Genomic DNA, 72,089 nt, shown 5'->3' on the forward strand with positions numbered 1-72,089 from the left:
AATTTAAAATCTCATAAATTATACTACACCCTTTAAAATTTGCGTCGGTTAATCTTGTTGAATTGCGACAGTGAAGATAGTAAAAGTTATTTGCAGCAGTTCCTCTTCATCTTTCTCCAGCAGTTGAAAGGAAATTCATCTCTCCTTTCAACCGTCTACGTGTGCGATTGTCAGTGAACCTTGACAGTATTATTATCCTAAATAATAAAATAATATTGTTAACTAGTCCGCCTTCGAACAGGCTGAGTTTAACTCGAGTTTAATATCGGTGATATTCGATTTGTTGGACTAATTAGTTATAGCAGTGAGTATTATTCAAAAAATAGTAATGATTAGCTGAACCAATTCGAATAACAAATTTTTTAAAAAAATAAGAGAATTGATCATCCAGGTAATTATTCGAAACTCTTTTAAGGTAATTACGAACAATATGAAAAAAAAATAGGGATACTCGAAGACTCCTCCCAAAATTTGCTAATTGTTTTGAATATATATTCCAATAGTCCTGCTAATGAACATATATCAGGAGGATATCAATTCTCAGAAGACATTTCATGCCTGGAAGATATATAGCATTATACAGACGGTGTCCAATTTCCCATAATCAAGATGTGAAACCTTGAACATTTTGAAACCAAATATGTCATTGATACTTGTGATTTGATGTGTGGCAGATTATGACCCCTTGACAACATCAACATAGCTAACTCTGTAGCTGTAGTGTTCTTCAAATCCTGATACATGTGGCGAACCACATTTTAGCAGACCAAATGTTCTTTTTTCTGTCTTTCATGTGCCACTAATGTTTGAGATCAGCTTTCCTTAAACTCCTGCAAGCTCTCTTTGACATTAATTTTCTTATGAATTCAGAAGAAAAGAGATGGGTTTAGTGAATTTGACAAATTGCATCTTGATTCTTGGACTAATTTAATATAAACGAAATAGTAAACAAAAACAATCTCGAGATTCCATTACCAAAAGAGCTGCGAGTGCAAACAAGAATGATCGTACTACCTTGAAATATATCTTCATTTGATTTCAATGCTCATGATTTTACACATTTCCGAAAGTTTGAAAACTGAAACAAAAGCCCTAAAGTTAATAGAAATGCATTTAGAAATACATGTGGTCTAACTATATTAATCAATTTTCTATCCTATGGTTTTGTATATATAAAAGAAAGTTGTGCATGTCAAGGGAAGTTTTTTTTAGATTAATATAGGTATTCAGGTTAGGTTGAATGTATCTTGACTAATTCTACAAGTTCTAAAATTAACGATCATATAAACTTTCAATGACTTTAATGTGATCTCTGAAAAACAAATTTAAAATCTAACTTGTTAAATTATACCCCTTAAAATTAAGAGTTATTTTTTTTTTTTTTTTTTTTGATTATCGTGGGTGTCCGGACCAGCTTGCGCGCACCTCGACTAAAATTAAGAGTTATTATTTCAACTAGTAGTTGCTTTAATGCTAATTGCATTATTTTGTTATAAAATATATATATACACACACACACTAAGCACACCAGCACAGAAACTAGCACATCTAGGATTACGACACTCCCACGCCTTATGTTTGGACCATGTCCATGCCGACATCTAATTTGACTTCGTACGATACAACCATGAACCAACAACTCTTTCTTAATGAAAAACCAATAATAAGTTAATGATAGTGAATACATGTCTTGAAATTTCATTTTCATGTAATAGTATTAGAATTTTGATGATTAAATGATTAAAAATTTAATATTTATTTTTTTATCGAATTAATAACATGATATAATATAAATTTAAATTATTAAAAAATAATATAAAATCATCAGCTTAAACTTAAAATATATATAATAAAGTGGAACTTGCTTTAAATTTTTGCTACACTGCAACTATGCATTAATCTTCGAAAGTACAAATCAAGGATCCAATTTTATTTTTATGCGTGACCTTTTTCTTAAGCCACTCCGGACATAACACCTTCCCCACGCAAAAAGCCAAGCAAAACAGAAACGAGACATTCATACATAGTAATTGAATTTTCCACAACCCATGCATACATTTAATGAATTAGTAACTAATTAAATCAGTAGTATCTATCAGAAATATAATAATTTGTTGTCAAACAATTCAAATTGCACACCATATTGGACATTTCTGAGTGTCTCCATGCATCAAAATCCGGAAGAGGTAAGCAACGGTTGATCGTATCGTATTCCTTGCTGAATATCTGCAGTGTCTTTCACGGACCGCAGGTACAATTATCTTGATAAAAAACTCGAATGCCTTGATTGGTAACGTCTGATCTAAACACAGCCATTGAGAATTCTGGTCGACCCTAATTTAGATGCTAGTGAGTCAGCACTTTTGTTTTACCCAAGGAGCCTAGACTGCTGCATATTTGATTTGCAGTTAGTCTCTGCACATGTATCATATACGATGTTGTGTTAGATTTGATTAAAGACCAAGTGGTATAGTTAATGTGCCTGAGTCCATTGTAATGAGTTTCAGCTGTAGAAATCATGTAATTTAATTATTTAAAATATCATTCTTGTCCCAAATCTTTGCATGCGTGCATGAATCTGTGTCCAATCTTTAAATGTTGTCTTTTATGACAAGTTGGGGGAGCAAGTTAAAAGATTCTTTAACGCTGCTCGCCAACCAACGTGTGATGCTGTCCATGAAATCTGTTCAAAAGGTTTCTAAAAGCGCAAGTTGATCACAAAGTAACAGGAACTCCAATGTGACATCCAACTCGGGCATCAAAAACAAAAATCTGTTTCAGCAAATTAACAAATCATCCTAATAATGTTTTGAAGCATCATCTAGTGTGTATAATAATGTGATTGAAAGTGTATTTTTTTTCTAGTGCTTTTTCTTTAAAATTTGTTTTTTTAAGGGTTTTTTCATGATTATAATATTTTCATATCAAAATTATTTAAAGCATCTAAAAATATAATGTTTTTTCACAAAAAGCGTTTTAAAAAGCACTAACCTATAACCTCAACTACAGCTAGTATGCAAAGAAAATAAAATGGAACTGAATTTTTTAAACCAATATTTTGTTGTCAAGTGTTTAACAGTAGCAACTTCTCAGTTAAATATTGTTAAGTCATGATCTGTTCATGTTCTCGGCATGTTTCAGAAGTTTTCAGGCCTCACAATCTTCTTAACCTGTTATCCTCTGTCCAACCTTACCATGCTTGCTTCTTGTTTCATCTCTCTCTCCCCCTCCCACACACGATCGATCGAGCTCACACAAAATAGATACTGCGCAATTTGTTTATGTTATTAAGAGTACAGTTCAAAATGATTGGCAAAATGACAATGTTTTATTTATTTCTGTAGTTATAAGTATAACCCAGCAGTTTAAGTATTTTGTTATATTATCGACGTGGGGGTTAAAAGGTGTGCCCCCACGTCGATATGGATTCCTAAACTAACAGGCTAATTAAGAACACGTCAAGAATCAAGATTATTTTTGTAGTTTAAGTATTTTTTTGCTTATATATATTACCATATACTTAAAACCCCTCGTGATACCTAATTACTTCTTAAAATATCTGTCACTCCTTGTAAAATCCTTAACTCACAAGCTCAGAAAATGTTTCACAAGATCTTGAATCAATTCGTAGGATCCTTCTATTATTAATTTAACAGTAGCACTTTTGTCACATGATGAGTGTATGGTGACAAGCTAATTAACAAAGTGGCCGACAGCTTGATGTCCATATAATTGATTAAATATTGTCATCACTTGCAATGCAAGCTAGGAACAAGTAGATGTTTTTGCCCTAACTTGTATCTACGACTCATTTTGAAGCGCTTAACATCTGTCTTAACTGGTGGGTGATATTGCATGATAAATTAACACCAGGTTTGATATGATGCCCTGGACCATGCATATCTCTCACAATGCAATGTGGAATGTAACAGTGACATTTTTATTTTTCACTTTAATCTCTTAAGTCTTAACCTTTTTTTATTGTATGCTTTAATTGCAAAATTATTGTCAAATCTATTAGCTAGGGATAAAATTGAAATAAACAAGATCAAGTTAGAAAAAGAGCTGAAAATGGGTGATGTGTTTAAAATTGACGTGAAAAACACACTTTAACACTCTATTTATAAAATTACACCTTTCTTGTTCCTTATATTTTTCTGAATTTAATTTTGATTCACAACTTTATTTTTATTATTTTTAAATCCTTGGTTTTTGAATGAGAGAAATATTCACTGGATTTCGACATAGAAAAAGAAAGTCATCATTTTCATGCCACCAAATGAGTTGATACTGTTGCCCACGAGTTCTATTTCATGAAAAGAGTTTGAAGGTGGTTGTTTAAAATTTTAATATTATCTAAAAAGTCAGATGAAAGTCAAGAAAGACATATTTAATCCAATTTGATTTCATGTTTTGGAGTGTCTATGGAATTTTTTATGTTAATAAATTGGTTTCTAGGTGCTATGAAGGTTTTTATAAGGTGTTTTCTTTTTTTGTTAAAATAGGTTAAAACAAGGGTTTTTGAGGCAAAACTTCCTTTGCTCTTATTTTCCAGCTACCATAATGGTGGCTGAATTTTAAGCAAACAGACAACATGTCATTTATTTTAAGAGGCAACATGCCATCAAAAATTTTTTTTAATAAAAAGAACGGACAACAGGTCATCTATCCCTTAAAAGTATTAAAAAAATATATAAGGCTCAACTATGCGGGCCTAAGCCGCTAGGCCCAAATGCCTAGGCTCTTTTTTTAATAGGCCTAGACATGTTGGTCTCTTTTGTGAGACTTCTTTTTTTTTTGTTTTTTGCAATTCTTTTTATTCTTTATTTTGGTGCAATATAAATTTAATTAAAAAAATTATTAGACCTTGTTGAGTTCTTAGCGTGGATCCGTGATTCAATGAGTTATGACACAACATCCAGGGCTTTTTTTAATAGATTTTTCCTCTAGAGTTTTTTTAAAATATAATTTAACCCTTTGTTATTATTGACTTCTTTTGTTTAACTTAAAATAAAAAAGAAGCAATTTCATTATTTTTTTCACTTACCTTCAAAAGATTATGCCTAATTGGGATTATGTTTTGACATGGATTCTAAATTTTGTTTGTTAATTAAAGTTGATTGAGAAGAGTATGACATATTTTTAAAGTTTTAATTTAAATTCTTTTATAACTCATTTATTTACTTTTAGATTTAATCTAATTTGTGGTAATTAAGACCTAATAAAAATCCAATCAAGGAAGAGAATAATGGAAGGAGGAAGAAAGATAAATTATCCAGTTTGATTAATTTATTATGATCATGTTCATTACTCAAGCTGTGAAGTTTGTATATTAACCCAAGTCGATACAATTTATCATCATCTTTTTATTTGATTCACTCGATATTTTTCTTGGTATTTCTTTGGTTTTACATTTAACCTAGGGTAGACAAGGCTAAAATGACAGATATTTTTTTATGATCCTATCACCGTTATGGTGGTTGATTAATTTATAATGATATATTGATCTGGATTTTAATCATCATTTTAAATATTTCATCATATATAAATATAAATGAAGGTATTTATGTTTTTTAATATAATTATATGTTTCTCGTCTGACAAAATAATGAACCTTCATTATTTTGTCTGTATCTCTATGCATATGCAGGTTGTCATGGTTCATGAATGTATAAATATAATGACGTAATGAAATGCATCATTATTGAAAGAATTTTATTTTTTAATTGGGGACTTGGCTTTACCGGATTAATTAGAGTTACCAGAATTTTTTTTTTTTATATATATATATATATATAATAACGTGAACAAGGTCTGGCAATTTGAAACAAAACAGGTTCAATTCAGTAATTAATTACGCCATTTGTGAATTACTCTCTAGATTTTAGAATAGAATATGTAATTAACTTCCTTTAACGAGGAACGAAGAAGAAACTTCCTTTAATGGACATTGCCCATTTCAAACCCTATAAATGCGTTAGAATTCTGCAACTATAACACTTTTTTCAGTGATGTTGACGAGGGCGAAAATACGCTTCAATCGACTCTTATGCATCAGTACCTTTTCTCTCCTCCCTCCGTCATAAACTAGATTTTTGTCAACACTACTCCGAGCGAGTCTTATAATTTTTTTTAATTTATTTAAAAAATAAAAATACTAGAAAGAAAAAAAATTAATGTATACTGAATAAAAAAATATTTTAAAATTTAAGATGACAACATATTTAAAAAAAATATTAAGACGATAACATATTAAATTGATCTTAAATTTACTATAATAAACTTGTGATCTAGAATATAAAATCATGATAACTCCATAAAACTCAAATTAAAACAAAATAGGGAGTTCAATTTTATTAAATAAAATATTATGAAGTGACCGTATGATGACTATATTTAAGCAATTAACTTAAAACAATAAAACATAATTTTTTTCTTAAAAAACTAGATCTAAAAAAGAACAAACAATAAATAAAAAGACTTAAATTAGCCCGTGTCACTTTTAAATTAGCAAACGATTTTATAGAAAGGAAATATATAAAAAAATATCAACTTACGTTAATTTTTCAAACTCATGATCCGACTCAGTGGACCGAAAGCACTATGCATTATAAAACTAAAAAGCCCAATCTCCAATAAATCAAAAAAAATTCAATTACACAAGTATCATAAACAAAAAATAGCAGTTAAAGGAATGATCAGGATAAATAAAAAATGAAATAAAAACAAATCAGAAGGCAAATGCAAATTTTCAATTGAAAGGTAAATTAAAAAAAAACTTAAATAAAGGAACAAAATAATCAAAAGATTAAAGATAAAATTAAAAATATAATATAATATAAATTTGGATTGAAAAATAAAATTAAAATAAGATAAAATACTCATCTATTTTTTTATATTTTAGAAACCTTTAAAGAAATAAGATAAATACAATGATGAGAGTAATATAAAAAATAAAATAATATGAATTTTATGTTTTTCAAATATAAAAATTTAACATAATTATTAATTAAATTTAATTACAGTATAGAATCAATTCCAAACAACGGAGGATCTTCTATTTTAAAAATAACAAAATTCAGTAAAAAGAAATCTAAAAAATATATCCACCATTACTTTTAATCAGATACATTGTTATGGTGACTTCTATCACGAAATAAAATAAAATAATAGTTATATAGTTATTAGTCTGTACAAAAAATATCCACCGTCAGTCCGTCCAACTTGTCTTGAACGCGCCAGCCCAAGGGTAGGGGAAACTTTGTATGTAAACATGGATGGATGCCTTTCTTTCAAAAACGGAAAGGCTTGTTGAAACTTGAATCTGACCAAACGCGGCTCTTTCTCCTCTGCTTCGCTTGCTCTCTTTCTCTTCTTCTTCGGCTCTCCCTTCTTTCTCTTTTTTTTTATCACAAAACGACTACCTCTCTCTCTCTCTCTCTCTCTCTCATGCCCACAGACATCCCCGCTTTCTCTTTGCTTTTTCCCTCCAAATTCAGTTTTCAAAGAAGCAAGTCCGAGTCAGCACCGAGTCACGTCTGGGTTCATGACATCACCACCACGTCATCCAATAAACTACCTCGTGGTGTGTGCCATAATTGTGGGACCCTTCCTCTGGTTATTATAATTAAGATTGAGTCCTGAAATTGGTAACCTCTGTTAGTCCCCATCTAAGAGAGTATGTTGACACGTCAGCACGTAACATCAATGACTACTAGACCAAAAGCCTAAACCAACCGTGTGAACCTTCTCTGATTGCGGGGCCCCTTTTTTGTGCTGTCTTACGCTCAAGACAAAGGTCCGGCTCGTGTATCCTAGGTGGCTGCATTTTCTTATGTGTAATCAATCAATGGTCGCTTGTCAACCACAATAATTTGCCTCTCTCTCTCTCTGAGGATCTTCTCTATGCATATGCTCATTGGTTTCAATTTGAATTTATATATATATATATAAAAGATCTTGTAAGTGCATCAATTATAGAGATGATTTTGATTTTAAAAAAAGGGTAAATTATATTAGATTCGAGTGACTATATGATGAAGAATTATGGTCCGTCAATTATATGCCATTGGTTTTGATATTATTGATGTGCGAATGGCTGTATTTTATATTGAAGGGAAAAAATGAATTTAAATTAATAAGGTAATATAAGATTTATTATTATTTACTGTTACTCAAAAAATATATTTATACTATTTCCTTCCACTCCCCCCTCCCCCATGTATTAATTTACCCTATTTGCTCTTGAACAAGTGAAAGAAAGTCAAAGATTTTATTTGCTGTGAAGTAATTTTTTTAAAAAAATAAATTTTAAAAAAATAAATTCTGGTGAAGTAAATTATTTTTTTATGTTTGGCAGTGTAATGAAAAATAAGTTATAAAATACTTTCCAGTATTTGGTTATGTCATGAAAAATAAGTTGGAAAATAATTTATTAATATTTTATTTTTTTCAAGTTTATTAAAATAATGAGGAACAATTCTTACAAATTAAAAAGTTGAATGAGAATGAAATTGAAAAAAAATATAATTTCATAAATTATCTCAAATAAAATAAATAATAATCAAAATAATAGAGATCAAATATAAAAAATAAAAAAATTGAAAGATGAAGAAATTAAAATAATAATAATTAGCATTTCATAAATTATTTCAAATAAAATAAGTAACAATCAAAAGAATGAGGACCAAATTTGATAGATAAAAAATTTCAATTAAAAAATAACAAGGGAAAAACAAATAACAATTATAAAAATGATGACCAAAATTAATATAAAAATTAAATTCTAAGGGATGAAATTGAAAAATAAATATTCAAAACAAAATATATATAGTAATAAAAAGTTTGAGTACCAAATTTGATATAATTAGCAAATAATATAACATTTCTAAATTTTTTATAATTTTCGGAAAGTGTTTTCCACCTAAAATAAAAGAAAAATACTTTTCTGAAAACTAAGCCAAATTTTTTTTAACTGGAAAATATTTTTTATTGACCAACTTTTTTAATAATAAATAAACACAAGAAAGTTTAAAAATAATTTTTTAAAACTATTTTTTAAAAAACAAATGCAGCCTAATCTTCACAAGAAAAAATATATTTTGCTTTGAAAAATCGCATTTTACCTGGCTAGAAGTCAAGGAAAGAAATTACATGGTTCTGGAAGGAAGCTTCTTTCCATTCAATTGCTTGGTTTTTTTTTCTCTTAGGACGTTTTCCCTGGGCTTCTTGTGTCGACGAGAGATGCGGTCATGATATCATAATATTCAAGTTTGAAAAGAGCATTTAACAACAGACTTTTACTCATGACTCTGTCCAATTCGTACCAAAGCTGCAATATATTCTAATAAATTGTCAATTCCAATGCTTCGTATTTGACGTATTAGCTGGAAAAACCTTAAAAGAAATAAGATTTGCAAAGATATTTCACGGTAGTTTCTTCTCGACGCTTTTAATTCATTAAATCAAATCTATGCGTACAGGGTCCATCTTAATTACAAACACTCCTCGTCTCTTTTTCCCCTTGGGACAACCCTCGAGCTCAGATCTTATTCTTTTTTGTTATGTCTTTGTAAAAAAAATAGAAGAACAGGAAAGATAATCAGTGCACTGATATCAAGGAAAACTCCTACTTAGTACCCTCTCCCATATGAAAAACTACAGGAAAAAAAGAGGAAAGAACTTCTCGAGAAAATGAAAAAAAGAGAGAAAGTTAGGTTAGAAAATAAAAAAAAATATTTAACAAGGGAAAAATATCGAACAAACTCATCCTCATTTAATGATGAAACTTACCGCCATGTTTTTAGTCCGGCCATATTTATTTTTTAGTTCATGCCAAAATTATCAATTTTATTTTGGTTGATGTTTTGTTTGTTTAATTGGAATAATATATTTGAATTTTGGAGCATTTTTGATGAGGTCATTATCTCACGTCCATTAGAAGACGAGGATCTTGATTACTTATATGGCACCAACAACACATCTCTCATTACGAGGCGCCTTTGCAGAGATAAAATCCATTGGAATTCATGTGGGACAATACTTCATGTTGAGCTGAGACAGCAAACCCTCGCTCCCACGAGGAGCCTTTTAAGAGATAAAATTCACTGGAAGTCATATGGAACAATACCTCGTGTTAGGTCTACCATGCTGTGGATATGGGCACACCTCATCAGGTGGTGTTGTCTGTGGGGACGAGCCATGTGCTCCACCCAAGCCCTCATTTGGGGGGCTCTAATAAGGCCATTATCCCATATCGATTAGGAGACGAGGGCCTTAGTTGCTTATATGGCACCAAGGACATCTCTCTCATTGTGAGGCGCCCTTACAGAGATAAAACCCACTAGAATCCATGTGGGACAATACTTCATGCTAAGCTGAGATGGCAGACCCTCACTCTCACGAGGCGTCTTTTAAGAGATAAAACTCACTGGAAGCCATGTGAGACAATACCTCGTGGTGGGCCTACCATGCTGTGGATATGGGCACACCTCTCATCAATTTAGCATATTATTTCGAGATTATATGGATGAAATGGAATGAAACTAGAATATTTTGGTTAAAATTTGAGTAAAATTTTTAGAACAGACTGAGATTTTGAGGGAAAAAAATTATTTTAATTTATTTCATCTTTTAACTTAAAATAAAATATACTGACCATTGGAACAAAATAAAATATAATTGACAGCGTTGGTTCATGCATTTCACTTGCTTCGTGTCCATGTTGAAAAATCTTAGAAAAGAGACGCCTAGAGAAACTAAAATTGAATAATTATCATAACCCAGGGTCAAAATCTTGTCTAACATGTATTGATTTATGATTCTGTCATTCTATTCAACAAAAAAGCTTTCTCAAAGACAACATGTACAGTAACGCATGCATGTGAAATTGTTAAAAATATGGTGTAATTATTTAATTTAGTTCAATAATGTTTCGAGGAATACATCATTTACAATAAGTTATTTCACTCAAAAATTAAGTTACAATAACAAGAACAATAAGAAGAAGCAACAACAACAATGATGACACACACGTATAATTATAGAATTATATAGAACTATGGTCTAGCGCCAAGTAATTAATTTCATTTAGAACTTAGAAATTAATTGAAACTACTAGTAGTAATATTATAGTGATAATATTCTTCCAAAAACTTCGTGATAATATTTATAACATTTTGTCTCGGCTTTAACATTATAGTCAGAAGTTAGGAGTATTTATGCTTGTGGTGTATCTTATATCTCTCGCGTCTTCATGAGGAATACATTGAAATACACGCGCGCGCGCGCGCACACACAGTGGAATAAACAAGATAACTACTCATAAACTTACGATTATCAACACTACCAATCCAATTAGCATCTATAAAACCATAGAAAGCAAAGGAAGAGTTGCTAGTGAAATGTAAGCCAAAAGAAATTGTACCCTTTAGATAACACAGAATGTGTTTAACTTCAACTCAATATGCAAATTTAGGAGCATTTATAAACTAATATACTTTGTTCACAACAAAACAAATATTTAGTATTGTAAATGTGAGATATTAAAAAGCACCAATAATTTAAAGAAAACATGTAGGATCAGTTAACATAAAATCAGACACCATGGCAAGTTTGAGGCAGAAATAAGAGTATCAACTGGTTTGCAGGAAGATATACTTGCTCTGTGTAGTATGTCAAGAATATACTTATCTTTTCGAAGCATGATACCTATACTAGTAAGGTGAGCCTTAATCCCTAAAAAATAATGGGCAATTCCCAAATCCTAGGGCTAGAATTGTGAGCTCAGTAACTGGATTAAATGGTGAAGCAAGACTTAATTGCTTCTAGTAAGCAAATTATCATCGACATAAACAAAAAGATAAAATATATCAGTACCCACAAACAAGATGATTAAAGAGGTATCAACATTTGAAGCATAAAATCCAATAGATAAAAGAAATTCACTTAACCAAGTGTGTTATGCCTGAGGAGTTTGTTTCAACCCATACAAAGATTTATGTAGCCGACACACATGAGAAAAAAGAGTAAGATCAACAAAACCTAGAAGTTGTTGAATGTACACCTTTTCGTGAAGTGTCACATTAAGAAAGGCATTATATATATCAAGGCGACTAATCTTCCAACCATTTGAAATCACAACAGTGAGAACCAACTAAACAATAACATGTTTTACCATAAGACTAAAAGTTTTAGAATAGTCAATACCTTCCTACCAAGTAAAATCTATAGCGACTAACTAATTAAGCCTTATAGCACTTAACATTGTCATTTGCACGACACTTTATCTTGTACACCCAACGACTACCAACAATATTCATCGAAGGATGAAAAGGAACTAAAGACCAAATATCGTTAGAACTTAGAGCCTGAAGTTCAACCTTCAAAGCATTATACCAAACCTTATACCTGTCAGCATCAGAAAAAATAGGTTTATACGCGGAATGAGTGGTTACCCGAAAGGGAAGGCTGACAAAGGATGCTAAAAATGTTGTCATATGTGCTGTCTTAGGCAGCCTTGAACGAAGGACCATAGGATGATGATGAATAACTGAATGAGAAGCATGAAGATCTAAACTTAAAGGCTGTTGCAAATGAGAAAAAGAGAGGCCAGCAACCAAGTTCAAACCAACTAGAGAGTTAAGCCTAGACACATGATTTGGATCAGTAGGACCGGGGGAACCAATAGTAGTAGAATAGAAAAACTTGCATCTCAGAATGGAGCATGACCAAAAGAACTGCAAAGCTGTCACCTAACATTCTGCCCAAATGAGCGTGGATTAGAACATTGTTGAGGGTTGGTAAAATGGTTTCCCTAATGCCAGTTACCTTGTTATTAATTTTCGTTGTTATGCCTATTAAAACAACGGTAACTAGAAAACCTATGTTGTTGTTGTTTGGTTGTTGTTGTTCTGCCAACCACCATAAAATCTCTCCCTGCAATGGTGTGAGTTGAAGCTATTGTGAGATGAACCATAGTATTGGCGATGTGTAACAAAGGTTGAAGGAGATTGGGCTGACGTCGGCAATAAAGGAGCAGTAATAACAACAATCATGGATTGTAGGGAACTCTTGTGAAAAAACTCATGGGCAAAAAGATGACTATAAAGATAAGAATATGAAAAAGGGTTAGCCTTGATAGAGAGACTAATCAACAGGTCTCTGAACTCACCTCAAAGTCCACTAAACACATATAAATTGAAACCTAACAGCGAAAGAGGCTGGTCAACTGCTGGTAATTCATCAAATAAAGCCTTTTTCTTTCTGTAGATATATGGTGATTGAGTCATCACCCTAACAAAGATCTTCAAAGGAACTATGAAGTTTCATAATGCGAGAGTTGGACGGAAAAGCAAATGCTTACTTAAGAGTACGCCAAACATAGTACGAGGTTTAACAATTGACAATAAGATGCAGCACATCCATGGAAAAAAAAATGAGTGCACTCAAAATAAGTTGGTCATATTGTTTTCAATGAAGAAAAGAGGGAGTAACCTGAAGAGAAGAGTCATTGGTAGCAGCCAGGTGGGAGGAAGGACACAGTAAAGAATCATCAACAAATTAAAAAACATTTTGTCCAAATAGATACGGCTTCATCTACATTCGTCAATAAATATAATTGGTATTCATGAGCTTCAAGGAGATAACATGTTGAGTGTTAGAGAGAGGAACAATTGATGCAAAGAGAGGATCTAAAACAACAGCAATATCATGGGGATAAGATGCACCGTTTAGAGAAGAGGAGGAGAGTGATGTCTGCATTGCATGTGGAGGAAGAGAAACTGCAGTAACAACAATAACATGAGTATCCATTGTTAAAAAAAGAGAGAGTTTAATGTGTTTTAGGGTTTTGATATCAAATTAAGAAGGTTTAAACAATTAGTTAGCTAACTTTCTGTATTTATATATGTAAGGCAGTGCACAATACAATATTTTGTGCTAAGATCACAGCACATAATTAACCTATACACATGATAAATAAAATTACTTTAATATATACCCTATAAAGTAGCAATTCCTATAATATCCTGCGTCAATATTGTGAGAAGAAGAAAGCATAAACAAGAAGAGGAATAACTTGTCTGATTTCAAGACTCCATGCAGTGAGCCAGCTTAAACTAAGAATCACTTGAACAATCTCGATGATGAGCCCTCTTTCATTATGTTCAGAAAGAGTCCTAATACATTCCGATGACAAACACTATAGGCAAAGAAAACAAGACCGACAACATACTGTTTTGTCACTTACATTTCTGCCTATTAGATAAAAAGGTAGCCCCAATCACGGATTTGAAGGGTGTTACCATAACTTACAGCACATGCAGGTATTAATTAGCTAGTTTTCATGCAGCTAGATGGGTTTTGTCTGGTATCACTTGAATGTTTAGCTGGCCAGTTTGAGTTTTAGAAATGTACAACCTTACCTGCTCTCTCTACTGACAATTTGAGCGTTGTCAAAAAATGGTAGAATCATTACTTTTCAAAAAAAATACTGAATACCCCAGTAGATTAATTAATCATTCTCAAAGTTTAATTTTATGTCGTGAATAGAGGAAGCTGAGATTAAATTCAAGGCATCCTCGAGTCAAAATTTAAAATTATCATGGTAATTTAGTAGCGTCACCAATTCATCATTCATTTAGCAGTCTCTCCATTGTGACTACTAAGAAAATCAAAGATTAGGAGGAATCAATCAAGAAACTAACCTATTGAAAATCGTATGGGCCTCACACACACGACTTGGAAACTTTCACATGCACATAGCTCGAGTCTATACCTCGGTAGGTCAAAGCTAATTTCCCACTACATCTATCTAGCTGCACCCTTGCGTCCCCCACATCGCTCCTTGCTTGTCCATATTTATGGATTTTTTTTGTTTGATTTCTCAACGCCACCAGCTTCCAATGACCGTCTATTAAAATGCTAAATGTAACTTATTATTCTTTTTATTATTATAAAATGCAATTTATTCTTCACGTTTGTGATGACATGACCGATAAGACTCTTGAGCTCGAAGTTCTAGAGAGCATGAATAAAATTTAGGTTATTACCTCAGTAGTGGACCCATAATCCACAGTTACTGTTTCCGCGTGCGCCTTGAGTTGACCCTGGAGAGCGGATGCACGAAAGCAGCAAGAAAGTGAAGAAACCAACATTTGCGTCTACTAGCTGATTATAATGATTCGTAAATATTACGTGATTAAGTTTTGTATTTTAAATGTTAAAATTACATATCGTCTTGATCATTATTTTCCCTCATTCCATTTGGTTCAGTAGGATATTTCACTATATATGGATACCTAAAATCCTTTCCTTCTTTGATTTGAGTGGAGTTTGAATTCGAATTTTGCTAATCAGCACCCACATCTTGAGAGAAGTTTAAATTGAATGTATTTATTTAGATCAGAAATCAGATGAAATGGTGACCGAAGAAAAAGACTAGTGCATGCGTGCGTGCGTGCACGAAGATTCCTCAAAATCCATATTATCTATTACTACAAAATGAAAGAAAAACACAAAAAAGTTAGAAGCTGTCTTTGATCGAAAGTTCCATGGAACCTTTCAAAGATTTGAAGTTTTCGCTTTTGTTTTTAATGTATTGTTCTGTGATTGTTTATTTTTAATATTGTCTTTAAACTTCTTGTTTCATTTTGATTGAAGGGGTATGGGTTGGTGTTGTGTGTTTCTCATAATTGGATTGCTTTTTTTATAATAGAGGAAATATACTTCGAGAAATAAATGGAATGATCAAATTATTTAAACCCATAATGTTTCTCCCCTCATTGATTTTCGTTGATGAGCTCGTTTGGCTAAGTATTTGTGGCAGTGATTATTATTTAACAGTTGCAATATATTGTTTGGTTACAAAATTAACTGTAATTTTTATACATGGATCCTACATTATGCGTCGAAAACTCTATTTTGTTGAAGTAGAAACGAAAACTCTATTTTGTTGAAGTAGAAATTGCTTGTTGCGTTCCTGTAAAACAACCTCTCTCCCTCCTACACAATGGATATTCACTATTCACGTGAACAGTGGATACACTCTCCACTATTTTAGCTGGATCAGGTCCGGTTCAAAGATAAATGCATTGAACTGAGTCTGACTCAGTAAAAAAAGATTCAATTTTTATTTTTATTTTTATTTTTATTTTTAATTATATTTTATTTGAAAAACTAATGTTTTCACGTGAACAGTGGAGACACTCTCCACTGTTTTGGCCAGACTGAGTCCGACTCAATAAAAAAAAATCAATTTTTATTTTTATTTTTAATTATGTTTTATTCGAAAAACTAGTGTTTAATATTATTTAATAACACTACATAAATTAGACGAAGATTGTTTGATAACATAACATTTGCATTAAAAAACATCAATATTAATATATATCTTTTTTAATTATTTTATAACCTTAATATGAAAAATATTATTAAACAAATATATTAAATTATTTTTTGTTTAATTTTAATTTTAATCACAATTTAACTAAAAATATATAAATATTAAATTAACTTTAACTAAAAATAATTTTTTAAAATTATAATTATAAAAATTATCATAATATCAAACACACTAATTAACAAAGAAAAAAAAGTGGCATTATCTACCGACAAGCTCCGCAAATTAACTATAACTTTCTCGACATCAGAACCGGGAAGGCAAATGCATCATCAATGCCACGTCAGCTGATTTAGCGGTAGCGCGTTCGTCCATGTTTCCACTGTTGAGCGCGTGTAACAACGGGAAAATGTTAGAAGATTCCTTCTCGATCAACTAGGAAAAACAAAAAACAAAAAGCAGCCAGCGTATTGGGTCCCACGCTCTTCTCCAACCACTCTATTTTCATTGCTACCATCATCTTTGGTTCATACTACATTTAGTCACCAAACTCTTAGAAATTTCTCAATATAGTCCTCCCATTAATATTATTCTTAATGCCACGCTGTACTCCCCCATTGTATTTTGTATATCATTTACATCATCACACAATGTGTTTTAGATGTGTATTTATGTGGAGTGTTGAATTTAAAAACATGTTTGTTTCTGTGTATTAAAATGTTTTTGAAAAATTTTTTTTTTTTTTAAATTAATAAATTTTTGGTGTTTTATATCATTTTGATGTGTTAATATCAAAAAAAAATTAAAAAAATAAAAAATATTATTTTAATACATTTCTAAGTAAAAAAAATATTTTAAAAAATAACCGTAACCACACTATCAAAAGGCTCTGAGATTTCTTTGTAAAAATTCTTTGTGGTGCACATGATGTATTAAAATTTAAAAGCATACAAAGGGGATTCTTATAAAGAAAATAAAAAATATATATTCATATGTGCATATGCATGTGTAAAAAAAAAAAGTATAAAGTTGGTGTTTTTCATCCAATTTTAAAAATTGCCGTTATTGATTTTATGATTTCATTAGCCAATTAACGCTAATACCGAAGTCATCGAATGAACAATAAATCAAGCTATAGTATTAAGATTTAATATGCTTAAGCTAACCTGGGGACAAAACTTATGAAAATAAAAGAATTATAATTTTATATAATGAATATGTTGTTTTTAGAAAATCTTAAAAAGTAAAGGGGTAGAAGGTTCTTTAAAATAGGCGTTCCAAACAATATTTTAGTTATATTTGATTTTTTTATTTAAAATTAATTTTTTATATATATTTTTAGAATATTTTAATATAATGATGTTAAAAATTATTTTTAAAAAATAAAAAAAATAAAAAAGATTTTTTTTTTTTCTATAAAGAGTTGCCCTTCTAGAGATTTTGATAGTCTACAAACAATAAAGCCGCTTTGCCAGCTGGGATGATGGGCCACGTGAGTATCCACGAGATTCCTGCTTCTCTGACCGTTAAAAGGAAAACCGGCTTTTATCGCCTCTTCAGAGTTCAGATTTTTAAACTCCCATCTTTTCTGCCACGTGGTTTTTGAATTTATGTGGCAAGTGTAGTTAACTGGTATTAATGTCCAAAAAGTCTCAGATCTTTTTTTCTTAAAGACTTCGAGAAAAGATTTTCTGTTTTTATATAATCTATTTTATTTCTTTATTTATTTTGTCTGGAAAAAAATACACAGACCAATGACGGGCCAATATCATACATGAATAGGACTTATAATGTTGATATTATGAGATTGGACGAGTACCTTTTATCGGGGAAAAAAAGTAAGAAGAAGAAGAAGATTTGTCTATTTCTAAAAACATTGTTTTTCTATATATAAGTTAAAGTGCATTAACTAGCATAAGTCATCATATAAAAACTACATTTATCAACAAAATACATGAATTATATATCATTATTGCTCAAAATATTGATATAATCAAATTAAAAAATAATTTATAAACAATTGAATGATTAAAATTAGATTACTTTACAATGAGTTGTTGGTGATTGAACTAACATAATCATAGTTTTGAAACCCGGCATACCCGAAGCTGGAAACGGATCGGGTTGAAGAAAAAATAAATAAAAGAAAAATTCAGTGTGACCCTATTGACCAGACAAAACTTGATTAAAAACCTTATTGCAACCCGTTAATTTTTATTTTTTATTAAAACGATGTCGTTTTAATTTAAAAAAAAATTGATCTGGACGACCCAATAACTTGGTCAAAACATGGAACCTGAATCTTAGACTGGACCGGATCTGAAAACTATAAACAGAATACAATCTCTAACAATAATTTTCTTAGTTGTAAAGAGTAGTGTGTTGATTTCTTGTATAGGTTTTGAAAAAAATTGATTCATATATCTAGGTTATTGGTCTTAAAGCCAACACCTATTAAAATCTATTAAATACATTTAATTAACGCACATTTGTTGAGTATGACTTTAAAATCATAAAAAAACTCCATTAAAACATAAACTATTTCAGAAATATTTTTTATTATCAAATATTACAAAACTATTTCAAAATAATAATTTTCAGCTCACATTTGAAAATTTCATAGCACCTTTTTAACTTTTTCTAGAAGTGATGGGATGAAAATATTAGTTTGTGAGATATCTTTACCGATCATACTAGACTCGTGCTATTGCAGTGATTTAAAATAGTGCAAGACAAGTTTTAAAAGTTAACTTGTAGACTAATCTCCAGTACCAGTTGGGATATTTGATTGTTAAGAAATAATTATTTATTTTTATAAAAAAACTATAAATTTATTTGATTGTTTCATCACCATTTCTTATCGAATTGCTATTTAATTACATGTTTTGAATTCAAATTTTACTTATACAGAAAATAAAATCTTAAGATTTGCTTATATTAAATTGTGATGTAATAAGAAATTCTAGTTAATCATGTTTTGTTTTACCTTTTGTTTTTCTTGTTTCTTTGTATATGTTGTAGTAGATTAATTGTTCTTTTTATTTGTTTGATCATGTCTTGTATATTACTTTGATTATTGATTATATAGCCTTTTTAAAATATTTTTGATGATTATTAAAAAAATAATAATATTTTTTCAATGTTTAAAACGTGATTGGTTTTGATTAACCGAACCTTACAAAAAAAAATTATACAATCAAATCATATTTTTGTGACGAGTGAACAGAAAGGGATGGAGGAAGGAAAGACGGAGAAAGAAACAAACAGGGCCTTAGAAAGCCAACGGTGCATGAAAGAGACGGAAGCGCCGATTCTGGCCTTATTTAGCAACGCGGACCCCCAATACTGACATGTGGCCTCTTCTTTCTATGTGTTTCACAGATGGCACCATTTCAATACTCCTCTGTCCCTAAGCTTCCAGGTACACGTGTTGGCGATGCTGCTTTTTATATGTAAACACCAATGACCAACCCCACTCCACCGCCACTACTACTTTTTTACAATAAAATAATTAATTAATCAATCAAATAATCTTATTTTTACTTGGTAAATATTATAGTAATGATGCTATTACTATTGAATTTCCTTTTTCTACTAAGAATGCTAAATATAGAAATTAATTTTTAAATGGTCTTGAGTGCATCTCACATCTCACATTTTAAAAAATTATTTCTTTTCCTAAGTTATGTTATGGTTGTAAGTTTCAAACTCAAAAAATGAAAGCAACTATTAAATCAACCTTTTTCTTATTTTTGAAAAGTGTGTATATATAAATTGCACCAACTTAATTATTTCTTTTTTTTGTTGCAGAGGAAGGGACGCTAATACCAACTTAGTTGTGGCTCCTTTAACTACACCAACTTAATAGAGACTAAGATATTGTATAATTATTGGTCCACCGTTTTATTTATAATAAATATAATAAATTTGATGATGAAGTTTGTATTTTATAAAATTAAACAGTCAGGTTCTAGATTTATTTTTTAGAGATTATTAATTCAAATCTCATAAATCTTATAATAATGGAAGAATCTCATAAATCTTATAACAATTGAAGATTTACATGATTATTAATTTTAGGATCCATGACATTAGTCGAGTTACGTATAAACTAATCTAAATATCTATATTAATTAAAAAATTATTAAACGGTACAACATTTGCAATGGGACCGTTGAATTTGTGAGGAATTACAACTTACATTTGCCTACATAAGCATATGCTTCTCAATCAATCAATTGAAGTTTTTCTTATTATTATAGTAATCAATATCCAATACTTAATTTTAAACATATTTTTATTAAAGATTTACGTTTTCGGAAAAGGGAAACTACAGTGTGTTTCCTGATTCAACAACCGGGTTATTTAGGGTTTACCTTGTTAAGCACGTCTTCTAAGGCATATCAAACTCTATAAATACTCGTTCTTCTCGCCTTCATTTCCTTCCCTTCCTTCCTTTCCTTTACTTTCTCTCTCACGTTAAGCCTCCTCTGCAACTTTTCTAATTAACAACGAGGTGATTATTCCCTTCGCTTTTCGTTGTGTGTATATGAGAGTACTGCTCCCTCTCTCTTTCGCTCTTTTTTTTTTCCTCTCTTGCTCCTCATACTTGTTTTTATTTTTTTCCTATTTAATTTCACAGTTCTTATTTTTCCTCTTTGTGGGATCTTCAGATTTTTCATTTTTGATCTGGAAACTGCATTATAGAGATCAGCTCCTGTTTGGTTGATAGGAAAAAAAATAAAAGGAAAGAGAAAAACACAGGCCTGCACGTTTTGTTAACTCGTGGATTAGGTGTGAGCTCTGTTGTTTGTTTTGTTTATTTATTGCAGAATCTGAAAATATTTTCATGTTTCATGTGCAATGCTGTTATAACCTTTGTGCCAACATCAGTGAAAAACAGGAACCCTTTTTGTGAGATCTGTCTTGGCTCCTCTCTCTTTCTGGTTAGACATGTAAACCCCTTGACTTGTTAAAATTGCGATCTTTTTGAAGCTCTTTATTTTTCTTAAACCATAAATATGGAGACTTTTCCTTGGCTTGACCTCAATTCATTTTGAGAGTTTTCAGACCATAGGGTTTATGACTTTTGAATGCCTTTTGAGTTGGTTCTTGGTGAAATTATTTTGAGTTTTTTTTTCATGCTATAGGATTTCTTCTTTCTTTGATTTGTTTTTTTATATTTAATTAATAATTAATTAATTATATCAGGCGATTTTGACAACCGAGTTGTAAAGTTTCTTCATTTTACCATAAATTTCTTTTTTGTCGGTTGTTATGATTAAGGTAAATCAGTTTGTCGAGGCTTTAAAACGTGTGTTAATCGCTTTCTCTTGTGATATAATGACCCTCTAATGGGAAAGATAAAGCTCTATGTGTTGCTCACAATTTTGATGTATTTTCCATGCTGCAAAGTTGTTTTTGCCTGGCAGTAATGGTGTGGTCATGACAGAGATTTGAGCTGTCAATTGTATAGTCAGGAGTTAAAAAGTCTCCGACTGGTGTTTCACACCGAAAAAACCCCAAAGAAAGTTTTCGCGTTGAGAAAAAGTTGATACGTTTGCTGAATGTTTTACTATGTCTTAATAACTATTTTGAGGTCGTTTTGGTAGTTGTAGTGTTTTTGTCATAGTAGGACATATGAAAATTTCATAATGATGTGTCTCTGTGTGTGTGTGTATATATATATATATTAGATCTACAGCTGAAATTATAACCTTTCTAGAGGCCCGCATAGTCCCACCTTTTTTGTGTTTATACACACACACACACGCTCATCATAGTATTCTGCATTATGAATATGTTCTGTGTATTGTTGCTAGGCAAATTGGAAAGTCCCAGAAATATTTGCTATCTTTATCTTCTTGATACTGGAATGCATCTCGATGAAGAAGCGGTACACCATGTGGTAGTGGATGAGGGGGAGAATATTTTGAGATAATTTAAATTATTTTAGCAGATTAACAATTATATACATGGTTCTTGGATTTTATAATTATTATCCAGTGTGTTGTTAGTACTGTGCTGTCGAGTATTGGTACAGTCATGTTCTTTTTCTTCTTTTTTTGTTAATAATGTTTGTTGTCACTTGGAGGTTTTAAAGAATGTAACAAGAATAAATGCGCTGGTTCATGTTTTTTTTTTTTTTTGTTGATGCATTTGTGAATCTTGATTTTTCTCACCTAAAAAGTTTATGTCTCTAGCAAACTATAAGTCTCGATGTGATTTGGCCAACCCAATTAGATGTTTTTCGTATGTTTACATAATTTTGAGTTAAGTTTTGATTGTTAGGTCATGAGTATTTTACATAATGGGGATTGGCTTCATGTTTGTTTAATTTTTGCTTGCCTGATTTTGTTTGCGTATTTATCTTCATTTGCGTCATTTTCTACCTTGAATAAAGCTGCTCTTTAAAATGTTGCCGCAATCTGAAAATATATGAGCTGAAATATATGTTGACATGTCAAATTCATACGTTGCTGTCCCTTTCCTTTTATTTTCTTTACATGCCTGTACTTTTTGTTGTGCAAAATAATTGATGTCCTCTAGAATCCCATTTGTCAAAAGTATTATGATCTGTTCTGAAGTCATTAGGCCTATGATCTCGACCCTTTTCTTAGAAAATCCTGTTTGCCTGTATCTCTCAAACTTCTAATGTCAACGTCAGCATCAGGATAGCTGGCTTAGATATAGATGTGGAAAAGCTATTTTCTAGTCTTACACATTAATGATAGTCAAAATCTGAACATTGCTAAGGGGAAGTTCTGCATCTCTTCAAGACAAACTTGGTCCATTTGATTTGATCGCTAGCAGTTTCCAAGTTTCCAATGTGAAATTGTAGACTCTTTTATGTAGAAAGCAATGTTCACGGGACTAAAATTAAACATGCCGCGTTTTGTTATTCTTGGTACAGATATTTTTAGTGCATTTTGCTGGAACCATACTTTCATTTCTCGAAAATCCTGGGCAAATAATGTTCTTTCATCCAACAAATGTTGTGTAGTTTTGGAGATGAGAAGGTATGGATATAGGTTTTGCTCAGTCATACATTCTTATTTTGAAGCAAATATTTAATGGTTTGTCCTGACAGTTCTCAGGAAGTCCCTGCTTGATGGACTGCTCTCCTAGTAGTAGTGACGAGAAAACTTTGAAGAGGTGGTTTTTCATTGATAAGATGGTCGGGTGAAAAACTTCTGTATAAATTTGTATTCGGTTAAGTTATACTTTACAACAACTCTGCTGCAAGTAATTTGGGTACGATGGATGTTGAGTCAAATCATTCTTCTCCTGTTCTCGCTGACCCTGCATCGATAAGCAGTTCAAGGCTCGGTATCTATTCTAATCTGTTGCCTTACTCACCACCAGGAGGATCACTCTCCTCTAACAAGTATAGTAGGAAAAAGCCAGGGAAGCTTGACGAAGTCTGCTCGAGTGGATGGCTGGATGCCATGAAATCTTCATCACCCCCTCGGAAGAAGCTCTTTAAGGATGGTTCTGACACCGCTTACAGTTCCTGGATGGTAATGCTTGCTTTGTTGTTGATAATTTGTCATGCCATATGTTTAACAAATTCACAATTGCTAACTACAAATGTGTTTTTTAGAACAAGGATCGTGGTGTTTTATGTTCTGCTTGTACGTCATTTCTTCCCTTGCTTTCCTGATTGTGTAGTTCAAGCATCCATCAGCACTCATTTCATTTGAGGAAATTGCAAATTTTGCTAAAAACAAGAAGATAGCAATGTTTCTAGACTATGATGGGACTCTTTCTCCAATTGTAGATGACCCGGATAATGCGTTTATGTCTGATGATGTAAGGATTGCTCATAATTTGTTGGACGTTCAACATGATAATGTTTTATCCTTTACCATTTGACATTTACTTCTTTAAATTGATATGAACTGTTTTCAGATGCGTTCCATTGTAAAAAACGTTGCGAAGTATTTCCCAACGGCGATTATTAGTGGAAGAAGTCGTGACAAGGTGAGAGGAGAATTCCTCATTATGCACACGATCCTTTTTTTTATATAGTACAATTATAATTTATTGCCATAGACGTGGGAGCTAAATTACTGCATTCTTTCAGGTCTATCAGCTGGTAGGACTAACAGAACTATATTATGCTGGTAGTCATGGGATGGACATTTTGGGCCCTGTAGGAAAAGCTTCAATGTCCAATGATCATCGAAACTATACTGAATCTACCACTGACCAACAGGTATAAGATGACTGGCTCTTTTATGTATGTGATTGTCTTCACGCTTCCATCAAAACTGGACTCCAGGGGATTAGAGATTATGTTGATTTTTTTTCCCAGCCTAATCAAGTCGTTGTACCTTATGTACGAGTTTCATAGGGCAAGGAGGTGAATCTGTTCCAGCCTGCTAGAGAATTTATACCTATGATCGATGAGGTGCATTATTATTGTGTTTTCATGTATAAAACAGAGCACTTACAGCATTGTTACAGAGGGTAAACCTACTCACTTCAATTTCACACAGGTTTTTAGAACCCTTGTCGAGAATACTAAGGGAATCGAGGGTGCAAAAGTCGAGAATCACAAATTTTGTGTCTCTGTGCATTTCCGAAATGTAGACGAGGAGGTAAGGGAATCTGTTGTTTTTTAGATATCTCTCATAGCATCACTGTAAGTTTGACCAAGTTCTTCTGCTTCTACTTGACTTTAGAACTGGCAACCTATTGCACAATGTGTTCAGGATATTCTAGATAAGTATCCTCGTTTGCGGAGAACTCATGGACGGAAGGTATTATGATTGTTTGCTAGATATTCATATTAGTGATATGATTTTATCTATATGGTGCTTCCATGATTATGATTTTGGACTTTGCTTTTCTACATGACCAGGTTTTAGAGGTCCGTCCAATGATTGACTGGAATAAAGGGAAGGCAGTTGAATTCCTGCTTGAATCTCTAGGTGAGATTGCTGATTGCAAACGTCTTTGGCAGTACAGATTTGTTTTTCTTAACCATATATATTTCATAAATTGTGGTGCGCAGGGCTAAGTAACAGAGACGACGTGCTCCCAATTTATATCGGCGATGATCTGTCAGATGAGGATGCGTTCAAGGTATTGAATTTAATCTTGACAAGGACTTTAACTTTAATATAGAGGGAAAAGGTGGCATGCTTAGTTTTATCTGGTAAATTGGTCCGACATTAGGTGCTTCGGGAGGGGAATCGAGGTTATGGAATTCTCGTATCATCTAGACCCAAAGAAACCAGTGCAGTTTACTCTCTCAAAGATCCAAAGGAGGTAAAAATCTTCTGTAAACTCTTTCCTTTTCTTTTTCGCTTTTCTTTTGTCAAATCTTACGGTGGAATCTTCAGGTGATGAAATTTCTTAACTCCTTGGTGACATGGAAGAAGGTAGAAGATGGTGGATGCATCCTGAATAACAGGAGGACTATCTGATGACATGCATATAGCTTAGGTTTTTTATTTCAAGCATTTTAATTATTGATATTACATAATAAAGAGGTTGTTGGTACAGCTGTGTATTATTTTTCCTTTGGGACCAGCAATTTAGAGCTGGCGGTTTAAATTGTTGTTAATTTTCCCATGTAAAGCTCTTTTGCTTTAAAGCTTATGCTTAAGCTTTTAAAGGTCTATTTATCCATATGACATTTACTTTTGAGTCATGATTCTTTGTGTAATTTATCGGAGATGGCAAGGTTCATTTCACCGCATTGTTGCTGGAATTTTTGCTGCGGTCAGTGTATGCAGCTTTTATACTTTAATTTTCGATTTTAGTCTTGCAGATTTTGGATGTGTCTCGATTGCGTTTGTATATGATTAGCTATGCTTTTGTACGCTCTCTTGTTCCTACTGCTTGTTTTTTTACTCGTGCTCTGGACTTTTTATGGTAAAATGGAGAGAATACTGTACTTGTCTTGAGGTAAATTGTATTTTCTTACCTTGTGAAAACAGTAGGAATATGAGGTCATTGCCATTGACAATTGATCCCTACTAAACGTGAAAACTAGATTTGGTTTTGTGCTACAATGCATGTATTTTGGGAATTGTTTTTTGCCCGGCGACGATGACTGCCATAATGGTTCATTTGTTTGTGACAAAATATTTTTATGCTTGCTACTTCGGTATCTTTTGAGATGGCTTCAGCTTTGAACCCATTACTTTTCCTGTTCGTGACAGTGTTTGAGTCAGGTCTGAAAAGGCTGCACTATTCTTAAATGACCTCACCCTAACACATTAGTTAGACCATTCAAGTCAGGCCCAAAATGGACTGCACTAAAGTGCACCAGTACATGGTCCATTCGGCCAACTCAAATTGACCTTGTCCACAAAACCATGGGCCTCTAAACAACCATTTGTACATATCGACCCAATACCATGCAAATTCCGACACTTTAGTGCAAAGTGATGAGCTTTTAGGAAAGTCAATGCCACACCACAGTCTCGGCTTGCTCGCAAATTATCACCATGGTGCCTAATTTTACACGTTAATAGCAATCTTCTGCCAGCATGTCTCCTCAAAAGGCATCTGCCTTTCTCGTCAATCACTCACAAGCACCAATGTTCCCATCTATAACATAACAAGGCACATCAACTAACAACTTTTCTTTTTAAGTCATATACAAAAGGAAAGGGAAAGCAATTATTCTACATCATTACACTACTCTCCATGAGGTAGCTAAATACATTGAGTCAGTCACCGAGTAAACATTTTAGATTGAAAATTCAACAACAAGCTCATTCAACAATACCAAACTCCGTTAAGAGCAGTAGAGCATACCACATCTTTATTTCTGTAGGAATTTAGAAAATCATGACCGAAAGAGTGAGACTTGGTCACAGAAAATCTGTTCATCTAGTTCCTTGGACTATGATAGACTTTTGGCGGGTTAGGGATGGGGGTTGCTACTGCCCCATCTCCTCCCATATGTCCCAGACATTTTGCTTGGATAAAAGAAGAAGAAGAAGAAGAAAGAAGCAATTTTCTCCGTCTCAATGAGCCGTCTATAGCTGTTACTACTAGCTGGTCTTCCCTATCTGCCCAGCTTATTAAATGGGATCAATTATGCCTTGCCCAAGCAATGGGGCCTGCATCTGTGGAGCTTCTGGCTGCTGGATCGGATGATTATGTTAATCAAGCAAAGCGAGCTGAGGAGCCTTGCCCAAATGTATAGATCTTTCTAGTTCTATCTTAGTACTCGGCTTCATGGAATAAATGTAAAGGAAACTCTTGTTTTTCTTTGGCCACCCTTGTTTTTATGAGCTTTTTTAAAAAAAGAGAAAAATCGCACAGTAGAAAAAAGAGGAAATAAAACAACTGGAGGCTTCTTATCATCATCGATTCTAAATTCGTATGTGTTATATATAGTTTTTTTAAAAAAATAAAAATGAGGTAGAGTAAATTTTTTAAGAAATCATTTTAAATCTTGAATTTAAAAGAATAAATAAATATCATCTTTATCATATCGACGGTAAATCTATTATTTATTTATTTTTAAATATAATATTTTTAAGAAATAAATATTAGTCTATGAAGTTATAATAAAAATAGTATTTATTTAAATTTAAAAAATAATCATTCTAGGATTCATTATCAATGAACATAGAACTAAACATGTCTAAAAAAATTGAATATAACTTATTCTCAAGGAAACAATATCTAATACTATTTAATATAATTATTTCTTTATTATAAGACCTCGTTTGATATTCTCATTTGATACTGTAATTGATTTTCTTCCAGCAAGAAATTAAAACAACAAACGATTAAATAACAAAAAAAAAAGAGTTAGGTACTTCAATGGAACTCAAATTATCACATTATATTATCAAATTAAACTTGACCTAGATAGACTAAAGTATTATATTATATTATTATGCCACCAGTGATCGTGAATTAATTTACTTTTTAAATTTAAAACTTAAATAACTTTTAGATTTAAAGTATTATCTTTTGAAAATAAAAAAAAAATATTGTCTAGTTGTCATAAATAAGTTTTTAAATGTTTTATTTTCTAAAAAATAATTTTAAATATGCTTCCAAACAGGTTTTCAAGTTATGATGTTTTTTTTATAAAAAAAGAAAATCCAATGTGCAGATTTGAAAAAAAAAAAAAAAACTGTTTTTATTGAAGGTTCTGGGGGTGAAAATGGGCAGCGCATTTTGTTGTGACCACGCGGTCGGAATCCGAAAGATGTCACTGCAAATCTATTACACATGGCTTTGCGTTTGCCTTCGGATGAGTGGATTGTGAACTTTTTGTTGCGTGTCTTCTTCTGTCTGGCCCCCGGGATTCGATCTGGTTCCTCCTTCAAACTATTATTATTAGCCGTCACTGTATTTTACCCCATCAAAACACGTGTGATGATCGAGTTTCATATAAAAATCAGCAAACTAACATGATTGAGACAAAAAATATTATTTAAAGCAAAATTAACATGTTGATCTGGTTCCTCCTTCAAACTTTTTTTTTTTTTTGTTAGTGATGGAAAATATCTAGCAGATATTCAAAGCAAAATTAGTGTGTTCGATAAAACTAATTGATTACCATACATGTTAATAAACAAAAAAAAAATCGTCTTTAGAAAAAAATTTATGATGCATCATGCCATTTAACATCTTTGCTTAATAATGTATCAATTGTTTCTTTGGAAAAAAAGAAATTAAAAACTGAACTGCAAAAATAGATGTTAGCACAATTTATGTGTTTTTTATTTTTCCAACTCCGTACCCTTGCATGGTCTGTGTAAACCCTTGATCTAAAATTAATAAACCAGAGCTAAAATAACAAAAAAAAAGTTATTATAAATGGAGATAAAAACTCTTAATAATTTAACTTTAATTCTGGATGAAAATGAGTAATAAAATCAGTAGGTGAAATGTCAATTAAGAATAAATTATATAAACGGTAAAACAATTATTTAAAAAAAAAACATTTTTATAAATTTGAGTTGAAAATATTTATAAAAAAAATATAAGAGAATTTCAAATAAATTAATGTATGCTTTTACATGTAAATAACTTTAATTGTCGATATAAGCCTCGAGGGTAATCGTGCAGTTTTTAACCAAGAAAAGAGGACTCCTCCATGGAATTTTTTTATTATGAATAGGGATGAAAGTCTTTGATAAATTAGTTTAAAAATATTGATTATTTAAGTAAACAAAATAGTATAAAAATTCAGATTTTGTGTAAAGTTTAACATTATCCGGTTTTACAATATTAAAGCATAACTCTCATTTTGTTAATATTATCCAGTTTAAATGAGTTCCATCTTATATTAAAATTTTAGATCAATTGCAGTTTGGCAATTGACTTCAATGACAAAAACCAATACTTACATATATTTGTCTGCAATGAAGGAAACCAGTATATATATATATATATATATATATATATATATATATATATATGATTGTAAACAATTTCAATGGCTAGCAACCGCCTATAAATTGTAAACGAACATAATGTTACCGTGAAATGTGCAAATTTTAAATAGATCCTAACTGTGAATTTGATAAAGATCCTAACTTCATTATTCATGGTACGTGGATGCTGGTTAATTCCGTAATTATTATGTGTATTGCAGGTTTATTTTGATTTCTTGAATAATACTGTCATTTTTATTATATTTGCTAGATTTGAATTGATATAAATCTTTGTTATTAGATGATTTAAAATTTTAGTTTAGTTTTTGGATGAGGTTATGGTTGTCTTTTTTAAAAAGAAAATCTAGCAAGCATTCTTTCTTACAAGCCATCATTTTTTTTTCAGAAAAATATTTGGTTTCTTTTCCCCAACTGTTTTTATTATTACATCATTATATAAAATACAATTTTTTAAAAAAAACAAAGTGATTAAACCAAGATAGATTCATGATTTCAGTTGTATGTTCGATGGTGAAACTAGGCTGATCTAGATTAAATTAATATATTATTATTTTAATATTTAAATAAAAAGAATGAATTTTTATTTTTGTTTTGAATTTTTTTACTCTTAAAAACATTTTAATAGCTCTTGAATATATTTTTTGTGGCGGTCAACGATGATCTTGATTAAACCTGTTTTGCACGTCAGAAGTTGTAGCTGGTGTCGTGGTTCAGGTATCCTCTAAGGAGTGTAATCCCTTCTATAAAACATTTAAATTGCATTGCGACACATTTCTTCCCCCCATTGCTCCTCTAGCAACGTTTCAACCAATATTTTACTTACCAAGCCCTTCCATTTTTAATGTTTCGGAATTCAGAAGGACTTTTATTATTATTATTATTATTATTATTATAGTAATAAATAAAAACTGCTGGTAATCTAAACCACACATAAAGACCTCCCCAACACCACTCATTTTTTTCTGATTTCTCGCTATCCTTGAGGGGGAAAAAGACGAGTGGTGGTTTAGCAGCGACATAGAACTCTATGATTGGGCCAACTGGGCAAAGAAAAAGAGAGGTTTTTACCCAATGACACGACATCATCATGCCTTGATTCGTTGGAGCTTACGTGGACATGTTAAAAAAATCCTTATGTGGGACATAGGTGTGCAAATAATTTATGTGGTCAGATTCTTACGTGTTCAGTTCTCCTAGACTGTCCCGGAAAAAAGACTTTATTTCCAATCACAATCATTTTACGGCCAATCAACCACTAACCATAATGTAATTAAACGAGACCTGGGATCCACAATATTCATGAAGTTTATAATTAAACATGGAAAATTAGTGGCATGATTTGGCTTCGGCATCTGTATTGTTGTTGTCCACGTAGCTAGGCTGCGTTATTGCAATCCTGTTTCTTTTCTTTTTTTAATTTGAAATTCTTTTTTAAAAATTAATTTTTATATGTTTTTTATCGGCTTTTATCTCCTAGCTATATCAAAAATACACTTCGTAGAAATAGTCTACATTATATGTCCAGGTGCATTGATGATCCAGATACGTGAATCTCAATCAAAATGTTACGAACAGTTCTCTAGTAATTGATAAATTAACAAATATCTGTATTTTTGTTCATTTATGTGTTCTTGGAGGCAAACGCATATGGGCAGTGTTGAAATCATATGGGTTTTGCATGTGGAAGCTGGGTTCCTTGAAGAACAGACATGGGATCGAGCGAGATTTTCGTTTCTTTCTTTCTTTATTTTTTATCTATTTTTTTGTTTTGTTTATTCCTCGAGCGTTTTTTAAATATATAATGTCTTGTATATTATGTTTTTCCTCAATAATGAGATCGTGGGGTAGAGAGAGGATGACAGATCACATCATGAAAGCACCCACTTAATCCAGAATGGTATTAATAAGCCTAGTCATTATTTGCATGTGGCTTATGACGTTTCGAGTCCAATAATCTATTAAAGTGGACAAATGGGCCCACACCCTCTTTCATGGCCCGCAGAAGTTTTTGTTCTTATGGTCATTAACTTGCGGCCATGGAAGAGCAATCAATCACCTTTCAAATCTGAGTCAGCATTTGGTCACTTATTATCTCCATTATTTGAGGGAAATAGTATCCCGTCGGTTCTTCTATTATTATTATTTTTTTAGTTGAATATTATTTTTTAAAATATTTTTTTTATTTAAAAATATATTAAAATAATATTTTTGAAAATAAAAAACAGGATAAATGTCTTTTTCAAATGATCCAATTAGAATATTTCCTCTGATCTCATTTTAATTTTGAGTTTCATCTCGACAGATCTGTCCGAGGAAAGTTCTTCCTCCTCTACTAGAGTTTTCTGATTGATTCGGAGAGCATCACGAAATTGACTACCGTTGTAATTTCGTTCAAGCTTTCTCATGACTATTGTAAGCAATGATGTTCAACTCTCCACATTATTTTATAGAATCGTTCCAATCGTTTTGAAGTGTCTTGCACGTTTTTTGAAGTCAACCCATTTTTTTCCCCACAGAATTGTTCCGGGGATTAAAAACTTAATTGGGAAGGATGTTACCCATCTTTTTGGATTTACTACTCCATAATTTAACAAATTTCTCACCGCTCCGGATCTTATTTACCTGCGGTGAGATTCGTTATGAACAAATGTGAAATCTTTATGAACGATCACTTTTGTTTGCAAATGTGAAATCTTTATGAACGATTAAAACATAAACGACAGATTTGAAGTGGAATAAGGTTTTCACACAAGAAAAAATGTTGGAGGGTTTATAGAGGAAAAAATATTTTTATTATTTTCTATTTAGTTTAGAAAAAAAAAATTTACGATGTTTTTTTTTTTAGTTTAAAAATCCCAATAATAACTCTATAATTATTTTCTAGGATTCATTTTCTCTTCAATGTAGATGTAGGACCAGTATAAATAAGGTTGTTTAGTTTGTATTTCAACAAACCATATCATAATTATAACTCAACTATAACATATGAATTAGGGTTCCTAATGCATACAAAAACAATGCACTAATTCATGAACATCAATTTTCTGATGTGAAACTTTTCTACTCAACCGTATTTTGTTCTGCAACCTTTCTTAAGCTATGGTTATTCAATAACATATAAAAATTAACCACCAGAAATCATTGAGTTCCGATACACATCCTTTATGACCTCTAACCAAAATCATTAATAATCATATGGTTTTTATACCAAATAACGCAGACATGAATAGAGGATAATGAATTTTGTTATAAGTTAAAACTCTCAAGAAACAAGAATACCATAACTACAAGGAGACTCTCAAAATATTTATTTTTTATTCATAAAATATCTATTTTTTATTTTTAATCCCTAAAATATCTATGTAAAAAACTCTTAATTCAAATCTTGTCCAACTAAAACATATAAAGATAAAAGTGGTTATTATCATAGTTTTAAAACTCATCACTAGGATTGGCTCGATATAAAGCCCGTGTCATCGGTCAGAAGGTTCAATCCTATTTTTTTTAAAAAAAGATTAAAATGATGTTGTTTTAACTAAACAAAGTTTTTGGAAAAAAAAATCAATGAATTTTTTACCTAGGTTTTGACCATATTTTACCCTGAGTTGACCGAGTCACAAGTCGACCTAGGTTTTTGACCGAGTAAATCATTTTTATATTTTTTCTTAAACTTGGACCATTCCAAGCCCTAGGTTGACTAAGTCCCGAGTTAACCCGCTGGGCCGATCAAGGTTTTATAACTAGAGTTATTATACTATTATGAATTTCAACACTCAATATAAACTAAAGTAAAAAAATAATATACCTAATTATTTTTTAAAATATATAAGTTCTCCAGTAATACATATTAAGATTAAAATAGACTTATTTATATTTTATTATCTCTTATCAACAATCTACCAACAGGTTACTGAGACAATCAATTTGTCTTGTACATCATTGCCAAACATAATTTTATCTTCATCTCTTATTCTTTCTTGTTTATATTGTCTTCACCGTCTTCATCACTTCTATTTTAGGATAGCCATCAAACACCATCAAACGCTACCTAATTTGCTTTTCTGAGTAAGATATCATTATTTGAATGATTGATTTTGATTATCATTATGATTATGGTTTTTATGATAACTACACTAAGAAAAAATATTTATGTTTTTAATATTTTTTTTATTGATCATTGAAAAATTATAATTATATTGATTCTAAATAATTAGCAATTTATTTCATGCTTTAATAATACTTATTTTTTAGTTTTATTATGTTATGGAAACCTATTTAGTGTGATTGGTATTGCGGTAACTGTTGTGATTTGAAAAAAAATGTTTTATAAAAAATACTTTTAGTTGAGGTTGGTTTGGAAAAATATATGTTTGGTTAAAACTGTGGTTGAAATTGAGGTTGAACAAAAAGTAGTTTAATGTGTTTGGTTAAGAATGCTTTTGAAATTGAGGTTATAAAATAATTTCATATATATATATATATATATATATATATATTAATATTGATGGTTTATAATTTAAATATTATAGATTTAACTATTGCTATTATATCATGAAATAAATAATACTTTACATAAAATATTTTTTTATTGTTCCACTAAACTATCTACAATTCCATCACGTATGAAATACATTCGACAAGGACTACAGTTTTCACAAATTTCTTAAGAGCACAACAACATCAGGTACAATATAACCAGGAACAAAATTGGGATTGCGATCAAATTCTGCAAATACTATGTCATCAAGCAATCTTCGTCTAATTTATGTAGTGTCATTGAATAATGTTTAACACTAGTTTTTTAAATAAAATACAATAAAAAATAAAAAATATTTTTTTATTTCGCTGGGTTGGACCCGGTTCAATGTATTTTTAGCTTTGAACCGAACCCGGTTCGGCTGAAACAGTGGAGAATGTCTCCACTGTTCACGTGAACAGTAGAGCCATGCTTCACTATTTATGTGAACAGTATGGATCACTGTTCATGGGTTTTTTCCGCACAAAAAGCAGTAAAGAGCTGCTTCTTGTAAACATGTGGTACAACCACATTTGATGGTGGACTTTACCACTAAAAAGTTGCTTTTGTTGCAATACCAAACAATAATTTTTGTTCACCCGCAGCCACAATACCAAACGACACCTTAATATAGAAACAACTTAATATAAAAACAACTTAATATAAAATTAAACAAATTATTTAATTGTTATTATTCTAAATTAATATTTTTTTATGGCTGAATAATATTTCTACTAGTAAAATCAATTCATTTGTTTTTATTATTATAATTTTTCTATAATTAATATCCACATATATAGATACATTATTACTACTAAAATTACTACATTTATCATGTTTCTCTAAAAAATAAAATGAATAATTAAGAATTAACAGAATATATAACCAATAATAACTAATGATTATGGTTATGGTCATGTAAAATCCACAATCGATGTTCATGTTCATGATTATGGTTATTAGTTTTTATTTATTTATTTTAGTTATAGTTATATCTAAAATTAACCGTAACCATGATTAACCGTTTTCATTCCTATAAACAAATAACAGACTCTTTCTTGTTTTTGTATTGTAAATAATATCCCTTGATTAAATGTCAAATTCAAGTACAGGCAACAAGAAAAACGTTTGTTAATATTTTTGTGATCGCAGTTGAATGGTCGTCTTCCAACCAGGAACCGAACCATGACTTCGCTGTTACTTATCACGACAAAGTAGTATCCTCGGTTTCTGGCCCTAATTCAACTGGATTGATAGAAAATAATTGATGCACACAACAAATATATGAATTGTGACACTAAAATCTAAGATAGCCTTTGATTTCCATTTCAAGATAAGAAACATAGTGCAGAAAACAAGACGAAATAAGAAACCGATAAAGCTATGTTGGGTGGGGACTGGGGGTATATAAGACATTGTGAATGCTAATATATATATATATATATATATATATATATATATATATATATATATATATATATATATATATTCCTTGGTTAATATTAATAAGGTAATTTCTCCACTCATTAAAATCATATTAATAAAGAATTTCTATTTTAGCTATCTCCGTTTATATTTTCATCTCCGTCTCCATCCCTTTGTGTTCACCGTAAGGAGATAAAATACTGAATAAAAATGATGCTGACAAAAAAATAAATAAATTAATAACCAAAATATTTCTATTTTAGGTATCTCTATCTATTTTAAAAAGACGCAGGATAATGAAATGGGAGGCAGTATCATTACCATACAATTGGATAACGCCAGCGTACAACATTTATGTCCAAAATCCAAAGCAGGCAAGGGACACGAGGATAAACTCATAAATCGTAGGCAGACACGATAACGCTGTTGGGCCTCTCCATCCACGAAACTCACATGAAATGCCGGGTCCCTTATACTTCTCTGTCTACTTAACAACAGCTCATGTAAACAATTATTCACTCATTTCTTCGATTGGGGTCTGACGAATTCTCTTTCTCCTCCAAAGGTCATTTTTACAGCACAAAAACCAACCCTCCATTGAGAAACACCTCTATATATAGATAGCACTCCTTCATAATACATTACTCTCACACAGACACCACTAGTTCTCTGGTGTCTCCCCCTGCCCTCTCTCCCTGCTTAAATTTCGTTCCCGAAAACATCTCTCTCTTTTTCTCCCGTTTACGCCTACCATGGCGGACCCAAGTCCATTGCTTCCAGTTTCCAATTCCTTAGAACCCAGCTATAGTCCTGCCCCAGAAGGGGCCGTCTCAGCCGGATGTCCGGCGACCCATCTCCGACGATCCAAGAAAGTACTCATCGCGGTCTTCTCTGGGTTGCTTGTTGTTTCTTTGATTTTAGCTACAATTAATAATAACAATGGAGCTCGACATGTCCAATACCATTCACAAGAAGACGAAGATGCGTCCTTGGCTACGCCAAAAGAAATGGCGAAACCCGAGACTTTGTCGCCAGCAGGATATTCACGTGGGGTATCTGCCGGTGTGTCAGAGAAAGCCAACGTGAATTTGAAGGGAGCTCAGGTGAAAGATTATCCGTGGAACAATAGCATGTTATCATGGCAAAGAACTGCTTTCCATTTTCAACCTGAAGAGAATTGGATGAACGGTATGGTTCGCACTTGTCGTTATTTCAATTTTTTTTTTTTTTTACAAAAAAAATGGTTTACTTGTCCAAAAAAGTGGAATGCCTTTTGGATGACTTGGAGAGAAAATTTCTAAGCACGTTTTAGCAATTTAAAAAATTCTTAAAAACCCTAACAGCCGTGGCCCTCCTGCTGCGAGACACAATGAACTTTTGGACCGTCCTATCTTGGATTCAACCACAAATTTGAGGCCATGTGGGCCACTGCGTAGGTGGCTATTCTTACACAGTTCCAACGGTCAACGTTGTGATACGTTTTCTACTTGGTTCTGTTTTTTGCCTGCAATAACTTAATTAACAATTTTGTTTTTGCTAGGCGTGTCTAGTGTGGTAGAGTTATGATATATTTTTATTTTTTAATAATTATTTTTATATTAATACATTAAAACATTTCAAAAACATATAAAAATAATATTTTTTTAAAAAAAATTGAATTTTTATTAAACTTCCAAACCATGCCTTAAACTAGTATTTTTTTTGGATTTGAGAAAACCCTACCTCATAAAAAATAGTAAAATCTGAACTGTTCCAAACTCTTACAATATCCAAAGTACAAAATTAGTGTTACTGAAAGATTATTTTCAAAGTTAAAGCGTAAGGACTTTTAAAAAAAGTGATTTAGAAGGAAGAAAAATCAATAGAGTTTGAATTATTTAAAATTTATTTAATATTCTGATAAAATAATTAACGTTTGAGTATAACAAGGTGTTTAATTACTCAACTCTAATTTGAGCATGAAGCTTTTTGATTGACATGTGTTGATGTACTTTATTTTAAAGTAAAAATTAAAGCTCTCTCTTTATTTCTACCTACCAATACTGAAAGTTGACCATGTCAGGTCAAATATCTGTAAATCAGGAATTTTCATAAACAGTACATTCTTTCTTCAAGATTAGGGAGCGGGAAATGGTGTATTGTGAAGAATTGAAATAACAGTTTTTTTTAAAAAAATATTTTTAATATAAACATGTTAAAACAATTAGAAAAGATAAAAAATTCAATTTAAATAAAATAAAAAAAAATAAAAAAATATTTTTAAAACAAAAAATAAATAAATTTATAGTTGACTAAATTAAAATCAAACGGTTAAAACATATTTTAATTCAGGATTTCCCTTTAAACTACCAAAATTATTATTTGATCATGTACCTTTCGTTTCCTGGTCACCAATACAAAAAATTGATTTAAGGAGTGATCCTGACGTGTACTCCATGTTATTGCCAGATCTGTATATTTTGCTAACGTGTCCCCTTTGTTGTTGTGGAGTTGAGTTTTTATGTGATGCTGATTTCCCCCCCTTTTTCTAATGGTTTGGTGCACCGACTTTTCAATGCTTTGATTTTGATGGGGGGATCTTGCACGTTCTGCTTCAGATCCCAACGGTATGACCTCTTTGCCCTCTTCTTTTACAGAGATAAAAACTGAGCTCCCAACTCTAATAAAATTACGGTTCTAAAACGAAGAGAAATGCATTGAAAAAAATTTGATATATTTTTTTTAAATTTCTAAAATTCAATTATCCGATAAAAAAACAATACATCAATTGTTTTTATAAGGGTTAAAATTGACTTGACCATAAGAATTTAAAGCTAAGTATGAAAAATAATTAAAATTAACTATAATAATCATTAAAATAACAAAACAATATTTTCTAGGTTTAGTTCGAGGATGTTTCAAATTTGGACTAGTCACGATAAGCTGACAAAACTGGTCTTATAGAACCATCTAGCAAAATTTAAATTTGATACAATGATTCAATATAAAATTATGGTTGTTTTTGTTTGATGGGTTTTATCCTATGCCTTGTCTTATTATTTAATTCATAAACATGTCCAACACGTTTCATGTTAGAAAGCAATTTTTTTTTTTTTGAAAAGGTAGCAGTGATGTTTTAGATTCGTTTTCTGGATATGAATTCAAAACTAAAATAATCCACGACTTGTACGTTGTTGAATTATGCTGATTTTTGTCATATTTGCTAGTTTTCTTGTTTAATCAACGAGGAATTTTTTAAAAACAAGGAAAAACTAGATCATACAAAGCTTAAGACCAATATTGGATTGATAGATTACTTTCCTGAACATGACTAATTCAATATTATCCAGCCGACTGACATTGTAATAGTCCTGGGATTGTCAATGACTAATAAACAATAACAGAGGATCAGTTTGAAAATTATACTCCAACAATTACGGAGGATCATTTTAAAAATTCAAGCATCGTTCTATGTGTTAAATTGACATTGTCCTGTGTAAATTATAGGTCCATTGTATTACAAAGGCTGGTACCACTTCTTCTACCAATACAATCCACATGCTGCCGTGTGGGGCGACATAGTCTGGGGCCATGCTGTATCAAAAGACTTGATCCATTGGCTCCACCTCCCATTGGCGATGGTTGCCGATAAATGGTACGACAAGAATGGTGTCTGGACTGGCTCTGCCACAATCCTCCCTGATGGTAAGATCGTCATGCTATACACCGGATCCACTAATGAGTCCGTCCAGGTACAAAATCTTGCATATCCAGCAGACCACGATGATCCTCTCCTCCTCAAGTGGGTCAAATACTCTGGCAATCCTGTTTTAGTCCCGCCACCAGGTATTGGTGCCAAGGACTTCCGTGACCCCACAACAGCCTGGAAAACTTCTGAAGGGAAGTGGCGCATTATAATAGGATCCAAAATTAATAAAACTGGCATAGCTTTAGTCTATGATACTGAAGACTTCATAAATTATGAGTTGTTAAGTGGAATCCTTCACGGTGTCCCTAAAACTGGCATGTGGGAATGTGTGGACTTTTACCCTGTGTCGAAAACAGGTCAGAATGGATTGGATACATCGGTTAATGGTCCTCAAGTGAAGCATGTGATCAAGACAAGCCTGGATGATGATAGGCATGATTACTATGCACTTGGGACGTATGCTGACAAGGTCGGAAAATGGTATCCAGATAATCCAGAGATCGATGTTGGTATTGGTATCAGGTACGATTATGGCATATTCTATGCCTCCAAGACATTTTATGATCAGAGTAAAGGAAGGAGAGTGTTGTGGGGCTGGATTGGAGAGTCTGATAGTGAAGTCGCCGATGTAAAGAAAGGATGGGCATCTCTTCAGGTATGTTTCATGTCTTGCAAAATGGCTTGATCTTCAGAAATGTAATATGAGTTGGAACTTCAGATGTGTTTACTACCTGTAAACCCACTTTGCCATTGCTTTCTACGCTTTTTATTCTTTTTAACAATTTTCCGGTTGTTCAATGCTACTCTGCAGGGCATTCCAAGGACAGTTGTGTTGGATACAAAGACAGGAAGCAATCTGCTTCAATGGCCAGTTGAAGAGGTAGAGAGCTTGAGATTAAAAAGCAAGAATTTTAACAACATAGAGGTTAAGCCAGGGTCAGCTGTACCGCTTGAACTCGATGGAGCCACACAGGTTTGTATGTGTGTAATTTCGTAAACTAAATTATAATAATATCAAGAAAACCTGTTTGACTTACGTGACGAGAACATGTTACAGCTAGACATCGTTGCTGAGTTTGAGCTAGACAGGAAGGCTATAGAGAGAACAGCCGAATCCAATGTGGAGTTCAGCTGCAGCACCAATGGTGGGGCTTCTCACCGCGGTGCATTGGGACCATTTGGTCTTCTAGTTCTTGCAGATGACGATCTCACCGAGTATACTCCCGTATACTTTTTTGTTGCCAAAGGAAATAATGGCAGCCTCAAAACTTTCTTCTGCACTGACCAGTCAAGGTAATAATAGTGGATCCTCCTGCACTTAATTGTAAAATTTCAGGTTCTTGGAGTGCTTGTGGTTGAGGCTGATTTGATGATCCTCATGATTTATAATATTCCTGTAGGTCTTCTGTGGCAAATGATGTTAGAAAAGAAATTTATGGGAGCTACGTTCCTGTATTAGAGGGTGAAAAGTTATCAGTTAGGATATTGGTGAGTTGAGATAGACTGCTAGTCATTGCTTCTTAAATTTATGTTATGAATGTTTATCATATGTATGATTAATGGAATCATCAATCTGAATCTGTGGATGTGAATTAGGTGGATCATTCGATAATTGAAAGTTTTGCTCAAGGTGGTAGGACGTGCATCACTTCCCGGGTTTATCCGACGAGGGCAATCTATGGTGCTGCTAGGCTGTTTTTGTTCAACAATGCTACTGAGGCTGGTGTCACTTCTTCACTCAAGATATGGAATATGAATTCAGCATTCATACGCCCATATTCTAATGAACAACAGTAGCAATGCCTTCGATAAATTAGTCCATTTTGTACGATAGTCTTCTTTTTTACCACATTTTGTATAAAGTTCTCCACCTCATGTATTTCTTTTTCTAGCCATCAGCTGGTGAGGAGGTGAAATACTATGATTGTCCGCCATTTAAATTGACTTTGTCCTGGAGGCTTGGCATGGTGATTGTAGCCATGCTCTTCAGAGCCCATGATTGATTCGGTTATCTCATGCGTCAAGAAGCCACCATAAGTGTAGAATTGGCTTGCTATTCTTTCTACTTGAAGTTGCACATTATTTAAAGGCATCTATAGTGTGTCTGGAATATTTATTAGATTAAATTCGTGGAGTTGTTATCATAATTATTAAACTCGGCCTGCATCGTGAGTTATTATACTTGGTTGATCATAACAATATGATATAAGGGCTATCCATTATGACTGCAAGAAAGATGGGGCAAAAGCTCCAATATAGAAAGCCATATTAAACCTTTCCAAAGTGAGAAATAATTTGCTATCTAATTCACAACTTGCTATCTAATATGACATATGCTCTGTTGGCAGATGAAGAAAATGAGGCAAAGAAAGTGATTCCAACTATTTTGCAGCATGTGCTTCAAGAGTTTCAAGATGTTATACATGATGAAATTTCACCAAGTCTTCCTTCAATGCAAGAGATTCAACATTGCATCGATTTTATTCTTGGTGCTTTCATTCCTCGTAAATTTTCCTATAGGATGAGTCTTAAGGAGCATGAGTAACTATGGAGTTAAGTTAATGAACTCTTGTCTAAAGATCATATATAAAAACTAATGAGAGAAAATAATGAGAGACTAAATTGAAAAAAAAAGATATTTTTTTTAAATAATAAGGACCAATATTGGATAGAAAATAAATGAAATAAAATGTTGAGGGACAAAAAAACAATAATCAAGAAAATAATAAAAAAATAAAAAAAATTAAAAGTATGAAGATTTTATTTGATATAAAAAAATAAAACCAAATAGTGAGGGATGAAATTGAAAAAATAAATAAAGATCAATGAAAAGAATGAAGGCAACAATTGAAAATAAATAAATAATAGGATGACAACTCTGTATTTTAGCTGGCTCAACACGGATTTTAAGAAGATGAGAGAGAAGAGAGGGGAAAGAAGGAAAAAACTTCATTATCACTAAAACATTATGGATTTTACTAAACATGCAGCCATTAGACACTTCAGACGACACAATATTTGGATGTTCTTGGCCATGAAATAGCGTAATAGTGTTTATTTGATGGTCCGTGCATTTCATGAAATATCCACTTTTTTATAAATATTTTATTTGTTAAAAAATTGCTTTACCTGTAATTCAAACAGATTATAATGAAATAAAAATGATGAAAATACTAAAAAAATCCTAGAAGCCTTATTTAATTTTAAAGGTAATGAAATAATTTTATTGTTTTTTAAAAAGAAAACAACGTAAAAACCCCTCTTAACCCTTTTACATTTTCATTTGGTTTTAAGGGCAGTTATGTTATTTCTGTTCAAAAAAGTTGATATACAATTATAATCCGATAAATTTTATATTGACAAGTAAATTTTATAAAAAAATTATTTTACCCCTCAAATCAGACAATTTATTTTTTGTCATAAGGGACAAGGGTAACATTATATTATAGCAATCCGTAATCCAAGGAGTCTATCCACACGGTAAAAAACTGACGAGGTCCCCAGTGTTTTTTTTTTTTTAATTTAATTTTAATAATAATAATAATAATAATGTGCCGAGATTTCCTTGGCTTGGCGTGACTAACGAGATTAAGATCACGACAACATGTGAAATCGAAAGGATCCGCACCAACTATACTTCTTAGACAAAACATTTAGAGAGGTACCCATCACTTCGCTGATGGGCCCCACGAATAACCATCGCATCTCTGCTCCCGTTTTTCCTCTGTCACAAGTCATAAAGAGCAGCTCCTTCACTTAATTACAGGTAAAGCCACCAACAGAATCTAATCAGCATTTAGGAGACGAAAGAAAATCTCAAACTCAACATGAATTATGATTTAATAGTTGAAAAATATTTTCCTCCCCGTAGTTTAATAAAAGCAGTTTTCGCAAGCAATAGCCAGCTTGTAACTTGGGCTTGCCAAGCTGTCTTACTGCGGTGGCTGATTGAAATTATGATAAAGAAACATACGCTTGCTTGCTCTGCCGAGCGATGATCACCTCCTCATGCAGGACAGCTGCTCGTATAAAGTTTTTGTTCTTCTCTAGAAAGGGCTCGATTTTAATCTGCAGAATTCTTCCCTGTCAAGTTCTCGACCAAAACGACAGCCTGTGATTTTCCTGCTACCCACATTAGTTGCTAAATTGATTTTTGACTCAGTTTGCAAGGATCTTTCACAAGGAAGCTTGAAACAACGACTGACTTTTGTTTAGGCAAGAATTAAGGCAAATCTAGATTTGATTAAGCGAAAGACATGGTCCCAAAAAACACGCCATTCATTCAACGGGTTAGTCATATTATTTTATCATAAGATCTCTCTTCTTTTTTAATTTTATCAAGTTCATCCCTGACCATTATAGGATAATATCATGGCGTGAATAAATATAGAGCCTAAGTTGGAGACATACATCAATCCATCTTGCACCGTTTCTAATTTGCTGAAAAAATTGTTTTTCCTAATGGATTTGAGACGGATCCAAAAGTTTTATATTTTCACTGGTTAGACTCTGGGTTTGATCTTCAAATGTCACTAGTTTGAATACCACAAACTTCAGAGTCATTAGAGGTTTATCTAATCGTTAATTTTAGAGTTTTAAGGGATTAGTCAAAATACATGTAAACTGGTTTGGACATCCACAATTATTAAAATAAAAAAATACTCCCCACTCGTTTTTTTGTTTACATGTCGTATATCATATATATATATATATATATATATAATTAAGAAAAGAAAAACTTTCACCATTCAAATGTCAAAAAACAAAGTAAAAAAATAATAGTTACAAAAAAAAATATTTTTTAACTGTCTCTATACTCTTAAAAATTATAATTTATATCCTTAGTTTTATTTAATAATAGTTTACATCATCAAGCTAGCACACTAAAAAAACTAAGAAAATATCTAGTTATTTACAAAGTTGTTTTTATATTCAATTTAATAACTAAAAAACCCCTAATGCCTATTTTTAACAAGAAATCTTAATTTTCTATTAATATTTTCGGCCATAATAAATAAAAAATTTATTATCTTGGATGCTTGATTCCGTGGGCTTTTGAAGTTTATCCATTTAACGTGCCAAATCAAGGTCCATGTACCCTAATGCAAAAAAAACCTTCTTCTTTCAATCAACATAGTTATCACCACTAGAGAAGTAATATTAAAGGAATCAAAATTTAAAACATATACCCATGTAAATTAATCCAAATGAATAAATCAACATTAAGTGGAATTCCAAGAGCAAATATCTTGAGTTATAACAATTAATTTTATAAATACCAAACTATTGAAAGATATTGATAAATCTTTGCCAATCTATCCAAACCTTTGATGAAAATATCACGTAGTTTTGTTAGATTTTTTTTTTGCGAAAAATTTCACTTATTTTATTTTGTGAAGATTTCTTTCCTGTAAAAAGGAGGTGTTATATAACTGACAGACAATATAAAACCTTTAATAAGAAATTACTGAGGTAAAGAATTTATTATTTAAATATCAAATAAATAAGGAGCTGTGAAAATAATATTTTAATTTTAAATTAAAATGTAGCTAACAGTATACGGATAACATTATGAGCAAAACATTTTCCACACACAAAAAATAAATAAATAAAAAAACACCCAAGCATGGGCCATTAGCTTTCACTGGCTGGCAAGGCATGTGGTATTTTCAGGGGATCTGACCGTTGGGGTCTTTGAGAATCGGCACTGGTCAAAATTTTATGAATTTGTTTTTCATGTGTGAACTGGCTACTGGCTGTCACTCCGTTTCTCTCTCCCGACAACTACAATTCTATCCTTGCTCTTCCTCTCTCCTTCGCACGTGAATTATGACTGGTTACCGACAAAAAGCTTGGGGATCAGTCACAGTTTGCACTTTTTACTCATTTCTTAACTAAGCCCAAGAAAATAATAATAATAAAAATAAAAACCACCACTAAAATAAAGGTAAAGTGAAATACAGCCGTTTCTCTACCTCTCTCTCTCTGTCCATAAAAGACACACAAAATCTCTCTTCAGAGGCTCTAGTTTCTTCCCCTTCTTTTCCCCTCTCTCGTGTAATGTAAACGTAACCAAGAGAAAAAACTTCGGTTCTAAAATTTTGTTTGTACTTGAACATCAAAAGCTGTTTAAGGAATGGCTTTGTGTAGCAAGTTTTTAGCTTTGTTTCTTATCCACACTTGCTTGCTTTTGAGCTTGTGTTCAGCTGCAGATCCTTTTGTTAGCTATGACTTTGAAGTCTCTTACATCACTGCTTCTCCTCTTGGCGTGCCTCAACAGGTTAGTCCTTTAGATCTCTCTCCCTTCGCTTTCCTTTTCTACATTTCCAACTCCTTTTACACTACTTTCAGTGGATCTTTTCATGTGAGTGTACTTGGTGTTGATTTTTGACAAATGGGTTTGCTTTAGTTTCTCCACGGTTTCTATCTTTAGCTTCAGATCTGCTAAGTTTTGCTTAGGCAGTGACTGCTTGAAGTTGATGCTGTAGATTTAGCTAGGAGAGTAAAATGAGCTTGTGAGTGATGCTGAAATGGTGTTACTTTGCATTTTCTTTTCAGGTTATTGCTATAAATGGGAAGTTTCCTGGTCCTACTATCAATGTGACCACTAACAACAATGTTGCTATCAATGTTAGGAACAAACTGGATGACAATCTCCTTATCCACTGGTGTGTTTCTTTCCTTGCTGCATTTTTGCTGTTAATTTGAATCTAAGTGTGAACAGAAGTGGTTCACTGTTCTACCTTTTTTTTGCTGGTGAACAGTGAAAATATGAGGCGATTTAGAGTATAAATGGTGATATATACTTCTTTTAGTGACTGGAATTTGATGATTGATGACACAGGTCTGGAATTCAGCAAAGGAGAAGTTCATGGCAAGATGGGCTTCCTGGTACTAACTGTCCAATTCCTCCGAAGTGGAACTGGACTTACCAGTTTCAAGTTAAAGATCAGATAGGGAGTTTCTTTTACTTCCCTTCTCTCCATATGCAGAGAGCTTCTGGTGGATTTGGCAGCTTTATCATAAACAACCGGGCTATTATTCCAATTCCTTTTGATACTCCTCATGGGGACATTGTCATTTTGATTGGTGATTGGTACAAAAGGAACCACACGGTTAGTATATAGCATGTTGAATTTTAATAGTCAGGATGCTGATGGGAGTTTGGAATACATTGTTTGATGCTGAATTTTGTTTTTTGGATCGGAGGCTTTGAGGAAGGCTCTTGATGCTGGGAAAGATCTAGGGATGCCAGATGGAGTTCTTATTAATGGCAAAGGTCCTTACCAATATAACGCTACACTTGTCCCTGATGGCATCGATTACGAAACCATTGAAGTTCAACCAGGTGATTAGTTTACATTTTATATTTTGACATAGATCCTAGTAGTAGCTCCATCCTTGTTACTGAATGGAATTGCTCGGTTCCTGTCTCAGAATTTATCCTTGAGTAGTGCTTCCCCACAGCTTTTACACCTTTCAAATTGGGTACACTTATGTCCTGCTAGTTGCTCATTTCTCTGATGGTTGCACCATGCTGTATCTGTTTCGAGTTAAGTTTGATAATGATAATTAGACACGTACCATTTACCATTTCTTGATAATACCTTATTGTGAGATAACTCATTGGGTAAAATGATGATAGAGAGAGATGGAAGAAGTACTAATAATGTAGATGTTGATCTGTACATGAATTTGGTGAAATAGCCCTTTTCAGTCTATCATTGGCCTCCAGATTTGAAGGTAGAAATGGTTTTAAAGATTGACTGGTTCAAGAAATATGGTAGTTTGAAATGATTTAATGCATCATGTTAATTATGAATTTGATTGGACAGGACACAACTTTCAACTTGCTGTTAATAAAAAAATTAAGGCATCATGTTAGAATGAAACTTCCTCACTGCTGTTGTTCTACTGTGTTACTTATGATGGAGTTCCTAAATATCAAGTCCACACTTCTAAATAATTGATTTTGCTATATTGGACAGGAAAAACCTATCGCCTCCGTGTGCACAATGTTGGAACTTCTACTAGTTTGAATTTCAGGATCCAGAACCACAATCTGCTCTTAGCTGAGTCAGAGGGATCATATACAGTGCAACAAAATTATACCAGTTTAGATATACATGTAGGACAATCTTATTCTTTTTTGGTGACCATGGATCAGAACGCAAGTACTGATTACTACATTGTAGCTAGCGCAAGGTTTGTGAATGAATCGCAGTGGAAAAGGGTTACTGGTGTTGGAATCTTGCATTACACAAATTCCAAGGGGAAGGCAAAGGGTCTCCTTCCAGATGCACCCAATGATGAGTTTGACAAAACCTTCTCAATGAACCAAGCAAGATCCATCAGGTTGGCTTCTATCATGGTTAAAATGCCTTGCCTCATTGTTTTTATAAGACTGATTTCTAACTAGTACTTCAGTCAAGTATTGAAGCAGAATTGTGGTGTGGGAATTCTGAACTCTATGAGTGCTCTGTTTAAAAATTTCATCTTCTCCTGTAAATATTATTTGAACTCTGATTTGAGAAAAATTTGGCTTAAAAAATTAGAAAAAATAGAAAGCCTAAATAAGCTAGTTATTCCATGCAATCCAATTTTAACAGAATTTCATAGTTTTAATAGGCTTTTCACATTATTAGAAACTTTGCTTGTGTCAACTCTAAGGATTCTATGCTCAAACTATGCAGATGGAATGTTTCTGCAAGTGGTGCACGTCCCAACCCACAAGGCTCATTCAGATACGGCTCCATCAATGTGACTGATGTTTACGTATTGAAAAATAAGCCACTGGTAACAATCAATGGGAAAAGACGAGCGACTCTCAGTGGGATATCATTTGTCAATCCTGCTACTCCAATCAGGCTTGCAGACCAGTTCAAAGTGAAGGGGGTGTATAAGCTTGATTTCCCCAACAAGCCCTTAACAGGATCATCTAAAATGGAAACATCAGTGATCAATGGAACATACAGGGGATTTATGGAAGTCATTCTGCAGAACAATGACACCAAGATGCAGAGCTATCACCTAAGTGGATATGCAGTTTTTGTTGTGGGGTAGGAATTCATTTCCATCCCCAAACACTTCATTATGTCCATCCATGTGTTTAAAGGGTTTTGGGAATGTACATTTAGTCACCTGCACTTCATTTGATTTATTTCAGGATGGATTATGGTGAATGGACAGAGAACAGCAGGGGAACATATAATAAGTGGGATGGCATTGCACGCTCCACTGTCCAGGTATGTTGTTGAAAGATTTATATTCTCTATCTTATTCAATACCTTTGAAACTCTTGGTTATGTCACAATTTTTAGTCATCATTTTTACTCTCCCCGCAAAGATTTTCTATCAAATCTACCAGTTTTTAAAAAGATTGGGTTCACGCCTGAAAAAGGTAAAGCTTAAACTATCTGCTAGCTAGTCATTACTCATTAACTGGTGGTAACGGTACTGACAGGCCAAAACCAAGAATAAACTAATCAATAGTGCAGACTTTCCATAGAGTTATCGTCCTTCTTGTTTGCAACTCGATTATAATCTGAATCTCCTAATCTGTCCAGGTTTATCCTGGAGCATGGACAGCAATTTTGGTATCGCTTGACAATGTTGGAGTCTGGAACCTCAGAACTGAAAACCTTGACTCCTGGTATCTTGGCCAGGAAACGTATGTCAGAATTGTCAATCCAGAGGAAACTAACAAAACCGAGTTGCCTATTCCAGACAATGCCCTCTTTTGTGGTGCACTCGGCAAATTCCAGAAGTATAGACCATTGTCCTTTTGTTTCTTACGTTCTTCTAATCATCTCATAGGATTGACGTGATCCTGACAGCACGTTTTCCTTATTTCAGGCCAGAAGATATTTCTTTCGCTGTATCAATCACAGGTAACGGATCAAAGCTGTTCTTCACCCTGCTGATGGCCGTCTGTGCATTGATGTCCGTTTTTGGCTGATGTTCCCTTGTGACATCTTGCCATCCACCGTTGCTTGTTCGAGCCTCTTGTTAGTGCGATTTGTGGTTGTGACTTGTGAGTGCGCTTTAGGTGTGTAGTCCTGTCGATAAGAATCTTCGGTGATTTTGACATGTATTTTGGTCTCCTCCCTGGGTTTCTTTGTTTAATTTATTGGGATTATCATTCTTTTAATACCTGTAATTTATGCGTTGATGGAATTCATCAAATCTTCAATACAAGTAACATTCGACTAATGTAGTTTTGCATGCTTTCCTCAATTGAAGCAAGTAATCTTTCTTTTTCACCTTCAAACTGTCAAGAGACTTGACTTTTGGTTCTCAGGCAGGAACCATCCATCTGACATGTAGTTTTGCGTGCTATCCTCATTTGAAGCAAGTAATCTTTCCTTTGCACCTTCAAACTGTTAAGAGACTTGACTTTTGGTTCTCAGGCAGGAACCATCCATCGACACCAAATGGGCATTCTACTAGATGGTGCAATGCCGCATGATAATTCTTAAAGCTAATTTTTATTTAATTTTGTAATTAAAATAATTACCTGTAATAGTTTGCACGATTTAAATTCTTCAGAGGAGAAAATTGCATTTCTTAAGTTGAAGTCCCTTTTTGTTGAAGTAATTTTTTTTTGACAAAATTCTTTATTTATTAAATAGCATTTGCTAGAATCCAAATAATTTAAAATAAGGAGGGACAGCATCTATTTCTTGAGAAGAAACTCTCATTTTCTTGTTACTGACTTTTTTATATATATATAAAAAACATATCTTTTTCATTAGCAATTATTCTAACTATTTGTTGTAGCTCATATATAATTATTAAAAAAGTTATTAAAAATAGCTATAAAAAATTTAATGTTAATTATAAAGGAAGGCATAGTCAAATGATTTTTTAATTGCAATTATTAATTTAAATAGAAATTTATTTTAAATTAAAAAAAGGTTTTGGGTCGAGGGGGCTAAACCTACACTATTTTTATTGAATAAAACTATAAGGACTAAAATTAAAAAATACAAAAACTCTAAGGATCATTGAAAAAAAACATTGTACAATGTCTATAGTGTTATGGGCGTAGGGCAACAATAAAACACACACCAATTAATATACTTTACTGGTTAGTTACTTGTGTGCTGTTGCTGGGAACTTTTTGACAGTATTACTACCCTCTGACTTTAGTTTCAAAATAAATTAGGCTGGAGTTACTTTGTGTGACCTAGTTAATCCTGTTAAAATTTAATTTGATTTTTTAAAAAGAAATTTTGAAAAAAATATCATTTTAAAGTTTCTTTTTAAATATAAAAATACCAATATTTTGAATTGACATAGATTAACTCGTTTAATCCATGACACAAATCATGGTAAGAAATATTTTAAATTGACTCATGCCAACTCACCTAACCCAAACAACTTGTTATTAGTTGGGTTTAATAACCTTTTTTTAATTATATTTTATTTAATTTTATGATAATAAAAATAGTACAAGAAAAATAACTAATATAATTTTGGAGGAAAAGATATATTTTTTATGTCAAAATTATCTTTTCTTATTCATGAAATTTTATTTGTCTTGACAATAAAACAAGTTTTTTTTATTAGAACATAGTTCATTGAATATAAAGCAGCACCAATATGAAAAAAAATTTGGAAATTTTGAACTAAAAAAGAAAAAAATGTATATTTGTTTAACCAAAAGCTTGAATTTCTAACATCTCTTTTTTATTCTGATGAAAATATTGTTTTAAAAAACATTTTTTTTTAAAAAATATTATAATTATGAAAGCAAGTTTCAACAAAAAAAATTTAAAACTCATAAATCGATCATTTTGACACAACTATATTAAAACAAATATGAGAATAATAAATCTTAGAAAATTACATGGTATATCTACATTAAAAAAGCTAAGCAACAAATATTTTATTCTCATTCAACATCAATGAGTAAATTATTTTAAAATTTCTACATATTAGGTAAATACATAATTATTCATAAAGCAATGAATAATACCATCATAAAAAACCCTAATTTTATTTAAAAAATGGTATAAGTTTTTATTAGTAGCATATTTCTTGAATAAAAGGTAGCTACAATTAAAAAGAAGGTTTGTAAAAAAATCAATCATTAGGAATAAATAGGAAAAAAAATTCATCTTCAATCTAAATCTCATTTTTTTTTATTAATGTATCTTTTTTATTTTTTTTCAAAAAAGCATGTTTTTTTCCCCACAAACACTATTTTTTAAACAACAACCTATCATGATTTCGAAATCAAGTTATAATAAAAAATATTAAATAATTTCTCAATATTTTTTAGGAAATTTAAAGCAAAAGAAAATTAATTATTGCGATAAAATCAAGTAAGAAATATATAAAAAATAACAAAAAAATACATTTTCATTGAATATTTATGATAGATCTTTTAATTTTATTTGCATATTAGGTATATAATAATTAAAAAACAGATTCCCATAAAAACCTATAATATTACTTACCAACTATGCCAAAGTTAAATAATAATTTAAATATTTAATTTATGGGGCATTTCAACCAAAACCTATAAAAAACCATGACAAGAGGTGGCTAGCCTGCTTAATTCTTTTTTCTTTTTTTTTTATGTTCAAGGGTAAACGAAATGTCACTCATTGTTTATATATATATATATATATATTGTTCAGTTTTTGGTTGCTTGAGAGGCGGCTAAAAAGTGAGGCAGGTTTTTTAGGTCTAAAAATTAATTTTCACTTAAAAATATTTAATAAACACTTTAAAAAACTTAATAAACCAATTCCTAACCTCAAAACACCCATAAAAGATCAAGAAACACAAATTTAATCTGGGAATTTTTTTAAAAAACCTGATGTACGTTTTATAATGGGATGAAAGCTTAAAAACTTTTCAATAGCACTCCTCTGATAAGGAAAAATCCAATAGCATTAAAATTAACTTTTTTGGTAACCTGAATGTGACCGACTAACAACACTCTCTCTCCTCTTCAATTTTCTAATAACCTTTTCTCTTCTCTTAAATTTTAAGGATTGAAATGTAAAATAAATAAAATTTAGAATTGTAACACAAAACACTCAAAATGTAGGCATCGAAATAAAAGAGTAAAAAAATCTAGGGACCAAACTATATTTTTATGCACCCCCAAGAACTGTAAAAAGAAAAAAAAAACTGCCTCTTTGTTCCTGTATTAAATTTGGTGTTTGTTATTTTAATTTCTTTGAAGTGACAAATGAAAATCTGATTAAGTAAAATTGAGAATCAATCCAAAAGTAAAACTTATTTGACATTGAAAACTAAATGTAGCACACAAATCAAAAAAGAATTATTTGGTTTTAAACCATATCAAGATAACGTGGAAAGATAAAAAAAAAAAAACAATTCAGGGATCAAAACAAACAATCGCTTAAGAAGAAAATATAATAATAATAAAAAAATACCAACGAGTCATAATGTAGCAATCCACAGTGCATCTTGGTCTGGATGGATAATAAAAGAAACAGTAAAAAGTTGTTTTGTTTTATAAAAGTTTGTAGTGTAATATTATATTAATTATAATCTGATACTTGCTATCCTTCAAAATGGCTATGCTTTTGAGGTTTGATATGCAGGCACCAGTGCTTGAAAGCGACTTATCAATGTAAAATTTTTATTTTTCGTATTAGTTAATCTACCGACAGTAAACATACAAAGTATTGATTTTTTTAATAAAAAAATTAGCAATTTAACCTAATATGAAAATGAACAATTTTAATTTGTGATGTTTCAGAACCGTAACATTTACTAAATATTATTATTTTCAAACACAACAAAATAATTGTTATGATTAACAACTTAACACGTTGCTTTTAAAAAACATGACATGTCGTAAAATTTAAATTTCTTTCTAGATCAAAGAATATAGATAGATACAACCCTCATCTCATTATAAATAGCGTTAACAATTTTCATCTCTCTAAGAAACCCATCAATCACTTGTTAGATTTTCATGTGATAAACTAGAATTTAATTGATGTCATGTTGTGAAACACAACATTTAATTAATGTACATTTCAAAATTGTCTCAATCTTTACTTTTATTTGTAGTAATTTTAAAACACAATATTGCTTACATGTCGCATTTCAGAACCACAATATTAATTAATTATTGCTATTCTGAAATATAATATTTCAAGGAATGCTATTTTATCTAAACTTTTTAATACTTTGTTAATTTACCAAATCTTTTTACTTTCTTTGCTAATTGTATAATATAAATCTTTTTACTTTCTTTGCTAATTGTATAATATATTCGACAGTGTTGGGCATGGTCTAGCTGGAGATCATGTTTCTTTTAGATTGTCCGTGGTCATTTCTACCTCAACTATAACATGTTTGTCGTGGGGTGCGCGTGCCGCGACGTCATCGGGCGACGACGAAGGCTCTTATCGTGCATCTTGTGTGAGGTGTTGTATTGGAAAGGTTTTTGGATTTAATCATAAAATTATGATTAATATTCAGGAATCGCCACTTAGTATTATGGTAACTAGAAACCTATGGTCTGCGAGAGTCTGGGTAAGGGATTGGTTGTGTAAGGGGAAGATGTATCACCCCCAGTAAACCCTACCTAGGATAAGCTGCATTGTTGTTTGATTGTTTTTTCTAAGTCGGGTTTCTATTCATTGGTCTTTTTTAAGGTTCAAGGTAGATCTCTCTTCATAAGAAAGTCTCTACGTTATTAGGTTAAATCCTAACTATTCTAAAATCTAAATTTTAGCATCGCATTTATTTACACCTTGTATCCTTAATACCTGATGATGTACTTTATCTTGTAATTTTACACCCACAACTATTAAAGTCTACATCTGGATCCTAAAAAATTTGGAAAAAAGTTTTTGATAATTGGGCCAAATTCTAATGGATGATCACAAACTAGCTATGATATTTATTTTTTATATTTTAAAAAACATGAGAAAGATACAATTTTTAATGAAAATATGCATTGAAATTTTTTAGGATTTAGTCGTATGCATAAAAATAATTTTTTTTATTTTTTTTGAAAATATTTCAAAGAAAATCAGGTATTTTAATACTGGATTTTTATGTTACAGTGTAAATATACAACCCAATATTAAGCAAAATTGGTAGAAAAATATTTGAGAAAATCACAAATATTTTAAAATGCCCCTCGAATTTTTTTTGGATTTTTTTAAGTATAATAATAATATATAATATTATTATATTAATATATTACAAAATATGTGGATTGGGCCGGCCCAGATAGCTGGGCCGAGCTAATTCCAGAAAAAGAGGGGCTGAACTCAGCCCAAAACTATTGGGTTGAACTCGGCCCAACAGATTCTTCTTCTTTTTAATTTTAAGGATGGGCTGGACCCGGCCTAGCCAACTGGGCGGGGCTAAGACAGGTCCAGCGCAAAGTAACTTACTCAATAGCACAACCCAGTGACTAAGTTGCATTAATGGTGCAACGTGAATTATAATTCACGTTGCACTGTTTGTATGCAGTGGTAACAGAGAAGAGAGGAGGAAGAAGAAAAGAAGGGGGAGGCTTACCTGGAGTTAAGGGAGTTGGTGACCTGATTGGTGGCGCACGGTGTGACTAGAGGTGGTGAGGTTAGCGGCTGACTCTGGTTGCAGCTGGAAGAAGAAGAAGAGGCTTTCAAAGGAGAGGGGAAGTTCGCGGTTGGAACTGTTGGTGTGGCTGAGGAGAGAGTTGCTACCTTAGCTTCTGTTAGGAGGGACAAAAGCTTCTGGACAAGGTGGTTGCTGATGTTGGGTTCATGGTGGCAGAGAAGAAAAGTTTTGCAGAGGAGAGAGAGAAGTGGTGTAACCATCACATGAGATGGTTTGATGGCTTCTTGTGGTGGAGATGATGGTGGGAAGGCCGGTGATGAGAGTGGTGGTGGCTGAAGGCCACGAAGGAGAGAGAAAGAAGAGAAAGGACCAATTGCAGGAAATTGAGAGAGGAAGGCTGGTTCTCAGCCAACTTTGCGTTCAATTTTCTCCTCCTCCCGAACGTGAAATCTGCTCCTATTTATAGGGGTGGAAGAGGGTAATCTTGTCTTTACCGGGAAAAAATTTTTAGCCCTTGATTTGATTGGAAAGATCCAAACCGTTGGTTCAAAGTATGTACCATGAACTGCCAAATCCGACAGTCCAAAGTTGCCCGAGTTGGCTACTTTAGGCCATTCACTGGAGCAGTTTTGATGTTAATATGCCTGAATGGACCATACTCGCGGATATAAGGATTTCACGTGACCTTTTTGGTGCATGTGTTGTCATTTTTAGGGGACATACGAGACATTAAATGCACCTGTAAAATAGCTACTCGGGGAGTGTTCATAGGGAATACAATGAACAGTGACCAGGCGACGCGTCGCGTGGTCTCTTTCTAATTTTTTTTTCTTTTGAATTCCAAACAACGCCATTTAGGGTTATATTAGGGAGTTTTGTCCAACTTCAATATAGTCCTTTATCTTTCAGTTTTGTGCAATTAAACGCCTAATTGACCTTAAACTTTTGATTTAATGCGATTAAACTCCTGATGAACTTCAATTGGAACCCCGAAGTTACGCGTCTATTGTGATTTGGTCCCTGGTCTTGGATTTATGTAATTTAACCCCTGATTGACCATTAAACTTTCAATCTCTTTAATTTCACCACCGAATTTCATCAATTAAGCCCCTATAGTTTGGCCCCTTTTGCAAATTGGTCATTGGTTGTGAATTTTATCAAATTAACCCCTAATTGACCCAAAAACTTTAATTTTCTTGTATTTTGGCCCCTGATTTCAATCAATTAACCTGGTAAAAAAGTAAATTTGGTCTCCTAAAATTCCAATATTCTCAACTAAGCCCAAATTAGGCCCCTTAACTTAATTTTTCACCAATTAAGCCCCAAATAAAATTAATTTGACCCATTTAAAGTATAATTAAGTCCTTGCACTTAATTATATCCTTCAATTGGATCCAAATCAATTCTTAAACATAATTAAAATTTAACTTGGCCCATGATAAAATCAAATTGGCCTATTAAAAATTTAATTATGTCATTAGGCTTAATTTTTATGCAAATTCGTCCAATAATCATTTAATTTGACCTTGAATTTGCACTTTTTTCTCCATTTTTGGGCATAATGGAGTACAATTAGGCCTTCAATTTTCATTTAATTATGTATTTGTTTTAGAAATCTTCCCCTATCTGCTTGCTTCACGTCGCTAGGTTTTATTTTATTTTTTATTTTTTATTATTATTTTGAAAAAAAATAAATTTTGAGGAATAACCCAAAATTGAGTTATGGCAATGTCAATTTCCTCTTCGTTTTGGAGAAGCCATTCTTGACCCCATAAAATCTTAATGTGCTTAATGCTGTCTAAGAATGTGTATTTGATAATATAGGGTAAGTGTTTTAATTGTATATTAAAATCATTTAAACATATTAGTTTAATAATTTTTCTGCTAAAATACATTTTAAAAACACTTTAGAAAAGTAAACATTTTATGAAATTCTGTATGGTATTGAAACATGCCTTGATATAAAACACCATTCTTGTACCCCAAATTATACTTACGTACTCAAATAGTTAAGATATATCACTCACCTCCATCATGATTCATATAAATAGCGAAGGAAGTCTCTTTTTTCTTTATTTTTTTAATTTTATTTTTTCTCAATTGTATCCTAAGTTTTTTTTTTCACAAGTTGTTTGAGCTGCTTTTGAATAGTCCAAGTCGACTGATTTTTCACATGATTTGATTTTAAACCTGATATAAATAAAAAATCAAATCAGAAAATGTTAAGGTTGACATGACAATTCATGTTTAATAACAATATCAAATAATTTTTTAAAACTTAGAAATTTTTTGTTACTTATATGGCAGTCTAATAAGCTAATTTATTTTCTAAGAGACTTGCCTATAAAGTGATTTTATGTGGTTTATTAAGCTTCGGCATTACCTAGCATGATAAGTCACAAGCAATTAAAATATTTACTACTTTGTTATATAAAAAATTAAATTAAAATGAGAAAAAATATGGTCCAAAAGCCCAAAATGAGATGTAATTAGGATTACCAAGCAGCGTATACTTGTTGATGTGGTATGATTTGGTAGATTAACTTAAAAAATGTAGAAACTAAAACCTAAACTAAATCAAATTTCTAGTTGAATCAGATAAAAAATTGATTTAGTCAAGTTTTAAATGACTTAGTTGACCAAGTCAAATTTTATTTAAATTTAGCTAAGTCAACGACAAGTAATTTTTTACTTTAAAAGAATAAAATGAAGCCATTTTAATAAATAATAGTTAATATGTGGCTTATTGAAATGATGAAGCTAACTCTAAGGGGTGTAACTTAATTGGTCAGACTCTGAGTTTGCTCTCCAGATATTACCAGTTTGAGTCTCACAAATCTTATAACCACTAGAAGCTTACATAGTCGTTAACTTCAGGATCCGTGAGATTAGTCGAGGTACACGTAAGCTGACTCGAACACCCATATTAATTAAAAAAAAATAATGAAACTATTTTCTAGATTAAATTTAATAACTTTGTCTTGCATTACACAAATGAAAGAAATTGTACTAGCCTGGTTATAAGGATGATACCAGGTAACTTTTTAATTGACGTCCACCAAAAAAAAAAATGAAATTGTACAAGAAGTTGTATTCTGAAAGCCATATTAGCTAGACGTAGCAATTTATTTCAAACTTTCAATGCTCTCTTTTTTCGAAGGACAAACAGCACAAGAAGTCCCTTTTACAGAGAGATTCAAGCAGTTGATGTGGGCTGGGGGGTCTTTTGCACGTCCTTTCTCCGACAACTACAGTGTTAGATGTTGGAAAGTGTTTCAAGAAGTCCGCTGCATATTTCAACTTCACAAAGTCACACTAAACAGATACAAAGTGATCATTACTGACCCTAAAGCCATGGATAAAAGAATTCAGGCTCAGAGAAACACTGTATGTTTCAGTGTCTTCACTAGTTGCGGTCCACCATTTTCGCCTTTTCTCAAAGCCTGCTAGTTGGACTAATAGCCGAACTTGACTGGGAGATAACCGGAGGCGATGTTGGACTTTGAGTCTTGCAGCCAGTTCTGTGCATAATTTATGATGCCATTTCCAAGATTAACATAGGGATATTACTAAAGAGTGCCTTGTTTTGAAACCCGGACCGGCCCGTCGGGTCGACCCGGGACCCGACCGTCCAGGCATGGGACCGGTCCGGGTCTAAGCAAAAACCCGCCTGGAAGTTGGCCCGGCGAAACCCGGCTGACCCGGCTGCGACCCGACCTATTTTTTTTATATGCATAGAGGTTAAACAACGACGTTTTGGCTGACGAAGATGAACAATGCACTGAAGATGCAAGCCTGCAATTACAAACAGAGAAAACCTAATAAAGAAAAACAATTTCAATCCCGAATTGCAGAGGAGCAGAAGACTCTTGATCCCATCAATAAGGTTAGACTTTTGCTTCTCTTCACGAATCTCCTTCTTTCACTCTCTTTTTTCTTTGTTCTTTGTCTTTTTTGAAACCCGCAGTTCTTGATTGGGCATCGATTAGCAGTTCTTGATTCAATCATCAAGATTCAAAACTCCCTTCATCTCCCACCGATCAGCTTAAATAGCGGTTCACTATGAAATACCTGCTGATCTTTGGCTATTGTTGTGTCACCTCTGAGTTCACTCGTGAGCCACCATGAATCTCTGCCAGGGGATTCACAATCAAGCCACCACCACCCTGAAGCCGTAACCTTTGGTTCCCTAAATTAATTGTTTCAGAATGGCCATTCCTATCAGCTCTATGGCGCACAGCAGCCGATAATAGAGTACCCCTGGATGAATAAATCTTTGAGTTTGAATACCGGCCTTCTGTTTTCTTCAAAAACCTGGAGCTCAAGAAGTCCGCACCAGGTAGTAAACAACATGTGGTTTTGTTGGAATTTGTGTTGGTCATCCTTCCACTAGTTACAGCCAAATCATATGATATCTCATCCAACGTCAACTATAGGCCACGCACTAGATGAATAAATATTATAATTATATAAGAATGAATTAAAAATATTTTTTGGGTTGACCCAGGTTAACCCGGGTCAACCCATTTGACCCGTAACCCGATCACTGGACCGGGTCAATGACCGGGTCGGGTTTCAAAACTATGAAAGAGTGTCTTTGGTATTGCGGTAGTTGTTGTGGTTGTAGTTGTGATTTAAAAAACATTGTTTTATAAAAAGTATTTTTAGTTGAAATTGGTTTGAAAAAATAGGTGTTTAGTTAAAACTGTAGTTGAAATTGAGATTAAAAAAAAAGTAGTTTAATGTGTTTGGTTAAGAGTGCTTTTGAAATTGAAGTTATAAAATAATTTTAAAAACATATATATTAATATTGATGGTTTTTAATTTAAATATTGTGGATTTAACTATGGCTATTACATCATGAAATAAATCATACTTTATATATATAAAAAATTATTATTCCATTAAACTATCTACAATTCCATTATGTACAAAATTCATCCGACAAGAACTTCAAAATTAGGTAAAATATTATCAAGAATAAAATTGAGATTACAGTACAAATAAATTTAATTCACCTTAAACTAATTTCTGAAAAAAAACAAAAAAAAATTATTGTTCACGTTCACATGAATGGTGCGAGTGAAATCAATTAACTGCACTGATTTAAAAAAAAAATTGTTCAGTGAACAGTAGAGGCATGCATCCACTGTTCATCCACGGTTCTTTTCTTGTAACATGTAGGAAGCAGCTCCTAGCTGCTTCCTTTTTTCTTGTGTTTCCAACATAATATTTCATGGACCCATGTACAGTAACAAATGTTTATTAATTAACCAAACAGCTTGCAAAATTTGACCGTAGGAAATGTAGATGCCACCACTTAGCCAAACGGGTTCTAAGTGTGTATCTATATATATATATAGCCAATCAGTTAACAGAGTGATATTATTAATAATTTTTTTAATATGTTTTAATATTTGCTTATTAAATGTAATATTTAATTAATGAATTTAGAGTAAAATAAAATCATTAAATAAAAATATTTTGCAAAAAAATTATAAAATTATAATTACGAGATTCATATTGCATCAAAACATTATTCATAAATATTCTTGGTCGTACTCTATTAAGATCATGTATTAATTAGAACCATTAAGACTGATATATATTATGTTCGTTTTATTATATAAAAAAAATTAGTTTTCTAAACTAATATGCATGATAATTTCATATGGAGAGATCAATAGTATCTATAAAAAGGCTCACGTGACAATTGTATGAGTGATCCTTATACTTGAAATCACTAAGTTATCCTATATAGAGAATATATATTATGTTTTGATTTCGACTACATGTTTTCATAATAAAAATCAATGACTATAGTGTTGAGATCAAAACATGATTTGAAACTAAATAAGAATTTTCTTAGTGTAATTATTATCCATTCATCAAGAATATTTTAATTTAGATATTATAACATGAAATATGTCTACTATGTTAAATCATGTTTGTTCTCAACACTATAGTCATTGATTATTTGAATAAAATTTAAAATTCTTTTCAAATCTCATTCCATCTTGCACAAGAATCTCACAAACATTATAATTTGAGAATATGTAGACTTTTTTATATATATATAATTTACATAGAGTGATGAACCATTTTTTGATCACTCAAAGATGTAGAGGAGAGGATCTAACACACATCTTGAAACTAAACAATTCACAGAGAGTGGTTTAGTTAAGATATTAACCACCTGGTCTGGAGAAGAAATAAATTGAACTTAGAGCTCCTTTATCAATCTTGTCATGAATAAAATGATAATCTACTTCAACATACTTGAGCATGGAAAACAACATTAGCCTATAAGTATGTGGCACGAAGATTGTCACGCCAAAACATAGAAGAATAAGATAAAGAGATTCCAAGGTCACTAAGTAGAGATTGAATCCAAGTTAGTTCAGCTGCACCATCAACAAGTTTTTTATTTTCAGACTTAAAATGAGAGAGCAATAGTTTTTTAATTGCAAGATTTTCAAGAGACCAAGTTCCTATCCAAAAAAAATGCATAACCACCAATAGACTTGCAATCATCAAGATTACATATCCAATAAGTGACAGTAAATGCATGTAATTGAAGAGGTGAGTCACGGTTAAGGACCATACCTTAAACAATGGTATGTTGAAGGTCGTAACCGCAAACAAATAAGCTTCAATGGAAAAACTCATGAACTAATCAAATTTATTAATTGCATAGTAAATGTCAGGCTTGGTTATTATAAGATGCTAGAGAGCACCATCAACCTATCTACACTCATAGATATATTAATTATAAGATGTTAGAGAGCACCAACAACAATCATCAAAAGACATGCTGGTGTTGTTGCTCAATTTCACCGAAGTGGAGGTTAGAGTAACAATAGGCTTGTAGGAACTCCTACATGTACAAGCCAATAAGTCATAGATATATTAATTAACAAAAAGTTAAAGGGGGTAGGGAAGTTACTTACCTTTAGGCTTAAAATTGTTTACTGGGATAGTGTTCAAATTAATTTTTTCCTTAGACATAAAAACGAGATTGGGAGTAAGAAGATGTTTTTACCAAGATTTTTTAGAATAGTTAAATTACTTAAATTCCCTTGGAAATGGTGTAAAATTAACAAAACTATCATCCATGAGTTTTTTTTTTGGTATTTTTCATCATGTTTTTTTTTGTTAATTTCAACTTGAATTAGAGGCATTTTTGTATTTTAATAATTGTTAAATATTAAAAAAAAACCTATGGTGGGTTGCCACTGCGCCTTTTGGGCTGTGTGTGAGGGGTTGTCTGGTCACCAAACAAGCCTTCCACAATGGTATTTGAAAGGTTTAGGCGCTCCCTACACGGTGGGGTTCGGTTTGGCACCGATGATTTTTTTTTGTTTTCTACTTTTTTCTCCCCTCCTCGAATTCCATGCTATCTATTTTAAAATTTCAGATTAACCCCTTCAATTTTTTTATCCTTGATATTTATTTGCTCTAGCGGAAAGAGTAATGACTATATCTTTAAACTCACTAAGTGGTCCACAAAAAATGTTTAAATTAAAAAACAGTTATAGAAAGAGTCTACCAAAATCAATGAATTCATCATTTAAGAATTAGCATATTGTAAATAAACAAAGATTGTATCATCTTTCTACTTAAATTCTTGAAATGGTATATGAAGTGTCATGGTTAAGTTTACCAAAAAGTAGGTGATAAATAGAATATAACATGAATTATTTAATTTATCATATTTAAAATATATATCATGGCAAACTTGTAATCAAAATTAAAAATCAACATGCATATTAAACATATATTAAAGAAACATAAGATATTGAAAATAATCTTAACATGGATACTAATGTATTAGATTAAATAAAACCAAAGAAATATATTTACTTGTTAAAGCATTTCAAAAATTGATGAAGCTTTGTTATAATTAAGGATGAATTCTTTGTTCTTAATATTTTATTGCTCCTTACTTTGTGTAAAGGACATTTGCAATAAGCCTCTTAAAATTTCAGCAAAGCAACCTTGTTCAGAGAATGTAACTCAAGTATTTCTTAACAAATATGAACCTAAACTCTAGATTTATTAGGGAAACTAAATTCTAAAACAAAGCTAAAAAGAGAAGAAAATACATAAATTATAAAGCAAAAAGTGCCTCAGAACTTTGCAAAACCATGTATAAAACTTCATTCATCCTTTTTTTTTTTTATATATATAGTTAATTTTAGAACAAAAAATGATAAAGAATTATCACCTTTGATTACCCATACTAAATTTAGAATTAAACTTAAATGTTTTAGCTTTAAATTTGATGTTTTTTACTAAAAACTAAACAAGTTCAAAGGAAATCTAATGGAAGAAAACTGATCAAATTCATATGTTGGACCGGACAAAACAATAGGCTGGAAAGAAAATAATTCTTTATAGAAAAAGAATTAATTTAGAATAAATCCAAATCTAAGACCATAATAGGTTAGGAAAAATACTTAAACCCGAGCCTATAACTTAGAGCTTAAAACCCAAAGCCTAGTTTCTAGGACTCGTGAATCAAGGACCAAGCCAAAGCCAAAGTTTGAATCGAGTTTAGCAAGTGTGTGTAAGTTAAACTCATACGTTTTTGCTAAGGCTCATTTATGACTATTCAACTTCCCATTATATAATGTACAAGAAAATCTCTGTTTTTTTTCTTTTTAAATGGATAGAGGGTCTTAGATTTCACAAAAACATACTCAAGAGTTCTTTAAAAGTAAATCCCACTTTAAATTTGTTTTAATCATCTTAATTTTCCATGTTAATAAGTTTTTGTTGGAGAACAATTTCTAACAAAGTTTTAACTTTGAAAGTAAATCCCACTTTAAATTTAGCTTTAAATGTGTCAATTAACAATGTTTTATTAAAATAAATTCCAACAATCCCCCATATTCCAGGCATTCTTGCCAACAAAACCTTGTCATTGGGTTAGGCTAGTGTCAAGGTAAATGAGCTGGACTCAAGCTCATCCCATGTCTGGGCCGATTCTAGCCCATGTTTATTTATAAAAAAAGATGAAGGTTTATTGGGCCAGCTGTCACAAAAAAAAAAGGTTGGCCTTAACCTAATTTGTGTGTGTGGGCTTAGGCTTTAAGCCCAATATGCCCAACCCATGCTATTTAGGACATATTTGACAATCATGCTCTTAAGGCATTTTTATGCCTCGAATTTTAGGATATGGGCGTGTTTGGCAAACACGTCCTAAGCCTTTTTTTAGTTTTAATTTGTTTTTATTTTGGGGTCTAGCCAAACAGGACCTTAAAAATTTTAAAAGCTCTGAAAAAAATTAAGGACCATTTTGAAATAATTTATAAGTCCCTCACATGTTTTTCAAACAGTGTTTGCCTAATATTGGAATGTAGACTTACACTATAAGATACAGACTTGATATTAAAAATACATGATTTTTTTTTGAAAGTTGAAAAAACTTTCATTTTTTTTAAATTTCCTTTATTTAAAAAACATAAAAATATGTTTTTTTAGAACTTTGTTTTAATATCGGAACATAGATTTGCACTATAAGATACAAAACCAGTATTAAAAATAATGGTTTTCTCTTAAAATTCAAAACAAATCCAAAAAATTCTAAAAAAATTCCTCAATTCAAAAACATAAAAAAATATTTTTTTTCGTGCATACAACCAAATTTTAAAGTTTTTTTTTTGTATATTTTCTAAAAAAACAAAACCATATTTTATCATGCAAAATAAATATCGTAACTAGTTTATGATTATCCATTAAAATTTAACCAAAATACCAAAAATCCTATAACAATTAATTTGTTTAATTAATATTAGGAATATTAGGATTTAGCTGTATACTAATATTTTAGGGTAAAAAATTATATTGTAAAGTATACCTCTAGGTATTAAAGATATAAAAATAGAAAATAAATTTATTGCTAAAAATTGAGTTTTAAAATTGTTAGGATTTAACCTTAAAACGGTATGTGACTTCTCATAAATTGAGATATACCTTAAACCTTAGATCAGACCACTAGACAGAAACATGGCTTATATTAACAATCAATCAATAATGCAGTTTATACTAAGGGTGATGCATCTTTCCCTTTCATAATTAGTCTCCTTACCAGACTCTCACAGATCATAGGTTTTCTAGTGACCATGATACTAGGTGGCGACTCCCTCTAATCATAACTTTAAGATTAACCCAAAGTCTCTTCAATTCCATGAGGCAGCTCTGCCTTTTGACGTTGTGCACGTTATGACAATACTTTTCTAGTTTTTTTTCTTATTTGAAAGGGATATTTTTTTCCTAATTTATTTTTTTCTATTCAATATTATATTAGGGTTCTTTAGTTTTTTTCTATATAAAAGGTTGTAATAGCCTTTTGACAAACAAAAACATAGAGGAATAAAATTTAGTATTTTAATAGTCATCCTATTTTTATGGTGTTCTTGGTTTTTAAAGGTTTTGACTTATAATAAATCCCTTATCCTTCATTTCACCTATGTCAATTGGTATCAGAGCCCAACGACATCGGTGGTTGTTTTGCTTCATTGTATGTTGTAGAACAACCATAGTTAAAAGAGGTTGCAGAAAAGGACATGTTTATATAGAAGGGGATGAGGAGGTTCCCCCTTGAGAAAAAAATATCCAGGAACTAGTGTGTTGTTTTTGTCTATATCAGTTGTTATCATTCAAAATCTTGGTAGTAAGATCTATGATTGAGCGGCCCATATAAAAGTGATGTTTTAAGGATTCATGATGGAGTTATCCGCACAAAAATATTGTGTTAGGTATCCATGATGAGATGGTCGGCACAAAGGTGTTAGAGAATTACGACAGGGTGACTCACATATAAAATGGTGTTCTTAATGGAGGACAATTTCTAACTAAAGACTAAACTCAAGGAAAAATTTCTTTCAACTTGGAAAGACTGATGCAATAGTTTTTTTAGGAGAATACATATTTTTCTTAGTTAATTTTATTTCTTCCTATTTTATTTTTCTTTTTTTTTTATTATGAAACTTTTCTAATTTCTTTTCCTATTTGAAGAGAATATTTTTCCTTGATTTATTTTTTTCTATTCAGTATTATTAGGATTCGATCTTTAGTTTTTTTTTCTATATAAAGAATTGTAATAGTTTTTTGGCAAATGAAGACATAGAGAAATAAAATTAAGTATTTTGAGAGTCTTTCTATATTAATAGTGTTCTTGGTCTTTAGGAGTTTTGATTTATAACAAAACCTTTATTTTTCGCTTCTCCTGCATCAAAAAATATATATATCAATTCTTTTTCATATGCATATATTATTTACCTATACATAAATTAATTCAAGAAAACCCACAAACATGTAAACTAACATCACATAAACCCTACTAATTCAAATAACTTAGTGTGAAAAAAAGACCTAAAACAACATCAAACATCAATTAAAAATAGATGACCAATTTATAAGCTAGGGTTTGAAGAGAAATTTATAGCAAAAGGAAGGGAAATAACATTCAAGGAAAGGGGAAAATTTTGAGTATATATAAGGCTTCTTGGGCCAATACTAATTTATAAATGTATATGCCAACAACTAAAATAATTTATGGACTCACAAATTTATCCTCAAACATATTAATTAACTATGTTCTATTAAAACAAATTCTAACAGATCTATTCAAGTTTGTAACTGTAAGTTCGAAAAGCCAGGGGCTGCCATTGGTACGGAAGATGAACGAATTGCAGGGCAAGGGTTTGTTGATTGAGAAGAAACAGTGCTCTCAGAGGAAGTCATGACAGTACTGGTAACGTGTTTTTTTTTTTTAATATGGATTCACTTATACCAACTTAAATTATAATGGATTCTTAATATCGATAGATATCCGTATATCACTTATATACAATATAATGAACCACTAGAGGAACGGATATAGAATAAGTATATAGGACACAATTTCCATCTTTAAAAGGATTTTCTAATAATTATGAGATACAGACTTGAATAGATAATATAGGCTTATTATAACTAAGAGCCGAAATATCTACCTGCGATACTAGTTATCAAACAAGATCTTAAGGAATTAAGTTATAGGAGAAGGCTTAATTATGCATGTGAATATAAAATTTGTTTTGGAGTTTTGGGATAATTTAGAGTGTTTTTATTCTCGAGGAAGTACAACAAAAGAACTCTTTGAATTAATGGGAAAAAGTGATTCCATTACTAATTATCAACTTGCAAGGTGCTTGCAACTTCTTAGGAATGCAATGTCTATAGTGTTTTTTCCTTCATGTCTATAAGGCTACGATATTTAATTTTTGGAAGGGTGCTGGACAGTAACGAAGAAATCCATTATAATTAAGCATGTTATGGCATCGATAAGCCGAATTTTTTCAATTAATCGAGCTTATCAATAAGATTCTGAGAAAACACAAGAAGAAAAGAAACTGACTAGATAGAGGAAGAGATATATAATCTTTCTGAACAACTCTATTTTATCCATTATCATAAATCAGCAGGAGGCCAAATCCACCCTTACCAAGATGGGACTTTCCAAGGCTTTTGAACAATAATGTCACTAGCTCCCTCTAGTTTCCAACTCTTCATGTAAAATCAGCAATTAGATTCTTAGAAAACAGTATTGCAATAAAGTTCAGTAGAATGTAACGGAAGCAGGGAAAAAGCTTGCAGGCACGATCAAATTGCTCAGTTAATTAACTAATTATGCATTTCTTGAGAAATGTTAGACATAAGAGGATAATAAACGTCTCTGCTAGCGAAATAAACATAGAATATCTAGAAAATACATGGGTATTATATTAGATTTCCACATTAGAATACCTTAGTAGTAGATAGGTTATGAAGTAATTAAACTTGTTAAAGTACTTGAGAAACATCTAATTAACCTTAAACTCTTTCTCCTACAATAACTACGTACGTACTAATTAAAAACTAAAACAACATGAGAACTAGCAGCTCCTCTTCTTAGTAAGGGGTAGGGACACCAGCATTAGCTGAAGAAAAAAACCCATCTTTCATCAGAACATCTTCTCCTTCCTACACAAACCCAAATTGAGAGAGGAACGTAAGTGTCTCTCTATGTACAAATCTGTGTGCAAGAAGATGCATTGTACAATACTGCAAGAGATAAGTGCATAGGTTACCTGTTGGCGCACGTTAGTCTTCTTCACCATCTGATCTGGCATGAGACCAAAGTGAATATGTGGGAAGTGGGCCCACTGACATAATAAGACAAAATAAGATCAGTCAAATGGACCCACATACTGCATAAGCTTATAGATACTATATATAAAAAAAGGAATTAAAGGGTAACCTAATTTTCTTTCCATGGAAAAGAAAAACCCTAATTTGGTAAAGTAACTAGAAGCCCTGAAGAAAAATTCATGGATCTTACATTCTTAGCAGCAGCACTGAATGCTTCTCTGTGACTTATATCAGGATTTCCAGCTTTGATGCGTTGGATCTCGTCCCTGCATATTGTTGGTCCATTTACATTTGCTTCAAATTTAGCAACTTCATAAATAATAATGCAAGAAAAATATATGTATATATATATAGTTGTTACTCACTTAATGAATCGATTGTATGCAGAGGGGACTCTCTGTCTCTTCTCTGGAGCTGGACATTATAACCAGACAGGCCACAAACACAACAGAGACACATTAAAATCACTTTGCTAGCTTTTAAGTTTTGCTTCTTGTTTTTTTATTTCCCTTTTTATTTCCTCATATTCTTCTACAGTCAATTCACATTTGTATCTCTCACTCTCACTTCTACATCAAAGATTCCTGGCTAGCTTCCCGGCAGAAGCAATATTGTACAATCATTCTTTACTGGCATCTAGGTTTTCGGGGGACTGCATTCATTTTATGCTGTCTTTACCTATCTATTTAAATGTTCTTTTGCTAACTAAAAGACCAAATAAAACTATAGCCAGCAAATGTTTTGTTTGGTACTGGTTAGATTAATTGCTAGATCAAAGGGGGAAAAATCAAACAAAGTGGGGAAATTATCAAGGAAAAAAGAGCTTGATTTTGAAAGAAACTTAATTAGCAGCTTGATCAAGCAAGAGAGAGTAAGAAGTAAAAACCTCTCGATTTGAAAGAAGAGTAAAATCTGTTGATTCATTTCCTAAATACAGCTTGTCTATGATGACTTCTTGGTTTGGTACGTAGGTGATTTTGAACAGTGCTCAAGATGTGATCAATCCTAGGCAGTACTAGTAGTAGCTATATATTAGAGTTCTTTTCTGTGGATAGAGAAAGGACCTGAAAGTTAATACTAAAACAGGACTCCTGCCACAAAAAAAGAAAAAAGAAAAAAAGAAAAAGAAAGAAAGGTGGTTAAAATGGCAGGCGAGACTGTATTTGGTTTTTAATTAATATGAGAAATGAATTAGTTCCTTTCTCCCTTACAACACCTGCAGATCAAAAGATCTTCAAGACGGTTGCAAGTGAGCCAAAAAGGCAATGGTTATGATTCTTTTACCATTATCTTTGCTTGATTCTCTAAGAGAATGCTATTATTGGACATTTAAAAGTGCTAGCAAGGCATTTTCAACAGAGATTCTGGAGTCGATAAAGAAGGGAAAATGCATGAATCTCTCACATCCGGTGGTAAAAAGGACTCCATTTTTTCAAGAGAATATTTCCAGAGTGAGAAACAATATTTCCCTCCAAATTAAAATAGCGAAAAACATCTTGCATTTCGACCTAAACTAGCAAAGAGAGATTCTTGATAGAATAAAAGAAGGGAAAATATTATTATTAAAAAAAAAGAAGGGAAAATAACCACAATGTGATGATTCTCACGTCTGTTGATAACGGGTGGCCTAGGAAGCTCATGATCAGCCATTCCTCGAACCGGAACGCTAAAATCATTCACATTGGTTTGATTGATCAAGAAGTTTGGAGTTGGGTTTGGGATCTCATCCTGAAAAATATTAATTAAATCATCATGACAAATTACTGCAGGAGAGTTCTACGAAATCAAAACCACACAAACGTCAAGCTGTAGGGGTTAAAGAAAAGTCTTGTCATTACACACCAGGAGATTATGAGAAGGAGAGAAGAAACTGTGACCCAAGTGAAGCTGATTAGCAGATGGCAAAAGCAACCCACGCATGTTGACAGGGAGGAGATTGGTGCAGTGACCACATCGAACAGTAACAGTCTTGAATAAGCTTGTGCAAGGAACACTCACCTACCATGAAGCCAAGAACCCCAACATGATCAAAGAAACGAATAATTAATAAATACCAAAAGGAAGAAAGAATAGCTATATTGTCGAAGAAAGTAGAAGCATAAGGGAAAGAGAGTGGTTAAATATGACAACAAAGCAGATGATTAGTGGTAATGGTACCGCAAGGACGGTGTCACAAATGTTGCAATGGACATAACAGAGCTGCTCGGAGGAGGGGAGGAGGTCCAAAGACAAGGTTGAAGAGCTGGACATGGCTTTTAATTACTTTTTCTAAGGCTTATAAGAAAAAATTCTGATTGGTAATTGCTCTCTATATCTGAGGTGACTGATTGGTGATTGATTGATAGATTGACAGCTTAACTACCACCTTGGATCTGCCTTTTCCTTTGGTTATTATGAGAGAGTTGTGAAAGAAAGGTGATTCATTTTGGTCCAGTAAAAATAATAAGAGAACAGAAAACACAGGAAACCCTTCTCTTCCTTCCGTTTATTGGTGTTGTTTATAGGTCACATGCATGCATGTACTATATGATGTATCTACATGTAACTCGCTCATATGGTATGCCCATGAATGCATGTGGATGTCGCATATAATTAACATCATAGAAATACCATTGTGTTCATAGGAAAATTACATGTGTGGTTTGCATTCCCAATGCATGTAAGAGAAGGAGAGAGGGAGAGAGAGGCGGCAGATGTGGGGGAGAGGAGCCAGAAAGGGACGTGTGCATGGGGTGATATAGCTTTCACTCACTCACCTGTTGTTTTCAGTTGTTAAGAGGGTGTGTTGTATAGTGTCCTTTTGTGGTGAGATTCGAAACCCGAAAGCCCTTTTCTTGGCCTCAATTTCCGAACCCAAACCCTAAGACCTCCTTGTATCTCCCGGACAATAAGACCTTAAGCGATAACCCTCATGCTCCCAGCCTCCGTCTCCTTAGGGCTATAAATAAGTTCGTATATATACACACACATTTACAATATTTACACTTACACATGGAGCCAGATGGATTTGATTGCAGTTATCATATCATAATCATGACATTTTTACTTTTACTTTGGACACAATTATTATTGAAAAATTCCATCGATTAAATGCAAGATTACTTTTGTTGATTTGACCTCTCAATCTCTTTTGTCTTGCACACAAACAAACAGATAGGTATTTAAGTCAGTAAAAACAATCTAAGTGCCATACCTCACTTTCTACCTCTGTCCTTTTTTTTCCTGTAATATATATATATATTTGGCTTATTTGAGCTAATTTGGTTAGAATCTTTCCCACGGTTTCCTCTCGTAGGGTTTCCTTTGCGAATTTTGCAAAGCTTCCCTGACTTGGTTGGAAAAAGATAGTTGTCCGATTCATTTTCTTACTGATTGCTTTCCCTTCCATTCAAAAGTCTTAAAGAACTATCACCATCCATATTCATCTAAGCCTTTTAGACTTGCTCTTCCCTCAAAAAGTGAACTGAAGGTTAATATTTAATTACATTCACTAACTAATTAATGAAGCGGAATGGGTTCAGTACTGTAATTCGGATGCTTTATAATAAATGGGATTCTAATGAGTAAAAGGCTTGTTGGCCTTTCACACACCATCATAATAACTCATTCAGAATCTTATCCATATCCATTTAACACGCATGTTGAAAGGGAAATAAGACTGAGAATCTGAAACAGATACTTAATGCTTGACGGCCAAAATAAATTGAACAGGAGAAGCAAAAGAAAAAGAAAAGGAGTAAAGGCTAATTAATTGCTTGAATCCAGTGAAGTAATAAATAAATTAAAAAAAAAACCTACATTTTCCTTGGTTGGCGATTATTTTGATTTCAAAGAATCTGGTTTACACATAAGATGTCCCTACATGCAGACTCGAAAACTTAAATTGAGTTATATGTTGAAAAACGATATAATATTAGAGATGACGAAGGCAGCATCATTAGATTTAGTCAATACTATTTTTCACTTCCACAGCTAATCATCGAGTTAAATCATTTATATCCGTATAAG

General features: G+C 32.1%; 4 protein-coding genes across 9 annotated transcripts; 3 read left to right on the top strand and 1 right to left on the bottom strand.

The window, feature by feature from the left end:
* The first annotated feature begins 20,710 nt into the window (after positions 1-20,710).
* LOC133700809 (probable trehalose-phosphate phosphatase F) lies at positions 20,711-26,043 on the top strand. 6 transcript variants are annotated; one of them, XM_062124483.1, is made up of 14 exons: positions 20,766-20,855; positions 21,013-21,133; positions 23,253-23,358; positions 23,430-23,859; positions 24,011-24,151; positions 24,251-24,322; positions 24,426-24,557; positions 24,696-24,752; positions 24,841-24,942; positions 25,027-25,104; positions 25,206-25,275; positions 25,359-25,429; positions 25,523-25,615; positions 25,690-26,043. In XM_062124483.1, exons 4-14 carry the CDS (start codon positions 23,599-23,601, stop codon positions 25,771-25,773), a joined length of 1,161 nt encoding a protein of 386 aa, XP_061980467.1. In that variant the 5' UTR covers positions 20,766-20,855; positions 21,013-21,133; positions 23,253-23,358; positions 23,430-23,598; the 3' UTR covers positions 25,774-26,043. The 6 variants fall into 6 exon arrangements, with proteins under 6 accessions (XP_061980466.1, XP_061980471.1, XP_061980467.1 ...); XM_062124484.1 differs by lacking the exon at positions 20,766-20,855 and adding an exon at positions 20,877-20,894; XM_062124482.1 differs by lacking the exon at positions 21,013-21,133 and having other exon boundaries at positions 20,711-20,855.
* Positions 26,044-36,186: 10,143 nt separating this feature from the next.
* LOC133700580 (acid beta-fructofuranosidase-like) lies at positions 36,187-41,508 on the top strand. The gene is made up of 7 exons (XM_062124148.1): positions 36,187-36,853; positions 38,263-38,271; positions 39,152-40,008; positions 40,165-40,326; positions 40,411-40,646; positions 40,754-40,841; positions 40,950-41,508. Exons 1-7 carry the CDS (start codon positions 36,418-36,420, stop codon positions 41,148-41,150), a joined length of 1,989 nt encoding a protein of 662 aa, XP_061980132.1. The 5' UTR covers positions 36,187-36,417; the 3' UTR covers positions 41,151-41,508.
* A 3,823-nt stretch (positions 41,509-45,331) lies between these two features.
* LOC133701879 (monocopper oxidase-like protein SKU5) lies at positions 45,332-49,565 on the top strand. The gene is made up of 9 exons (XM_062126042.1): positions 45,332-45,633; positions 45,912-46,021; positions 46,198-46,468; positions 46,563-46,701; positions 47,342-47,708; positions 48,047-48,412; positions 48,520-48,598; positions 48,920-49,119; positions 49,209-49,565. Exons 1-9 carry the CDS (start codon positions 45,490-45,492, stop codon positions 49,309-49,311), a joined length of 1,779 nt encoding a protein of 592 aa, XP_061982026.1. The 5' UTR covers positions 45,332-45,489; the 3' UTR covers positions 49,312-49,565.
* An 18,049-nt stretch (positions 49,566-67,614) lies between these two features.
* LOC133701402 (protein YABBY 4-like) lies at positions 67,615-70,521 on the bottom strand. The gene is made up of 7 exons (XM_062125308.1): positions 70,239-70,521; positions 69,924-70,079; positions 69,689-69,809; positions 68,447-68,495; positions 68,272-68,347; positions 68,021-68,095; positions 67,615-67,913 (listed from the first exon to the last, which is right to left on the bottom strand). Exons 1-7 carry the CDS (start codon positions 70,329-70,331, stop codon positions 67,842-67,844), a joined length of 642 nt encoding a protein of 213 aa, XP_061981292.1. The 5' UTR covers positions 70,332-70,521; the 3' UTR covers positions 67,615-67,841.
* Between the last annotated feature and the right edge of the window lie 1,568 nt (positions 70,522-72,089).

The sequence above is a fragment of the Populus nigra genome, chromosome 8 (genome assembly GCF_951802175.1).
Source record: "Populus nigra chromosome 8, ddPopNigr1.1, whole genome shotgun sequence".
Lineage (NCBI taxonomy): Eukaryota > Viridiplantae > Streptophyta > Magnoliopsida > Malpighiales > Salicaceae > Populus > Populus nigra.

Coding starts and splice junctions, on each gene's coding strand:
- LOC133700809 (XM_062124482.1), top strand. CDS start 23,599: ATGGATGTTGAGTCAAATCATTCTTCTCCTGTTCTCGCTGACCCTGCA. Junction 24,323..24,425: donor GTGGAAGAAGTCGTGACAAG/GTGAGAGGAGAA, acceptor GCATTCTTTCAG/GTCTATCAGCTGGTAGGACT. Junction 24,753..24,840: donor TTATACCTATGATCGATGAG/GTGCATTATTAT, acceptor AATTTCACACAG/GTTTTTAGAACCCTTGTCGA.
- LOC133700580 (XM_062124148.1), top strand. CDS start 36,418: ATGGCGGACCCAAGTCCATTGCTTCCAGTTTCCAATTCCTTAGAACCC. Junction 40,327..40,410: donor AACTCGATGGAGCCACACAG/GTTTGTATGTGT, acceptor AACATGTTACAG/CTAGACATCGTTGCTGAGTT. Junction 40,842..40,949: donor AGTTATCAGTTAGGATATTG/GTGAGTTGAGAT, acceptor GATGTGAATTAG/GTGGATCATTCGATAATTGA.
- LOC133701879 (XM_062126042.1), top strand. CDS start 45,490: ATGGCTTTGTGTAGCAAGTTTTTAGCTTTGTTTCTTATCCACACTTGC. Junction 47,709..48,046: donor AACCAAGCAAGATCCATCAG/GTTGGCTTCTAT, acceptor CAAACTATGCAG/ATGGAATGTTTCTGCAAGTG. Junction 48,413..48,519: donor TATGCAGTTTTTGTTGTGGG/GTAGGAATTCAT, acceptor GATTTATTTCAG/GATGGATTATGGTGAATGGA.
- LOC133701402 (XM_062125308.1), bottom strand. CDS start 70,331: ATGTCCAGCTCTTCAACCTTGTCTTTGGACCTCCTCCCCTCCTCCGAG. Junction 68,496..69,688: donor GCCACCCGTTATCAACAGAC/GTGAGAATCATC, acceptor TATAATGTCCAG/CTCCAGAGAAGAGACAGAGA. Junction 67,914..68,020: donor AGACTAACGTGCGCCAACAG/GTAACCTATGCA, acceptor GGGTTTGTGTAG/GAAGGAGAAGATGTTCTGAT.